Genomic DNA, 71,872 nt, shown 5'->3' with positions numbered 1-71,872 from the left:
TCTCCCAGTGCGGTCCGGTCCTGCTGCTCTGGTGTCTCCCCACATGGTCCAGTCCTGCTGCTCCATTGTCTCCCAGTGCAGTCTGATCCTGCTGCTCCGGTGTTCCCCCACTCAGTTCAGTCCTGCTACTCCATTGTCTCCCAGTGCGGTCCAGTCCTGCTGCTCCATTGTCTCCCAGTGCGGTCCGGTCCTGCTGCTCCGTTGTCTTCCCACTCAGTCCAGTCCTGCTACTCCATTGTCTCCCAGTGCGGTCCGGTCCTGCTGCTCTGGTGTCTCCCCACATGGTCCAGTCCTGCTGCTCCATTGTCTCCCAGTGCGGTCTGGTCCTGCTGCTCCGGTGTTCCCCCACTCAGTCCAGTCCTGCTGCTCCATTGTCTCCCAATGCGGTCCAGTCCTGCTGCTCCGGTGTCTTCCCACTCAGTCCAGTCCTGCTACTCCATTGTCTCCCAGTGCGGTCCGGTCCTGCTGCTCTGGTGTCTCCCTACACGGTCCATTACTGCTGCTCCATTGTCTCCCAGTGCGGTCTGGTCCTGCTGCTCTGGTGTCCCCCCACTCAGTCAAGTCCTGCTACTCCATTGTCTCCCAGTGCGGTCCGGTCCTGCTGCTCTGGTGTCTCCCCACATGGTCCAGTCCTGCTGCTCCATTGTCTCCCAGTGCGGTCCGGTCCTGCTGCTCTGGTGCCTCCCCACATGGTCCAGTCCTGCTGCTCCATTGTCTCCCAGTGCGGTCCGGTCCTGCTGCTCTGGTGTCTCCCCACATGGTCCAGTCCTGCTGCTCCATTGTCTCCCAGTGCGGTCCAGTCCTGCTGCTCCATTGTCTCCCAGTGCGGTCCAGTCCTGCTGCTCCGGTGTCTTCCCACTCAGTCCAGTCCTGCTACTCCATTGTCTCCCAGTGCGGTCCGGTCCTGCTGCTCTGGTGTCTCCCCACATGGTCCAGTCCTGCTGCTCCATTGTCTCCCAGCGCGGTCTGATCCTGCTGCTCCGGTGTTCCCCCACTCAGTCCAGTCCTGCTGCTCCATTGTCTCCCAGTGCGGTCCGGTCCTGCTGCTCCGGTGTCTTCCCACTCAGTCCAGTCCTGCTACTCCATTGTCTCCCAGTGCGGTCCGGTCCTGCTGCTCTGGTGTCTCCCCACATGGTCCAGTCCTGCTGCTCCATTGTCTCCCAGTGCGGTCTGGTTCTGCTGCTCCGGTGTTCCCCCACTCAGTCCAGTCCTGCTGCTCCATTGTCTCCCAGTGCGGTCCAGTCCTGCTGCTCCGGTGTCTTCCCACTCAGTCCAGTCCTGCTACTCCATTGTCTCCCAGTGCGGTCCGGTCCTGCTGCTCTGGTGTCTCCCCACATGGTCCAGTCCTGCTGCTCCATTGTCTCCCAGTGCGGTCTGGTCCTGCTGCTCCGGTGTTCCCCCACTCAGTCCAGTCCTGCTGCTCCATTGTCTCCCAGTGCGGTCTTTTCCTGTTGCTCGAATGTTTTCTTGTAGAAAGTCCTTACCGGCTATCAATGACCACTAAGGTAAATCAGACACCTCAGCAAAGGACAAGGGCCGTCACACCTGTGTCGTGCCCAGGCCCTTTCCTTAGGCTGCTGAATGACCTTAGCGGTCACTGACAGCCAGTGAGAACTTCTTCTGCAAGAAAACATTGGAGCAGCAGGACCGGACCACATTGGGAGACACCAGAGCAGCAAGACCGGACCACACTGGAAAACACCCAAGCAGCAGCACCGGACCACGCTGGGAAACACAGGAGCAGCAAGACCGGACTGCACTGGGAGAGACCTGAGCAGCAGGACTGGACGGTGCTGGGAGACACCGCGGAGCATCAGGACCGGACCACACTGGCAAACACTCGAGCACTAGTACCAGACTGCACTGGGAGACACCGGAGCCACAGGACCGGACTGCACTGGGAGACACCAGAGCAGCAGGACCGGACCACACTGGGTGACACCAGAGCAGCGGGGACAGGTAAGTAGATTTTATTTTTTTCACCTACCGTGACCTAAATTGAAAAAAAACCTGCTGGACAACCTGTTTAATGACAATAAAGAAATCCTTTCTCCATCACTCTTGATAACCTCCTTGAAGTAAGGCCACATAGAAGGCAGGACGACTTGTGGATCAGACTGCACAATGTTTCATCGTAGCCTGTAAGCAGAGAGTCACACGGGAGCTGCAGATATAAAACGGTAGATTTCTAACCAAGACTACACTGTCCTCTGTATCGTCTTCATAAAGTCATTGAATTGTGGAGGTTTATAGTAAATGTAAATATGACCCTCAACCAAGAGAAGAAGATTTATGATGATGATCCATTTATATATTTTTTAACATTTTTTCTGATTTAGATATTTAACATGTTCCCGACCATAATGCCCCATATTCCGGGTCCGCACCAGAAGATCTTCAAAATGACCAACAATCTGAACCAGTTTATAAAGGAGATGATAAAAACTCACCGAGCGACCCTGGATGAGAATTGTCCTCGCGACTTCATGGATTGCTTCCTTATAAAGATGAACGAGGTGCGCTAATACATAATAAGAAGTAGCATTTTGAGGGTTAAGAGGACAAACAAAATTCAACCTTGAAAATAAGTAGCAGAAACAGACCCTACTATTGGTGGCCATGAACGTTGCACTTTCTATTTCTGCTACATTTGCGGAGGAGCCTTTTGGTAGCCACGACCTGCCCTGCGCAGAGCTAAGGGGTTCAGCACACGCGCGGCGAACATATCCAAGTGAGCCCCCAACTTAGCTAAACCAATATTACCATTGTAAGGTGACTATGTAGAGGTATATATCAGCTCTGTGGACTATTTAGGTGAATACAGGGCAGTTACTTTTAGTGACTTACAGGTGATGTCTCTGACTAATTGTTCACATTTCCCGTCTCTTCCATCTGGACCACCAAGTTTGCAGCACAGACATCTTTGACTTCTCACTTTTCCAGGCACCTGACCCACATTGTCCTCACCTGCACCCCCATCCTGCTGCTACCCCAAATATAAAATATATATTATAACCCCCTCGTAATGAATAATACCCCCAAGGGCATCTATAAATTAATAACTTCCCTATGTGTCTCCTAAGTTCTTCTGCGATCCTTTGATGAATGGAGCCACGGTTTCCTTCCTGTCCACACACAGGACGCGTGATGTTGTGACGTCATTGCGCCCGCCTGTACTGAGAAGCAGACGTCTGTCTGTGGTCTCATTGACTTGCGGTTTACAAGCCAATCAAGTTACAGGAAGTGTTTTAACTAGAACAGTGTCTGCAGACACCAATCTAGTTAAAAGTAAAGAATGTATTAATGGCTGCCCCAGGGTGGACCCCATAGAGTCAGTCTCTGCCCCTCCGCCTCCCACTAGCTACGCCACTGCCCCTGAGCTTTGAGTCCATTATGTGAGAAACGCATTACACACATTTGTCATTGTCTTGTTTTCTACATAGAGTTTGTGTTACTCTGACAATTAATAGAATACATTTATTTTTTTATTTTTTTTTTTAGGAAAAAAAGAATCCGGACACAGAATTTCACGAGGAAAACTTACAAGCGACCATATTAGATTTATTCTTTGCAGGAACAGAGACCACAAGTATGACCCTAAGATACAGTTTCCTAATAATCATGAAGTATCCAGAAATACAAGGTAACAGTCTGTGCTCGGCTTTATCTTACTCGCTGCTCCTTGTATCGCTGTTATTTCCATGCAGACTAAATTTCCCAGGATTCATCTGCCTGCTAGTTTAGTTTTACTTCTTATAGGTACTATATACATCTCTTCTACCCAGGGGTCACTGGGGGCAATCGTTATACTAAAGAAAGGTTCCAGTGGGGTCACGTGTTACCTAGGACGGTGGCTCGGAGTTAGGAATCTAGAAAGTATTAACATTATTGTTGGTTAAGGTTTAATAAGGAATGCTAACCCGCATGAAAAAACAATAAAGTAAGAGCAAAATATAATATCCAATAGTATATGTAGCAATGTAATATCCCACAACAGTAATAAATAGCACTGAAACATTGCAATATGGAAGACGAGACAGATAAAAAAATAGAACCAATCCCCACAACAATGGAGAACACGCAAAGGATAATGAATAGAGATGAGCGAACAGCGAAATATTCGATATTCGTTTCGAGTAGAGCCTCAATATTAGACTACTCGATTGAATATCGAATCCCATTATAGTCTATGGGGAAAATGCTCGTTTCAGGGGAAACCACTATTCGACTAAAGGAGAGTCACCAAGTCCACGAGTAGCAGGAGGAGAGTGTTTAGGAGGAGCGCTGTGCAGTTATTATAGTCTATGGGGTCTGTGCGCTTTAACTGCACAGCGCTTGCAGTTGCGCTGATAAAAAGTAAGCTCCCTCGTAACCGCAAGCTGCCAGCTCTCCCAACTAGTAAAGACGAGCCTGCGGCAAATCAACGCTGGTTCTGCAGCAGGCTCGTCCTTGCTGGTCGGGAGAGCTGGCAGCTTGCTGTTACGAGGGAGCTTACTTTTTTGTCATAGGAATGAATTGACCAGCGTTGATTGGCCAGTGTACAGCATTCAGCCAATCAACGCTGGTCCTGCTGGAGGCTCATCTGTGAGGAGGCAGAGTCTACAATGTAGACGTAGTACAACGTAATAACCTCCCTGTGGATAATAAGATATAATAAATTCACATAAGGAGGGTATGATAGTCAAAAATATATATGCTATAAGGGTAAGACATGGAAGCCTACTGGCTGGAGAGCAATTATATGCAAAATGAAAGGAGACCTATATGTGGCATATTACTGACTACATATACATAGGAACATGGGAAGAATATGCAAATCTGTCTTCCATGATGTAGTTAGGAAGACAGTGCCTCAGTAATGCAGCCCAATAGAGGGCGCTCTGTGAGGATATGCAAATCTGTCTTCTATGATGTAATTAGGAAGACAGTGCCTCAGTAATGCAACCTAATACATGGCGCTCCCTTTAACATCATGCCCGACCTTCCAAGAGGCCTTTGCTGCAATGATGTGGGATTTTACCAAGTCAGATCAAGTCAATCAAGACAGATTTGCATATTCTTCCCATGTTCCTTTGCACAAGTGGAGCCAAATGACTTAATAAGTCTCCACACACCTAAATGGTGGTTCTCTCCCTACGGAGGGACGATATCCCCTAAACCCTACATATACATAGCAACCGAATATTACACATAATATGCAACAAGCTGGAATAATAACCTACCCAAAGTCATACCATCAACGATGGTGACCGCCTCACAAACCGCAACTGAAACCCCAACACACATTTCGTCTTTGTCAGCAGATAAATAAGATTAGCAAAGGAATTAATACGCAACGTTGAACAGTTTCCCAAACTCCCTCCCACATCCTACATAACCCCGGCTTCTCACACCTGGTATGCTCTACCATACAACATTGAACAGGTTCTACGCCATTGACTATACAATAATATTACCATTACGATGGGTAACAGTTGGGTCGCCGCAGAGCTTTTGTATCCAATAAGTTCGGTCACAATGAGAGGTGCTCTGTGCTTCTCTTCTATCTCCGAGTGATATGCTGTATAACGTTTACCCAGATATTTTTTGATCATTTGTTTTATTCGCAGGATTAGTAAAAGTGAAGTTTTAGATCTTCTTCAATCACAGTTTGGACTTTGCTTCAATTATTTCTAGTGATCAGATTGTTACTGAAATGGAGAAGACTATTGCTTTGGACGATGTGATGGATACAATTCTACAATGGGATTAGAATGGTAACAATGTCCTTCTTTCTGTTTGTTGCAAATTTCAGCAAAAATCCACCAGGAGATTGACAGTGTAATAGGCAAAGATCGGAGTCCATCGATAGAAGACAGAAGTAAGATGCCGTATACAGAGGCCGTGATCCACGAGATCCAGAGATTTGCGGATATTGTCCCTACTGGAGTCCCCCATTCTGCCAGCAAGGACACGACCTTCAGAGGATATCACATTCCTAAGGTGCCGGATCCCGATCTTCTTAGCATGTTACACATTATCTTTTAAGTTTATAACTCAAGACTGATATTTCTTACATTTTTTTTTTAAATGACTATTCTGTATGCTTCATGATTTATGTAAGACTGACGGACTAGGTTTCTTCTGGGTTATGGACTTTTCCCTGACAAATATTGGAGAAAGAAGGTTTGGACATCTTGAGTTTCAGTTCTTGGCTATTTTTTTCTCAGGGAGGTAAGGTAGTGTTGGAGGTGTCTGGCCACAGCTTAGTACCCCCTCCTCGTACATGGCGGCTGCTGATGGTTTATGGGCGCCCACCTTACAGACACTTCCTTCAGGTTATAGCCCGCACTGCTTTACTCTTCTCTAAGTTTTAAGTCAACTTTTCCAATCCGAAACCAATCTGATCTGACTGTCACACTATGTATTGATTTTTTTCATCTTCTTTTCTTCTACCTTCTCTTTTAGGGCACAGTGTTGTTTCCACTCCTGACCTCTGTCCTGAAAGACCCCAAACAATTCAAGAACCCGCATGAGTTTGATCCTGGACACTTTCTGGATGACAATGGCTGTTTTAAGAAAAGCGATGCCTTTATGCCATTCTCTGCAGGTAAGAGGCTAAAAAGTTTCTGTTGTTTCGACAAACAAATTCTGAATTAATATTGCAGGGGAATAAAAGAAATGTTATAAGATATTCTATCATAGAGAAAGCTTCTTTCTTCAGTTATTAGACTGTTTCCTTGCTCTATCTTTCTATTGCTTTTCACTCTGAAAATCTCAGCTGCTAAGATGGACTTCAGGTCTCGTGTCTGTAGAAGTCTATGGAGAGGGTTGGGGTGAGGGGTGAACAGGAAGTGCAAGAGAGAACAGAAAAAAAATAAGCTGGAAAGAATAGGAGCTTTCTATCCTTATCAAACCACTAGACTCACATTGATCAAGTACAGTATTTCTCTACATATGTCTCGCATGTTCCTGGGGCTGTTCCTCACTATGACACTATACCGCATAGTCATACTCTGAGCAGTGTATAAACATACATAGTTACATAGTTGATGAGGTTGGATAAAGACATTAGTCCATCAAGTCCAACCTATAACCCTACAATCCTTACATCCATGGCAGCTAGTGTCCACTCACCTGCTCAGAGAGAAACGCAGGCTATAAGTATAAGGTATAGAGGGTGTGGGGAAGATAGAAGTGGTGCGGACCCAAACAGTCAAGACAGGGACACAACATGTGCAGCAAACTGGTTTAGCCTTAACTTCAGGCAAAAATAAAACAAATTCTTGCTTGTCTGAGTAACAAACTAAACAGAAGTTATAACCTAACTATACATGTGGCTTACTATCAGACACACGAAAAAGACAAGGGTTACAGGACAGACCCAGCCACTTCCTGACCTCCTGGGTCTGCCCTGTCGGCTCTTTTATGGGGTGGTAACTAGCCATGGACTCACAGCTGGGGCTGAAACCTATTCCAGACCCGCACTGGACCGCACATAGGTCAGGAACCTGGGGCTGATATAGCGGGACTCCAGTTCTCTGTCCGTCACCTTCTCACCAGTCCACTGAATATAAGCCATAGATTGACCAACGATAATCTTACTCCTCATATAACAGCTTATCCCAAAATGGCAGGTGCACATGAACTCTAGATAACTGGAATTACCCCCAATTACCCCTCTGTCCATTTAGAAATGCTATTTGTGTTCTCCTAAAGCTGAGCTCTGCTTCTTATTGTGTGCGCTCATACATGGACTCTTCTGTCTTCTTAGGAAAGCGCATGTGTATGGGAGAAGGTCTGGCCCGCATGGAGATCTTCCTCTTCTTCATAACCATTCTGCAAAAGTTTACCTTAGAACCCACCGTAGATAGGAAACATCTAAGCATAAGACCCGAGCCCAACACTAACGCTTCAAGACCTTGCTCATATAAGATGAAATTTATTCCTCGTTGAAATCTAGAAGTTCTAGAACCTGCAAAATAAAAAGATTTCTACAAATTTTTGAAGTGTCTGAATTATAAAAATAACAACATAGAGACTTGTGTTTACTATAAAGCGTATACACTGTATATAGGTTTGTATTTCGAGGTACCCTCTAACTCTAACATCGTGACTTGATTCTTCCCTCTACTGAGTCCCTTCCTTCTCTTCGCATCTTTGTCTCGTCTCGGACTGTTTGCGTCTCCATCGTTTTGTCGGTGTTAGTCGTTTCTCAGATTCCTTGCCTTGATCTTGGACAGATCTGACATTGGTGATTCACTTCTACATTTTATATGTCCATATTCCATATACGCCGACCAAATCCATCCACTGTCATTTGTTACACATGTAAAAAATGATTTCACCTTGTATCTTGCTCCTCCATATGTTGCGCTTTGTTCGCTTAACGATATAAGTGACATCTCTATTGAGACCTATCACTGTCACTTTCACTTTCTTACTGTTTCCTCTATTTTATTTTATGTATGGTTTTGGAATATTAATGCGCTCGGACTGAGGTCAGCAGTAAGTGTATGATGCAAGCTGGACAGATTTCGATAAAGTGATCTGATATAGAACTATGAGTTTTGAGACTTAAAGGGATTCTACCATTAAAGCAATTTTTAGACTGTTCTTCAAGTTTATCACTACAGAATACCTACCAGCCCATCAGGGACAGTATTAGGGAACACAACCTAGAAATCTAAGCAGGACTGCAGACTCCAGTCTGGGCGTTGTTCTCCTGACTCACACGCTGATGCAATTCCTCATTAGTTTGGGAACGGCACACCTATAGAGGATGGTCCACAATACAGACTTTCAGTACAGCGCTGTATACTTACCTATAGCTCTGTATACTTACCTATAGTGCTGTATCCTTGCCTATACCGCTGTATACTTACCTATCGTGCTGTATACTTACCTATAGCTCTGTATACTTACCTATAGTGCTGTATACTTACCTATAGTGCTGTATACTTACCTATAGCACTGTATACTTACCTATAGTGCTGTATCCTTGCCTATACTGCTTTATACTTGCTTATCGTGCTGTATACTTGCCTATAGTGCTGTATCCTTGCCTATAGTGCTGTATACTTACCTATAGTGCTGTATACTTACCTATAGCTCTGTATACTTACCTATAGTGCTGTATCCTTGCCTATACTGCTTTATACTTGCTTATCATGCTGTATACTTGCCTATTGTGCTGTATACTTACCTATAGTGCTGTATACTTGCCTATAGTGCTGTATACTTACCTATAGCCCTGTATACTTACCTATAGCGCTGTATCCTTGCCTATAGTGCTGTATCCTTGCCTATACTGCTTTATACTTGCTTATCGTGCTGTATACTTGCCTATAGCGCTGTATACTTACCTATAGCACTGTATACTTACCTATAGCCCTGTATACTTACCTATAGTGCTGTATACTTACCTATAGTGCTGTATACTTACCTATAGCCCTGTATACTTACCTATAGCGCTGTATCCTTGCCTATAGTGCTGTATCCTTGCCTATACTGCTTTATACTTACCTATAGCCCTGTATACTTACCTATAGCCCTGTATACTTACCTATAGTGCTGTATACTTACCTATAGCCCTGTATACTTACCTATAGTGCTGTATACTTACCTATAGTGCTGTATACTTACCTATAGCCCTGTATACTTACCTATAGCTCTGTATACTTACCTATAGTGCTGTATCCTTGCCTATACTGCTTTATACTTACCTATAGCCCTGTATACTTACCTATAGTGCTGTATCCTTGCCTATACCGCTGTATACTTACCTATAGCTCTGTATACTTACCTATAGCTCTGTATACTTACGTATAGTGCTGTATACTTACCTATAGCCCTGTATACTTACCTATAGCGCTGTATACTTACCTATAGCCCTGTATACTTACCTATAGCGCTGTATACTTACCTATAGCGCTGTATACTTACCTATAGCCCTGTATACTTACCTATAGCGCTGTATCCTTGCCTATACTGCTTTATACTTGCTTATCGTGCTGTATACTTGCCTATAGCGCTGTATACTTACCTATAGCCCTGTATACTTACCTATAGTGCTGTATCCTTGCCTATACCGCTGTATACTTACCTATCGTGCTGTATACTTACCTATAGCTCTGTATACTTACCTATAGCTCTGTATACTTACGTATAGTGCTGTATACTTACCTATAGTGCTGTATACTTACCTATAGCGCTGTATACTTACCTATAGCCCTGTATACTTACCTATAGCGCTGTATACTTACCTATAGCCCTGTATACTTACCTATAGCGCTGTATCCTTGCCTATACTGCTTTATACTTGCTTATCGTGCTGTATACTTACCTATAGCACTGTATACTTACCTATAGCCCTGTATACTTACCTATAGTGCTGTATACTTACCTATAGTGCTGTATACTTACCTATAGCCCTGTATACTTACCTATAGCGCTGTATCCTTGCCTATAGTGCTGTATCCTTGCCTATACTGCTTTATACTTACCTATAGCCCTGTATACTTACCTATAGCTCTGTATACTTACCTATAGTGCTGTATCCTTGCCTATACTGCTTTATACTTACCTATAGCCCTGTATACTTACCTATAGCTCTGTATACTTACGTATAGTGCTGTATACTTACCTATAGCGCTGTATACTTACCTATAGCTCTGTATACTTACCTATAGCTCTGTATACTTACCTATAGCTCTGTATACTTACGTATAGTGCTGTATACTTACCTATAGCGCTGTATACTTACCTATAGCCCTGTATACTTACCTATAGCGCTGTATACTTACCTATAGCCCTGTATACTTACCTATAGCGCTGTATACTTACCTATAGCGCTGTATACTTACCTATAGCCCTGTATACTTACCTATAGCGCTGTATCCTTGCCTATACTGCTTTATACTTGCTTATCGTGCTGTATACTTGCCTATAGCGCTGTATACTTACCTATAGTGCTGTATCCTTGCCTATACCGCTGTATACTTACCTATCGTGCTGTATACTTACCTATAGCTCTGTATACTTACCTATAGCTCTGTATACTTACCTATAGCTCTTTATACTTACGTATAGTGCTGTATACTTACCTATAGTGCTGTATACTTACCTATAGCGCTGTATACTTACCTATAGCCCTGTATACTTACCTATAGCGCTGTATACTTACCTATAGCCCTGTATACTTACCTATAGCGCTGTATCCTTGCCTATACTGCTTTATACTTGCTTATCGTGCTGTATACTTACCTATAGCACTGTATACTTACCTATAGCCCTGTATACTTACCTATAGCGCTGTATACTTACCTATAGCGCTGTATCCTTGCCTATACTGCTTTATACTTGCTTATCGTGCTGTATACTTGCTTATCGTGCTGTATACTTGCCTATAGCGCTGTATACTTACCTATAGCACTGTATACTTGCCTATTGTGCTGTATTGTTGTCTCTTGCCTCACACACTCGTGCTCGCTTGTATTCTTGAAGGTGATCACAATAATTTAGGTTTAGTGTCCAAAGTCTTTCTACAGGAGATTTGACCAGACTCCAGTTTTAACTCTGTTAAAAATTTCACCAAATCCGTCACGTGTCTGTTTATGTTTCACGGACATAACTCTCGGGTACAGGATTTTTGTGTCTGTTCAAAATAACTGATTTAGGACGGACGAGAAGCATCTTTTATTTTATAACATTAATGTCTATGGCTAACGGACAGTAACGGACAGGAGTCAGTTATAAGATAAGATAATATAATAGTCCCTGTAGTGTTGTAGTGAGGATGCAGGTCTTCTGGAATACGTCCACTATGAGATGGTTACTCTTGTAGATCAGAACCCTTTATTCCATGCTTCCATCATGGCTCCCTGTCTAACAACCCCTCCCCCTAAGCTCAGCTCCTCCTCCATTACTACCTCACTGTTGCTAGGCAGACAAAGCAGAATAAGTAAGCAGAACAGAACATACAGAACTTACTTATAACAACATCACATCTCTCCCCTTCTTATAAAAAAATAAATAAAATGCAAACATTATAAATGAACAATAAATAAAAGGTCCGAACTGAAAAGAAAATTTTACTGCAGAACATAGTCCCTGAGGTGCGTTGGTGACCTTCGACTTATCCTTGTTGGGTAGCGTTGAGACATCTCGTTATCAGAAACAGTCTGTGAATTTTCGGAGGTGTCTCTTGTAGGTGTTGCTGAACCAGTTGTACCTGGTGAAATTTCCTCATCATCTGTCTCCTCTGCACTTGCTCCTGGATTGTAGACACGAAGCTTTTTAAAATGGGAGACATTTCGTGTCACTTGATGACCCTGGCGTTGAGCAGTAACCATGGTACCTTTGACGTGTGTGACTTGAAAGGGTTCTGGATGATAAGGGGATGATAACTTGTCACTGGGTCTCAGCCTTATAACGAGGACCCAGTCTCCCACGTCCAGCTGTTTGAAGCGACAACTTCTCTTATCTGCATATCTTTTCATCCTGCCTTTGGCAAGGGAATCATTGAGGACCAATGGAGTCTGGACGTGAACTACTGGGATGTTTGGAAGCTTAATGCGCAAAGGCCTGCCGAAAAGCGCAGTCGCTGGCGGAGTTCCTGTAGTAGAGTGCGGGGTGGCTCTGTACTGTCTAAGGAATCTGTACAATTCTTGCTGCAAATCCTTGTGTTCCATGGTAGCAATCCGAAGAGTTTTGTTGATTGATTGCATGAAGCGCTCCACTTCACCATTGGCTTGAGGCCAGTAAGGAGTTATTTTCCTGTGGTTAAAACCAAGATAAGTTGCAAAAGACTGAAAATCTGCACTATTGAAAGGTGGCCCATTGTCAGTCTTCATTGTTTCAGGTATGCCATATGCAGAGAAGATTTTGTCCAGTTTTGGTATGACAGCTCTTGCAGAGGTGGTGGAAACGGGTTCAATGACTGGAAACCTAGAAAAATCATCTATGACAACCAGTAAATAGGAATGATCTGGCAAAGTGCAGAAATCAACACTCACAGCAGTCCATGGATTGTCTGGCAGAGGTGTCATTTGTACTGGTGCTCGGCTATGGTCCACCGTAGTTGCTTGGCAAGGTATACATGTGGCAATAAGTGCTTCCACTTGTTTATCTAGTCCAGGAAACCATACTTTCTCCCTGAGTAATTGCTTTGTTTTAACTATACCTTGATGGGCCTCATGGGCCAGATCGATCACTCTACTCTGAAGTTTCTGAGGAATGACCAGGCGGTTGTCACGTAGTAGTATGTTTGAGTCAGATACAGAAAGAGAGTGTCTTGCATTAAAGAAGGCCTGCAAATATGCTGTTTGGCCCTGCGGTTGAATACGAGTCTCAGCTAGAAAAGAGTTCCAGTTCTTAGACAGAACAGTGTCAATTACCAACTGAAGTTGGGGATCAGAATCCACCGCATGTTTAATTTCTTCGAGGGTCATTGCTCTTGGCACAGAGTGAGTAACAATGAAATTTACATGCTCCTCAGCTAAGACAGTGGCAGGCAAGTCATCTTTGGTAGACTATGGTGAAGGGTGTCTTGAAAAATAGTCTGCAGGGTTCCCAGCTCCTGCCTCATATCTCAAGTGAAAGCGATAGTTCTGCAGGCGTAGTAGCCAGCGTTCAAGTCGTGGGGGTGGCTTTGATGAATGTTTATTGAAGATTGGAATGAGTGGTTTATGATCACTGACCACTGTGAATGGACGACCAAAGAGGTAAAGATGAAAATGAAGGCATCCCCATACAACTGCGAGAGCTTCCCTCTCAGTTTGAGAATAGCGCTGTTCCGTTTCTGTTAAAGCCTTGCTCGCATAGGAGACTGTGGAGATACTGCCAGTTTTGGACACCTGAGTTAAAATTGCACCAAGGCCTACAGGACTGGCATCCACAATGAGCTCAGTAGACTTTAGTGGGTCAAAATAGGCCATGACCGCGTCACTAGAAAGACTGGACTTAAGTGTATCAAAAGCTGATTGATGTTCAACTGTCCATGACCAAGGAGTATCCTTTTTAGTGAGTTGTCGTAGGGGTTCAGAAACAGTAGCCAGATCAGGTATGAATCGTCCACAGTATGTGACCAGACCAAGAAAACTTCGAACATCTGAGACATTTTGTGGCTGGCTAGCAGAGGTTATGGCTGCTACTTTCTCAGGGTCTGCAGAAACACCATTTTCAGAAAAAATGTAGCCAAAAAAATTCAATGACGTCTTGTTGAACTCGCATTTTGATGGATTAACAGTTAAATTGCAGGTTTGCAGTCTCCGAAAGACTTGTTCTAGGTGATTGTCATGTTCCTCTTGGGTTGTGCCAAAGATAAGGATGTCATCACTAACATTGAGGACTCCAGGTATTCCTGAAAGAACCTGCCTGATAACATTCTGAAAGATTTCTGCAGCCGATGAAATGCCAAAGTTCAGCCTCTTGAACCTTCTTAGACCGACATGAGTGCTAAAAGTTGTGATATATCTGGAGTCTGGATGCAATTCAAGCTGATGATAACCAGATTTTAGATCAATTTTTGAGAATACTTTTGCACCATTTAGATCTGTGAGAATATCATCAATGGTAGGCGTAATGTGCCTTTCTCTTTGAATGGCTCGATTGGCATGTCGCATATCCACACATAACCTGATTTTACCAGGCTGCTTAGGTTTAGGCGCAACAACAATTGGTGAGACCCAGGGAGTTGGGCCCTCGACACGTTCAATAACATCATCTGTCTCAAGGTCTTGTAGCTCTTTCTCCACTAGCTTGCGGACATGGAATGGGATGCGCCTGTGAGGTTGAACTGACGGCTGGACTGACTGGTCAATGTGTAATGTCACTTGAAAGTCTTTCAGCTTTCCTAGGCCTTGACAGAGTTGAGGATATTTCTGCATAACATTTTGGACAGAAGAGTGTGTTACGCTGTTTGCCAGTTTCACTAGGCCCAGAGATACCGCACTATTGCAGCTGAGAAGAGTGTCTGCAGAACACTCCACTACATAGAAAGTGTCCGGGATGGATTTCCCTTCAGCCGTTAGTAATGCCTGAAATTTGCCACATAGGGGTAATGCAGTAGCTGAACCATAAGGATATATCTTCAGGTTAGTGCCTTGCAAAGCAGGTTTGTTCTTTAGCTGGCTATAAGTGGCATGACTAATAACATTGACAGACGCCCCTGTGTCTACCAGTGTCTCCACCGGATTGCCATGTATTAAGATGACTTGTTTGGGATTAGACATTGCATGCACATTGCGAGACCCCTCAGTCACTGAGAATAAGCAGGTGCTGCTGGGCTGATCAGAAGGGGACACCGACTGCACTGCCTGAACTTTCTGTGGCAAGGCTTGTTTAGCAGAGAGAGAAGATTGTGATTTTGATCTGCAGACTTTTGCAAAGTGATTTTGTTTCCCACAGTTATGACAAGTTACTCCCTTTGCTGGGCATGGTTTCTGGTGAGGATAAGGACCTCCACAGTTGTAGCAGGTTGCAGCCTGTGTGTGAGGCACATGTGGCTTCTGAGTGAGCTTTGCTACAGAAGATGGCTGCTCTGGTATACAGTCTGTGTTCTCTATGAGTTTAGCTTGATTCTCTGCTGCATCATGAATACGTGCAATGTCCAGTAGCTTTGCTAAAGTCATGGTGGGATCTCTGAGTGCTTGTCTCCTTAACTTAGAGGACACACAACCTTGTATGATTTGCATCAGGATTTCCTTGTCTATATCAGAAAATTCACAGTAAGCTGCAAGTTGTCTTAAGCGGACATGATATTCATCAATGGTTTCTGTTGCTGACTGTTTTGACTGTCTAAACTTGAAAATTTCAAAAGCTGCATTTATGTATGGAGAGAAATGCTTAGTTAGTGCTGCTTTGCTTAGATCATAGTCACTGTCCTCCCCTGTATTGGGCAGAGTTGTGAAGATATCATAGACTTGCTCCCCTGCATAGTGTAACAACATGGCTTTCTTTCCTGCATTGTCAGTAATGTTTATTGCTTGCAGGAATATCTCAAAGCGTTTCAGCCATTTATTCCAGCATGCTGCCAAGTTTGCTTGGGGCTGGTGCACATCAAATACAGCAAAGGAGGGTAAGCAGGCCATGGCTGGTGCTAGGATTGCAGTCTTGTACACAGTTTTCTGTAGCAGTGAAATACCTTTAGCTGATTATTTTTAATCCTCGTCGCCAATTGTAGTGTTGTAGTGAGGATGCAGGTCTTCTGGAATAACTCCACTATGAGATGGTAAGTAATAGAGCTCCACACGAAAACTGTGTTCAAGATAATTTATTGTAGCGAATGAGTGAGTACTTTCGGTCTATTTTTCGACCTTCCTCAGACTCTGTTGTTTCAGTAGTCCAGTATACATAGGGAGTTAACTTAGTTCTGCCTCCCGCCCGTCCGGGCCCGCACAGGGTTAATGAAAATGCCAAAATTCTGCAGAGATGCGCAGCAGGGAAGTGCCTCTGGCGAAATGAAGATGCGCATCTTCATTTCGCCAGAGGCACTTCCCTGCTGCGCATCTCTGCAGAATTTTGGCATTTTCATTAACCCTGTGCGGGCCCGGACGGGCGGGAGGCAGAACTAAGTTAACTCCCTATGTATACTGGACTACTGAAACAACAGAGTCTGAGGAAGGTCGAAAAATAGACCGAAAGTACTCACTCATTCGCTACAATAAATTATCTTGAACACAGTTTTCGTGTGGAGCTCTATTACTTACCAGTTTTGACGGGGTGGGACCCTATCTCCACCAACGGGACAGCAACTGTATCCCTGTTTCAATCCACTATGAGATGGTTACTCTTGTAGATCAGAACACTTTATTCCATGCTCCATCATGGCTCCCTGTCTAACAACTCCTCCCCCTAAGCTCAGCTCCTCCTCCATTACTACCTCACTGTTGCTAGGCAGACAAAGCAGAATAAGTAAGCAGAACAGAACATACAGAACATACTTATAACAACATCACAGTCCCACCATGGGGAAATTCAGTGTGATATAGCGTCATGGATAGTACAGTACTATATAGCAAGAGAGAAACACAGACAAACTGATGGCAGATACAGAGATACTAGGAGTCATCCTATCCTTCCTACTAATATAAATGTGAAAGTTTGTGTCTTTGGATGTTTGTTCCTCGATCACACAAAAACATCTGAACGGATTTGGCACCTACATAGATTGGAACCTGGAATGAAACATACCGTATTTTCCGGACTATAAGGCGCACATAAAAACCTACGATTTCCTCAGAAATCGTAAGTGCGGCTTATAGTCCGTTGCGCCTTATATATGGATGGAAGCGGCGGCAAAGACTGCGTGCCGCTTCCATACATACATAAAAGGCACCGTAAGGGTGCATTCACACTACCGAACGCCGGCGTGTATCACAGCCGTACACGCCGGCGTTACAGCAGGGCTGCCGGACACTTCCTATTCATTTCTATGGGAGCCGGCATGCGAGCGCTCCCTATAGAAATGAATGGAAAAAAGCAGTCCATTCATTTCTAAGGGGAGCGCTCGCATGCCGGCTCCCATAGAAATGAATAGGAAGTGTCCGGCAGCCCTGCTGTCACGCTGAAACAGAACGTGAAACTTACCCAGCGGTGCAGGGCGGGCGGGCGGGCATTCAGGCCTCCTCTGCCTCCGATGTTCCGTCCTTCTCCTCCGGCGCTCGCTGATAATGGCCTGGGCGCATGCGCAATATCATAATGCTTCTACTGCGCATGTGCCCTGGCCATTATCAGCTTGCGAGCGCTGGAGGAGGAGGACGGAACATCGGAGGAAGAGGAGGCCTGAATGCCCGCCCACCCTGCACCGCTCGGTAAGTTTCACATTCTGTTCCAGGCTTTTATTTTAAAACGGGGGGGGGGGGTAGTTTAATCTAACTTTTACGGTTGGGCTCTATCAGCATGATTTTGCTGATAGAGCCCCTCCTCGCCTGCCGAGCGCTTCCAATAGAAGCGGCTGGCACGTGGGGGGTTAAGCGGCCGCTGGCAAAGTCTGCCTGACGCCGCTTTCAATAAGATATAATGCGCACCGGACTGCGGCTTATAGTCCGGTGCGCCTTATATATGAACCGAGACGGACTATAAGGCGCTCATGGGCAATGCGGCTTATAGTCCAGTGCGCCTTATAGTCCGTAAAATACGGTAGGCTATGTATTATGCAGGTAAATGCCCGGATCTCGCGACAGCTAACAACGAATTAATCTTCACGCTAGGCTAAAGGACCCGAGATGACATCATCACAGGTCCTTGGGGGCACACCTGGGTATACTGCACCTATACAGACATGTACCAGAGCCGAGACATGGGCTCAGGCGGATCATCGTAATTGCATACGTATACGCAGGTCGTCGCGAACAACAACAACACGGATGAAGTCATGGGCAAATGCTAGTAGCAACTAAGAAAGAATAAAACTTCATTCAGTTCTCTGCTGGAAGTGATGTTGATAATACGGCCCGACTGTGGATGAAGGACACGAGGAGGAGGCACAGCATGTAGACATAACAGGCAGAATCAGCTTTTTGTCGAGGCGCGGGACATATGCACCTATCCTGATAACGTGATAGTTCCTTTGGTAGGTAGAGAGATTTCATGCTCACAGCTGATAAGTAACACCCTGTCTCCCTGGATGGCTTCAGACTTCTTCAGGCAGATAGAACACGTGACACGTGACGCATCAGCACTATTGTTCCTTAACCACAAAACTGTCCCAAAAAGTGAACCCTCTTTCATCGCAAGCCCTAATCTTTCTTCATACCGCTGTCACGTGTTCTATCTGCCTGAAGAAATCTAAAGCCATCCAGGGAGACAGGGTGTTGCTTATTCTCCATACAATCTGCCTCTCTTGCCATGCTTCCTTAACTTGTGGAGGGGGATGGTAGGTTCCTTGGCTGTAACAGAGTCCCACGTGTCCACAGTAAAAGAAGATAAATACCAGTCAGCCAACCGCAGGCATCTTCCAAGCATAAACAATAGATGCCAAAACATTTCCTTGAAAGAAGGAGTCTGCAATTTCATGCAAGTTTCTCCTCCATGCTTTGGCTTTCTCTCGTAGTCCTTTCTTCCATTATCTCATGGAGGGAAGGTAACAAGGCTATAACAAATCCTCCATATGTACACAGGAATTCCATTCAGCCGACTGCAGGCGTCTTCCAAGCATAAACAATAGACATAAAGAAAATAGTCTGCAGGTTTTTTTCCATTCCAAATAGTTAGCTATTCAAAGTGCAAGGGTACTTGAGTAGAGGATTTTTGAAGATACAGAAAGAGTGAAAAAGGAAAGATAAGAGATAAGGTCACTCTCAGTTTGGAGCCTTTGTATCAGGCGGCCACTCACATGTTGGTTTTTTCTGCACTTGCTCAAAAAGCAGAAACAAAAAAACAAACAAACAAACAAAATGGATACTAATGGATACTGACTAACCTGTTAGTTTTTTTAATGGATCCATTAAATGGACATTTTACAATCTAACACACTTGCATTAGGCGGGTTCACACCTGCGCCCGGTCTCCGCTTTGTGGGTTTCAAGTCTTCTGCCTGAGAAACTGGACAGGAGACGGAAGCCCAGCAGTCAGTTTTCACACCTGTTCAAGTGAATGGGTTTGCAAAGTGACTGCCTGTGAGCGTTTTGTGTCTCTCCGAGGCGAAACCGTTTTTTTATTTAACCGGACACAAAGTCCTGCATGTCCCACTTTGTGTCCGGCTTAAAAGCCAGATCTGGTTTGGGCTTTTCTACACGGAGAACTTGGCCAAACTTCCTGTGGTCTTCAAAACCATGTTAGACTGCAAGGAATTAACCAAACAAAACAAAAAACAAACATGTCCTATCATTTACATCAGGAGAACAAGTTGATCAATAACTTTCCACGCGTTTGCAGAAGACAAGTCAACCCAGTTTATCAACTGTGTTCACCTCTGGAGTAAACTCAGACCAACCTCCAAAGATCAAGAGCTGATTCAGCAGTCACGATGCAGACACCAGACTGAATGATAGATTTCTCTTTTCAATATATTTGCAACAACATTCTGTCAGATTTACTGTAATTTCCAGTCTACGTTTGGACATTTCTAAAGAATCCAGAGCTCTCTTCACACTTGTGTTATGGATTCTGTGCGGACACAAAGCTCTGTCAGCGCCGGCTGTGGAAGAGGAGAAGACCAACCAGTTGCATCAGCCAAATGGACACTAACAGGTAACGCATGGTAGTTATTTTGTTGGGTGGCGATTCCACCGACTGTTCCAAGAGTTGTTGTTCCTTTTTCCAATTTTCAGTAACAAACTCTTCTGAACCCTACTTAGTTGATGTTATCGTGTCCATCATCTCCATGTTACAACATGAGGCACAATGTCCACGTTCTCCTGCCCTGCAAAGAGCTGCGAGGTCACAAGACAGGGGGGCTCTACCCATTAAACTGGGCTGACCTGCTCATCGCGCAAAGCCAATCACAAAATTGTCACCATTTCTAAAAAACAAGTGAATATGTAAATCTCCCAGAACTTGGAGAAATGTATTCTTAGCCTAGGAAGTATAAGAGGAGCAATGTGAGCTGTTCTTATCCTGGGATACTTGGAAGCTTTCCAGACGTGACCTTACACATGACCTCTGCTATTTATTATGGTATTTACATTGCGTTATGTAATATAATTGTATCTGTGCTTGCACTTTCATCACATCCAAGCTGAGCTCAATGTGACCTGGATGATTGCCCTAATCCTGGTGATATATAAGTACAGCAGGACATTGTGCACAAGGCGCTGTAGTCACCGGGGAGCCGGACATAGTGCACGAGGCGCTGTAGTCAGTGAGGAGCAGGACATTGTGCACAAGACGCTGTAGTCACCGGGGAGCAGGACATTGTGCACAAGGAGCTGTAGTCACCGGGGAGCAGGACATAGTGCACAAGGCGCTGTAGTCACCGGGGAGCAGGACATAGTGCACAAGGCACTGTAGTCACCGGGGAGCAGGACATTGTGCACAAGGCGCTGTAGTTACAGGGGACCAGGACATTGTGCACAAGGCGCTGTAGTCACCGGGGAGCAGGACATAGTGCACAAGGCGCTGTAGTCAGTGAGGAGCAGGACATAGTGCACAAGGCGCTGTAGTCACCGGGGAGCAGGACATAGTGCACAAGGAGCTGTAGTCACCGGGGAGCAGGACATAGTGCACAAGGCGCTGTAGTCACCGGGGAGCAGGACATTGTGCACAAGGCGCTGTAGTCACCAGGGAGCAGGACATAGTGCACAAGGAGCTGTAGTCACCAGGGAGCAGGACACAGTACACACAGCGCTGTAGTCAGTGAGGACCAGGACACAGTACACACAGCGCTGTAGTCACAGGATGGCTCTGAATATTGGAGCAACGCTTCTCCTGGCCACTGGAGTTGCTCTACTCATATACCTCATTAAATGGTGGGGAAGGATCAAACAGAAGGACCTACCCCCAGGACCGACCCCTCTGCCCGGCCTGGGGAATATCCTTCAGATCAGCACCTCAGAACTACCCCGGTCTCTGATTAAGGTAAGTCCTTATTTCGTAGCTGTCTCGGGGCGCTGCTCATGCACTTTTTGATGATATTTTCTCGATCTTTGCAGCTGAGTGAGACGTATGGACCGGTCTATACCATCTACCTGGCAAACTTTCGGACCATAGTCCTGATTGGGTACGATGCGGTGAAGGAGGCGTTGGTGGATCGCAGCGATGCTTTCAGTGATCGAGGAGACACCGGATCAGGAGAGTTTTTTAATAAGGATTTTGGTAAGTCGATAATGTAACTGAATAGAATTACAATGAATGGTAATTTCTCGATTATTTCAATGTGGATTATTCTATAATACTGAGCACGGGCCATACCATGTCATATTTGGCAGTCGGGGGGGGGGGGGGGGGGTGATGGCTGATAGAGAGAGGCATATCTTTGGCAGGATTTCTGTCTATTCCAGTAGCTCTCGGGTTAGTCATTACCTAATCTGTTTCCAGGTTATACTATCAGTAGCCTTCTGGACCTCCTTATCTAATATTCACAGTATCTATGTTATAAATATTTGTTAAGACGTGTAAATATATTTAAGAGAAGTACTATCTACTGCAATTTTCACTCTAGACATAGTCCAAGAGTTGCCAAATCTTTAAGAATTACAACAATGCATTACAATAGGAGATAACACCCCTGTAGGTAACACTCTCCCTGACCCATCATTACATCACTACTGGCAATAGATGATGTCACAGCTTATCTATTCCCCCTCCCTGTTCTCTGTAGGGCTATTTGTGGGAATTGCTGACATAGTCCCATCACACAGACCACCTAACTATCGCAATACCTTCATCTCTAGAATCACTAGAACAATAAAAACTTTCAGCTCTAGAATGAAAAGTCGACACAGGAGTGCGGGGCCTGTTACATGTATCAGAGATTTCTTCTGTCACTTCTTGAGCACAGCAAACAAACTCCTTGCTTTACCTTACAGGGGTCATTGCAAGCAATGGAGAAAGGTGGAAAATCCTTCGTAGGTTTTCGTTGACAACTTTGAGAAACTTTGGAATGGGAAAGAGGAGCATTGAAGAAAGAATCCAGGAAGAAGCCCGATGTCTCGCTGAGAAATTTATGAAGGAGAAAGGTGGGCAGAATTCCAAAATATTTGTCCCTTACTCCTTGTAGCTTAACCGTCTGCACTTTAACACTAAGAGGACTTCGCTCTACTGTCCCGAACAGTATATAGACATTAAAATGCAAGTCCTGTCTCCTGACTAGGTTGGGATCCGTAGTTGGGATTTGGGAAGTCCATCCAATATACATTCTGGATTGGCCTGTGCACATGGAGCCTAATGATCATTTCTCTGGACTGCTCCATGAACTTGCATGCTTAGCCTGGAGAAATAAAGACATGGGCCTGGTGAAATCCAACATATCTGATCTTTATTCCCACCAATGACTGCGAATAGGGAGACCAATGAGCTGCCTAAATACTCATCAGATCAATAGCTGATCTCCTGAAATCAATGGCGACCGCAAATGTCAACCTGACGTCTATGACCAGTATCCTATTGTACAGTAACGACCACTTTATATTAAATAACAGATAATCCAATTGATCCAACACATATAACACGACTCGCTGTATCCAACGTCATCTGCTCCGTTGTGTTTGCTGAAAGATTTGACTATGAAGACCAAAAATTCCTGACTCTCTTGTCTTATATTCACGAAATTCTTCAGTTGTTCAACACCCGTTCTGGGCAGGTAACTATTTCAAAATATCTAGAATATGTATATAGGTGCAAGATAATTGGCAAAAATGAGAGATATGCAAATAATATACATATCCATAGTTATTGGGGGATTGTACAGGCTGGGTGAGTGGGAAAAAAAAACAAACAAAAACTCACCTGTACCCAGTTCTCCATTGTCTCCCAGTGCTCCATTGTCTCCCAGTTCTCTATTGTATCCCAGTGCTCCATTGTCTCCCAGTGCTCCATTGTCTCCCAATACTCCATTGTCTCCCAGTGCTCCATTGTCTCCCAGCGCTCCATTGTCTCCCAATGCTCCATTGTCTCCAAGTGCTCCATTGTCTCCCAGCTCTCCATTGTCTCCCAGCTCTCCATTGTCTCCCAGTTCTCCATTGTCTGTCAGTGCTCCATTGTCTCCCAGTTCTCCATTGTCTCCAAATGCTCCATTGTCTCCCAGTGCTCCATTGTCTCCCAGTACTCCATTGTCTCCCAGTTCTCCATTGTCTCCCAGTGTTCCATTGTCTTCAAGTGCTCCATTGTCTCCCAGTGCTCCATTGTCTCTCAGTGCTCCATTGTCTCCCAGTACTTCATTGTCTCCCAATTCTCCATTGTCTCCCAGTGTTCCATTGTCTCTCAGTGCTCCATTGTCTCCAAGTTCTCCATTGTCTCCCATTTCTCCATTGTCTCCCAGTGCTCCATTGTCTCTCAGTTCTCCATTGTCTCCCAGTGCTCTATTGTCTCTCAGTTCTCCATTGTCTCCCAATTCTCCATTGTCTCCAAGTTCTCCATTGTCTCCCAGTGCTCCATTGTCTCCAAGTTCTCCATTGTCTCCCATTTCTCCATTGTCTCCCAGTGCTCCATTGTCTCTCAGTTCTCCATTGTCTCCCAGTGCTCTATTGTCTCTCAGTTCTCCATTGTCTCCCAGTTCTCCATTGTCTCCCAGTGTTCCATTGTCTTCAAGTGCTCCATTGTCTCCCAGTGCTCCATTGTCTCCCAGTGCTCCATTGTCTCTCAGTGCTCCATTGTCTCTCAGTGCTCCATTGTCTCTCAGTGCTCCATTGTCTCTCAGTGCTCCATTGTCTCCCAGTACTTCATTGTCTCTCAGTGCTCCATTGTCTCCCAGTGTTCCATTGTCTCTCAGTGCTCCATTGTCTCCAAGTTCTCCATTGTCTCCCATTTCTCCATTGTCTCCCAGTGCTCCATTGTCTCTCAGTTCTCCATTGTCTCCCAGTGCTCCATTGTCTCCCAGTGTTCCATTGTCTCCCAGTGCTCCATTGTCTCCCAGTGCTCCATTGTCTCTCAGTTCTCCATTGTCTCCCAGTTCTCCATTGTCTCCCAGTGTTCCATTGTCTTCAAGTGCTCCATTGTCTCCCAGTGCTCCATTGTCTCCCAGTACTTCATTGTCTCTCAGTGCTCCATTGTCTCCCAGTGTTCCATTGTCTCTCAGTGCTCCATTGTCTCCAAGTTCTCCATTGTCTCCCATTTCTCCATTGTCTCCCAGTGCTCCATTGTCTCTCAGTTCTCCATTGTCTCCCAGTTCTCCATTGTCTCCCAGTGTTCCATTGTCTCCCAGTGCTCCATTGTCTCCCAGTGCTCCATTGTCTCTCAGTTCTCCATTGTCTCCCAGTTCTCCATTGTCTCCCAGTGTTCCATTGTCTTCAAGTGCTCCATTGTCTCCCAGTGCTCCATTGTCTCCCAGTGCTCCATTGTCTCTCAGTGCTCCATTGTCTCTCAGTGCTCCATTGTCTCTCAGTGCTCCATTGTCTCCCAGTACTTCATTGTCTCCCAATTCTCCATTGTCTCCCAGTGTTCCATTGTCTCTCAGTGCTCCATTGTCTCCAAGTTCTCCATTGTCTCCCATTTCTCCATTGTCTCCCAGTGCTCCATTGTCTCTCAGTTCTCCATTGTCTCCCAGTTCTCCATTGTCTCCCAGTGTTCCATTGTCTTCAAGTGCTCCATTGTCTCCCAGTGCTCCATTGTATCTCAGTGCTCCATTGTCTCCCAGTTCTCCATTGTATCTCAGTGCTCCATTGTCTCCCAGTTCTCCATTGTCTCCCAGTTCTCCATTGTCTCCCAGTGATCCATTGTCTCTCAGTTCTCCATTGTCTCCCAGTTCTCCATTGTCTCTCAGTGCTCCATTGTCTCTCAGTGCTCCATTGTCTCCCAGTACTTCATTGTCTCCCAATTCTCCATTGTCTCCCAGTGCTCCATTGTCCCCCAGTGCTCCATTGTCTCCCAGTTCTCCATTGTCTCCCAGTTCTCCATTGTCTCTCAGTGCTCCATTGTCTCTCAGTGCTCCATTGTCTCTCAGTGCTCCACTGCCTCCCAGTACTTCATTGTCTCCCAATTCTCCATTGTCTCCCAGTTCTCCATTGTCTCCCAGTGATCCATTGTCTCTCAGTTCTCCATTGTCTCCCAGTGTTCCATTGTCTTCAAGTGCTCCATTGTCTCTCAGTGCTCCATTGTCTCTCAGTGCTCCATTGTCTCTCAGTGCTCCATTGTCTCTCAGTGCTCCATTGTCTCCCAGTACTTCATTGTCTCCCAATTCTCCATTGTCTCTCAGTTCTCCATTGTCTCCCAGTGCTCCATTGTCTCCCAGTACTCCATTGTCTTCCAGTGCTCCATTGTCTCTCAGTGCTCCATTGTCTCTCAGTGCTCCATTGTATCTCAGTGCTCCATTGTCTCCCAGTTCTCCATTGTCTCCCAGTACTTCATTGTCTCCCAATTCTCCATTGTCTCCCAGTGTTCCATTGTCTCTCAGTGCTCCATTGTCTCTCAGTGCTCCATTGTCTCTCAGTGCTCCATTGTATCCCAGTACTTCATTGTCTCCCAATTCTCCATTGTCTCCCAGTGTTCCATTGTCTCTCAGTGCTCCATTGTCTCCAAGTTCTCCATTGTCTCCCAATTCTCCATTGTCTCCCAGTACACCATTGTCTTCCAGTGCTCCATTGTCTCCCAGTGCTCCATTGTATCTCAGTTCTCCATTGTCTCCCAGTACTTCATTGTCTCCCAATTCTCCATTGTCTCCCAGTGTTCCATTGTCTCTCAGTGCTCCATTGTCTCTCAGTTCTCCATTGTCTCCCAGTACACCATTGTCTCCCAGTGCTCCATTGTCTCCCAGTGCTCCATTGTCTCCCAGTACACCATTGTCTCCCAGTACACCATTGTCTCCCAGTGCTCCATTGTCTCCCAGTGCTCCATTGTCTCCCAGTGCTCCATTGTATCTCAGTTCTCCATTGTATCTCAGTTCTCCATTGTCTCCCAGTACACCATTGTCTTCCAGTGCTCCATTGTCTCCCAGTGCTCCATTGTCTCCCAGTGCTCCATTGTCTCCCAGTGCTCCATTGTCTCCCAGTGCAGTCATGTCCTGATGGTCCATGGATCAGACGACACAATGTTTCATCGTAGTCTGTAAGCAGAGAGTCACACAGGAGCTGTAGACGTTAAATGGTAGATTTTTAATCAAGACCGTGGCCTGTACTGTCTTTATAAAGTCGTTGAATTGTGGAGGTTTATAGTGAATATTAATATGACCCTCAACCAGGAGAAGACGATTGATAACGATGATCTGTTTTTTTATCTAGTTATTTAACATGTTCCCGACCATAATGCCCCACGTTCCGGGTCCGCACCAGAGGATCTTCAAAATGACCAACAATCTGAAACAGTTTATAAAGGAGATGATAAAAACTCACCGAGCGACCCTGGATGAGAACTGTCCTCGCGACTTCATGGATTGTTTCCTCATAAAGATGGCCGAGGTGCGCTCGCTTGTAGATAATAAGAGCAAAAGCATTTTGGGGGGGGTTAACATGGCAAGAAAAATTCAACCTTGAAAATAAGAATTGGAACCAAACCCTACTAGTGGTTGCCATGGACATTGCACTTTCTATTTCTGCTACGTTTGAGGAGGAGCCTGTACGGCGGCCGCGACCTTCCCTTCTCTTTGAGTCCATTGAGTGAGAAATCGCATTACACATTTGTCATTGTCTTGTTTTCTACATAGAGTTCATGTCACTGCGACAATTTTTGTTCATCAATATAATAATACATTACATTTTTTAGGATAAAAAGAATCCGGACACAGAATTTCACGAGGAAAACTTAGAAGGGACAATATTGGATTTATTCTTTGCCGGAACGGAGACAACAAGTCTGACCCTGAGATATGGTTTCCTTATACTCCTGAAATATCCAGATATACAAGGTAACAGCCTCATGTGTATGTAATATTTGTTTATTTATTATTATATGGGGTTGAGCCGATCTTGAGATTTCAGGATTGATTTTAAAATCTGATTTCCGATCATTTTACTGCAGATCCCAATCGCACAACCCTACTCAATGCTTCTCTGTGGGAAAAATCACTTTTAGGGTTGAACCGATCTTGAGATAACCTCCAACCTCGATCCCGCTGGTAAAGATCGGGATCGGAATTCTAATCGTGATCGTGAAATTTACTCGATCGCCCATCAGAATCCGATCTTTTCCGATCCCGATCGCTGAACCCTACTATTGTAGTTTTGTTTTTACGGTGTTCAGCGTTTTGATAAATATGACCTGGTTTCTGTATTCTATTGGTTTGGACGATGTGATGGATACAGTTATACAATGGGATTAGAATGGTAACAATGTCCTTCTTTCTGTGTGTTGCAAATTTCAGAGAAGATCCACCAAGAGATTGACAATGTAATAGGCAAAGATCGGAGTCCATCGATAGAAGACAGAAGTAAGATGCCCTATACAGAGGCCGTGATCCACGAGATCCAGAGATTCGCTGATATTGTTCCTTTGGGATTGCCCCATTCTCTTAGCAAGGACACGACCTTCAGAGGATATCACATTCCTAAGGTGCAGTATTGTCGTCTTCTCAGCTTCTTGACTAAGCTTATCACAGGCTCCTGTTCTTTATGATGAACACTAACCAGATTTACAACTCTTTAACTAAGTATGGTACCTGCAAAGACAGTACCTTCAAGGGATATCTCATACTGAAGATGGGCTGATCCTTCATCATCTTGCTTCCATTCATTTTCGGTGACCAGATCAAAATTCTCTAGACTTACTATACATATTCTATATGTATACTTTCAGGGCACCATGGTGTTTCCAATCTTGACCTCTGTCCTTAAAGACCCCAAACTATTCAAGAACCCCAATGAGTTTGATCCTGGACACTTTCTGAATGAGAAAGGTTTCTTTAAGAAGAGTGATGCCTTTATGCCATTCTCTGCAGGTAAGCGCGTATTACTTGGCTATATAGACTTGATATGGTTGTAGTTGGGCTTCATATTCATTTGGTTTGGTATATAAATATCTTTTGAGGATCTTTTATTTTGATATGGTTGGTGGATAAAACCAGGTTTAGGAAGACCAAAAGGTGACTTGATAGGATTATTTTTTGCCTTGTCTCTATATACACATCGCATCGGGGACCAGGAGCCTTAGGGGGCCCATAAGCACCGGCATCAGTATTGAGATTACATCTTCCCTCTGGCCCATAAGCTAAGGAGACCCACGGATCATCCGAACCACATTAAGGTTGATTAAACTCCTTAACACTAGGGTTGAGCGATCGGGATCAGCTGGAAATTGAGCGAAAATCGGATTTTAAAAATGATCCTGAAATCTCAAGATCGTCTCAACCCTACTTAACACCTATAGCAATCACTAGGAAGAATTTGCTGTAGGGATAAGATAGGGGCCCCGGACAGAAGATTGCATTGGAGCCCATAGACTTTAGTTACTTAAGTAGCAATGCAACAAAAAAATCTGGTTATACATAAGTAGCTTGGCATGTGGAGGCTTAAAGGGGTCGGCCACTTTCAGACCAATATTGACAAACTAATGTACAATAAAAAGATAGACAATTGTCCTATATACTTTCTGAATCAATTCCTCATGACCATGGACCGTAAATCACATGACCATGGTCAGACTTTTATCCTCTAGAAGGAACAGATTGAATGACAGCGAGCCGAGATCTTGAAAACTTTGAGGAATTGATACAGAAAGTCTATTGGAATATTGTCTATCTTTTTATTGTACATTTGTTTGTCAATATTGGTCTTAAAGTGGCCGACCCCTTTAAAAAAAGATATACAGTACCTGCATGGACATGGTCATGTGAGCTCTCTTTCTATAAGATATCTTGGATTGGTATATATGTGTTTGCTCATTCTATGTACCCAGGCAAACGTATGTGTATGGGAGAAGGTCTGGCTCGTATGGAGATCTTCCTCTTTCTAACCACGATACTCCAAAAATTTACCTTGGAGCCCACAGAAGATAGAAAGAACTTGAGCATACGACCAGTGCCCAACACCAACGCCTCCAGACCTCCTTCATACCGGATGAAAATGATCCCTCGTGTCTGAACGGGGAGAGACTTCGTGCTTAAAGGAACCTAGAAAGTTTCTTAAAGTTCTAAAGCTTACAAAATAAGAACTGCTTTGTTTATCCACTATCTTACTTTATTCAATTCTTTGTGGCCACAGCCCTTGGGCTTATCTGCTCAAAAGTCAAGTGATGTATCTGCTGCTCTGAGGGGGGAGGGAGGAGGGGCTAAGTGCAGGGAGCGAGCCTGGAGGGAGGAGGGGCTAAGTGCAGGGAGCGAGCCTGGAGGGAGGAGGGGCTAAGTGCAGGGGAGCGAGCCTGTGTTTCTAGCTATTCCTGTGTCTACACCACGTGACCTAGGTCCTGCTCTCAGATAGGGGAGAGGAGCTGCTTGCATTTCTTCTGTTCTCCCAGTTATCAGGCTAGCTAATACAATTGTGTTCATTATGGCAGAGACAGGCAGTCTCTGTATGTAACACAGAATGGAGTTGCTGCTGCCTGTACTTCATAGTCCAATATGGGTGGGCGGAGCTACACGCAAATTTGGGGGTGGAGCTAAACAGCAGGTTGTATGTGAAACCCCGCCCACCAAATGATGCAAGAAACCAGGAAGAAAGAAGATTTTACAGCAGTAAAGACTGATGAGTGTGTGAGGTGGGAATACCCCTTTAAATAAACAGTAATAAAACATCAGTCTGTCCTCTGTCTCTTCTCTTGTATAGTGTATATATTTTTCTTGCTTTGTTAGTATGTAGTGGTTGAGCTAATCTCCGTCCCGATCCGGTGGAGAGGGGGGGTATCATGAGGAGCCTGCTACTAGTACTTTCATTGAAATTTTCATCATGTTCAGCTAATAATCATGAGAGTAAACCAATGAACTTGCCAAAGAGCCTGCCGAGATAACCAACCATGAGAGTCATTAGGTAAATATACCCATGATAGTCAACTGATAAACATGCCACGATTATCAACCAATGAAGATGCCAATGATCAACTGATCAACTTGTCTGTGATAGTCATTGTGAAGAACATACCCATGATAGACAACAGATACATGAAAGTCAACGAATGCCTTTAATAATGAACCAATGAATAAGACTCTAATAACAACCAATGAGCAAGAAAACCAATGAGCATGCGTATGATAGTCAACCAAACAACACATCCATGACATTCAACCAATGTACATGCCAGTGAGAGGTAACTACTGGATAGTCAACCAGAGAACATAAGCCAATGATAGTCCATGTCCTTGTACATTCTAGTATATCAAGGGACCGCATAGTAGGCGTTGACCGTGCCAAAGACCGTCAACCAGTGACCATGTCCATGATATTCATCCAGTAAACCTGGCCATATACAGTCCTATGAAAAAGTTTGGGCACCCCTATTAATCTGAATTATTTTTAGTTCTAAATATTTTGGTGTTTGCAGCAGCCATTTCAGTTTGATATATCTAATAACTGATGGACACAGTAATATTTCAGGATTGAAATGAGGTTTATTGTACTAACAGAAAATGCGCAATATGCATTAAACCAAAATTTGACCGGTGCAAAAGTATGGGCACCTCAACAGAAAAGTGACATTAATATTTAGTAGATCCTCCTTTTGCCTCTAGTCGCTTCCTGTAGCTTTTAATCAGTTCCTGGATCCTGGATGAAGGGATTTTGGACCATTCCTCTTTACAAAACAATTCGCGTTCAGTTCAGTTAGATGGTCGCCGAGCATGGACAGCCCGCTTCCAATCATCCCACAGATGTTCAATGATATTCAGGTCTGGGGACTGGGATGGCCATTCCAGAACATTGTAATTGTTCCTCTGCATGAATGCCTGAGGATTTGGAGCGGTGTTTTGGATCATTGTCTTGCTGAAATATCCATCCCCGGTGTAACTTCAACTTCGTCACTGATTCTTGAATATTATTCTCAAGAATCTGCTGATACTGAGTGGAATCCATGCGACCCTCAACTTTAACAAGATTCCCGATGCCGGCATTGGCCACACAGCCCCAAAGCATGATGGAACCTCCACCAAATTTTACAGTGGGTAGCATGTGTTTTTCTTGGAATGCTGTTTCTTTTTGGACGCCATGCATAACGCCTTTTTTTATAACCAAACAACTCAATTTTTGTTTCCAAAATGAAGCTGCCTTGTCCAAATGTGCTTTTTCATATCTCAGGCAACTCTATTTGTGGCGTACGTGCAGAAACGGCTTCTTTCTCATCACTCTCCCATACAGCTTCTATTTGTGCAAAGTGCGCTGTATAGTTGACTGATGCACAGTGACACCATCTGCAGCAAGATGATGCTGCAGCTCTTTGGAGGTGGTCTGTGGATTGTCCTTGACTGTTCTCACCATTCTTCTTCTCTGCCTTTCTGATATTTTTCTTGGCCTGCCACTTCTGGGCTTAACAAGAACTGTCCCTGTGCTCTTCCATTTCCTTACTATGTTCCTCACAGTGGAAACTGACAGGTTAAATCTCTGAGACAACGTTTTGTATCCTTCCCCTGAACAACTATGTTGAACAATCTTTGTTTTCAGATCATTTGAGAGTTGTTTTGAGTAGCCCATGATGCCACTCTTCAGAGGAGATTCAAATAGGAGATCAACTTGCAATTGGCTACCTTAGATACCTTAGATACCTTTTCTCATGATTGGATACACCTGGCTATGAAGTTCAATGCTCCCTGAGGTTACAAAACCAATTTTGTGCTTCAGTAAGTCAGTAAAAAGTAGTTAGGAGTATTCAAATCAATAAAATGATAAGGGTGCCCATACTTTTGCACCGGTCACATTTTGGTTTAATGCATATTGCGCATTTTCTGTTAGTACAATAAACCTCATTTCAATCCTGAAATATTACTGTGTCCATCAGTTATTAGATAGATCAAACTGAAATGGCTGCTGCAAATACCAAAATATTTAGAACTAAAAATGATTAAGATTAATAGGGGTGCCCAAACTTTTTCATAGGACTGTACATTGATCCTATGAGCATGTTCTTAATAATCTACGATAGTTGAAGGGAACCAAATAACTCAGGCGTACATACAACTTGAGAAACCTTTGGAGTGACTTTCATGCCCAGAGACCACATGTACACAAATCTATGGTGAGGGACGTCCAAGGTCACAGCAAATACATCCCCATGATCAGAAATTCACAATCATTTCCATAGATACTATAACACTCTTTGGAAAGCAATGAAACATTACTATTAATACATGATACATGATGATACTGTATTGTAATAATAATAATAATAATAATAATAATAATAATAATAATAATAATAATAATAATAATAATAATAATAATTAATAAATAATAATAATAATAATAATAATAATAATAATAATAATAATAATAATAATAATAATACAATTATAGTATTGAGATTTTTGCAGCAGTTGGGAGTTGCTTTGGTCACAAATATATACAGTTACATCTCAATACATTGGAATATCTTTGAAAAGCGAATTTATTACTTTAGATCGATCTATTTTCTAGATTTATTGAAGAGCGAGGGATTGATTTCTTTGAATGTTGTTGATAATTGTTTATAGTTGATGAAAACCCAAAAGTTACCGTCAGAAAATTAGAACATTGTGAAAAAGTTCCCTATTGTAACCTCACGGTGTCGCACTCTGACCTGCTTACCTCTATTGCATAATGTATTATACGGTCCTTAACATAAGTGTTGGCACCCGGGAAATTTCTCCAGAAAATGAAGCATTTCTTCTAGAAAATGACTGCAGTTATACAAGTTTAGTTATACACAGGTTTATTTCCTTTGTGTGTATTGGAAAAACACCAAAAAAGAGAGAAAAAACCCCAAACGATATAAATTCATGCAAAATTGGAAAGACAAAATGACTGGCACCCTCATCATAATACTTGGTTGCTCATCCATTGGAAACAATAATTGAAATCAATGGCCTCCTAACACAATCAACAAGCTTCTTACACCTCTCAACCGCAAAATATGAACCCCTCTTCTGTTGCAGACCGCTCCAGGTCTCTCGTATTTGGGGGGCACCTTCTCATCTCCCAAGAACAATTGTAAGATCTCTCCACAGATGCTCAATGGGATTTAAGTTTGGACTCATTGAGCCACTTCAGAACTCCCCATTTCTGGAGGCTTTTTGGAGTATGTTTGGGGTCATTGTCCTACTTGGAGACCCATGACCTAGGACACAAACCCAGATTTCTGACACTGGACCCTACATTTGAAAAGGTGCCAGCAATTTTGTCCGGCCTATTTTTGGAGTTTTGTGTGAAATCATGTCCAATTTGGCTTTTTTTCTTTCTTTTTTTTTGTTTTTTTCTGTAAAAAAAATTCAGGGGTGCCAACACTTGTGGCCATGATCGTATAAAATATTGTGCAATACAAAAGTAACTTTGGACTATAAATATGCCCGGCCTGTTCTCATTGATCACACATTGGAAGATTGCCCTAAACCTGTTATTATACAAAAACAGATGGGCATAGGGCAGATAGAGCTGGAGTCATTGGGGAGCAGGATGGCTCTGAATATTGGAGTAACTCTTCTCCTGGCTACTGGAGTCGCTCTACTCATATATCTCATGAAATGGTGGGGAAGGGTCAAGCATAGGAACCTGCCCCCAGGACCTACCCCTCTACCCGGCCTGGGGAATATCCTGCAGATCAGCACCTCCGAACTACCACGGTCATTAGTTAAGGTAAGTCCATTTACTTGTGACATTACCCGTATTAGGAAGCCATTTCCACAAGAATTCTGTTGTCAAAAAATAAAGCCTTAGGGAGTTCATGTTCCTTGAAGTTGTTCTGCAAACCCATCATCGCCTACCGGCTATTGTATAACAATATGTTCCTGTTTTGCTGATACCAGGGTGCCCCAATGCTCCAAACATCAGCTGTTAAAGGGGTTATCCAATTACTAATAATGATGGCCGATCCTTCAGAATGAATATTTGATCTGAGATGGTCCAGGAGATTTGTTATCCCGGGGAAGATGATCTGCAGGTGTTGGAATATCGCAGATCTAATATTGGTGACCGATTCGAGGTTATCAATATTACAAAATGAATAACCCCTTTAACTGTGGGAAAATCAAGCACCAAGTATTCAATGTGGCTGCAGCACCCCCACAGGGGACATGAAGAATTACATGGTGGGTGTTGAAATTAAAAGGATAAATCTAATGCGTAGCAATGTTGTGTCTTGCAGAGGGCTGCTCTGCTCTGTAGGGTCCTAAAATAACCCCTCCCCGTTACCTCACAATTCTGTCTGTCCAGGTTCTTCTGGATTCATATCCCAACTTATTGGATTCAGAAAGCCTTTCCCAATCACTTTTATTTTCTATATATAAATCTCACGGGACAGGATCCTCTTCATCTCCCGGTGGTCTTGTACAGAATCCTCCTCGGTGGTCTCGCAGCCATCTGTCCCCCTTAGCTCTGTTGTCCATTTAATCCACCTCTCTTCAGCCGATCCCCTGATTGTCCGGAAAGTTCAATTAAAAATAATTAACTCAGACCTATAATGCGTCCACAACCTGCCCCCTCCAGAGATCTCTTCTCTAGTCTATGACCACACACAATCTCCAATCCTCTGAAGTCCTTCATTCCTTCTCTTCTTCACTCACCCATCCACAAGACTTCTCCTGCGCTTCTCCCATTATCTAGAACTGGCTCCTCCAACATATCAGATTGTCAACCTCAATTAAAAACCTTCAAACAATGGGTGATCGTAGAGAATGGCGCAACGTTACAGCCTCAGTATTCACAGCCAATAGAATAAAGCAAGACTGTATTCACAAGAAGGGACGGAGGTTTATCAATACACTACAAATGTTCCATGTGATTTCCATTGGTGATACATGTGTAGACCAGAGTCCAGTTCTATTACGATGCATGACAGAATATCCTGATATGAACCCTGCTATTTCTGTGATGCATCACCGCAGATTCTTGCAATCCTATGCTTGAGGGTACCGATACACCGAGTCCTTGATGTAGCACCAGAGAAGGAGTTATCAGCCCAGCGTACCGTTAGTGAAACATTGTTACCGGTGCGTCCGATCTGTTCTAGTACTTTCAGGTATTGATGAGCATCCAAATGTAGATGTGGCTGTACGCCATCCTGCTGACCCGAATATCTGATTATGTTTCCTCTATATGTGGGATAAGCCTTCCCTATAGTATGTCCTGGTAGGAGCGACCAATGTAGAGACCATTGACCTGCACAGAACTCATTTCCTTTGGCGGATCCCCTTATGGACTCAATAAAGGTGCATGCCCCAAATGCTGACATTGTGACAATTGGCCTTCTCATTGCCGATCACCAACCTCTCAGTAAATTTGTCCTTTTCCCATTGAACCTGCACGGTAAAGCAGAGTTAAGGTGTTTCCGGTTGTCATTTGGCTTCAGCTCCTGAAGAGATTTGTTCTGTATATGAAAACCAATATTATCAAATATAGACCAGCCTGGAACGTGTTGGGGACATTAAAGTGTCCTCATAAGAGTATGTTGCAGAGTTCCAAATTAGATAATTAATTAACAGGCCTAGATGGCCTGCAGCCATTTTCTTTAAGCCTGGAGAACTGATTAAACACAAGATGGTAGTGTATCAAAAGAGTTCTGCTTTATTATAAGAAAAAGGTAGTTTAAATACATTACAGACAAAGAGCTGGCTTGGCTATTCTAATCAGTATATAACATACTTGGTTATAGAGATATAAGACAAGCCTGGCACATGGCTATTGGCTGAGGCTCATTATAATTTTCCACACTGGGATGGACTTTCCCATGAAACAAAGAAGGATTTGAAATACTTATGTGTGAGCTAACATCCCAGACTGTCTATATGTATATATCATGGCAAAAGAGATAAGATGACATGTTCCAACTTAATTAACAATAAGCTACATAGATCCTGTCTATACAAACTCTAATTGACCTTCATAAACCATAAAATATGACAAAGTGCCCAGATACCATAAAATTAATACTTTTGTCGGTTATGTGTCCATACATCATGTAAAGGAGGTAAGAGATATACAAAGTCAGCTGCATCTTCTCAAAATGAAGCCCTTGAGAGATAATGATTAGCAACCTATGCATTAACGTTCATTATCACATTCCTTAAAGTCTAACAAAGGGCCTCCTTGACTTAAGCAGAAAAATCAGTTTATATGTGAAAGAGTATAAGATGGCTGCCAAAATACAAAGATGGAGGACTTAACTCCAACAAACGTACGGCGATCAACAAATAATCATCTCTGAGCTCCTTGTGTACAAACGCTCAACGTTACAACCAACATTGTAATACATTATCTCTCTAGCTGAGTGAGACGTACGGACCGGTCTACACAATCTACATAGCAAACGCCCGGACCATAGTACTGACTGGATACAATGCAGTAAAGGAGGCGCTGGTGGATCGCAACGATGTGTTCAGTGATAGAGGAGACACCGGGATAGGAGAGTTTTTTTCTAAAGATTTTGGTAAGTTGATAAAGTGAATGACAAAAATAACAATAACTGGTCGTTTTATAGGATTTCAGTGTGAAGTTTAAAAGTAGTCTGTCACCCCAGCCCTGCAGATAGATAGGTTACTGTCACCAGAACCAGTATATCACCCCAGCCCTGCAGATAGATAGGTTACTGTCACTAGTACCAGCATATCACCCCAGCCCTGCAGATAGATAGGTTACTGTCACCAGACCCAGCATATCACCCCAACCCTGCAGATAGATAGGTTACTGTCACCAGACCCAGCATATCACCCAGCCCTGCAGATAGATAGGTTACTGTCACCAGAACCAGTATATCACCCCAGTCCTGCAGATAGATAGGTTACTGTCACCAGACCCAGCATATCACCCCAGCCCTGCAGATAGAGAGGTTACTGTCACCAGAACCAGCATATCACCCCAGCCCTGCAGATAGATAGGTTACTGTCACCAGAACCAGTATATCACCCCAGTCCTGCAGATAGATAGGTTAGTGTCACCAGAACCAGCATATCACCCCAGCCCTGCAGATAGATAGGTTACTGTCACCAGAGCCAGCATATCCCCCCAGCCCTGCAGATAGATAGGTTACTGTCACCAGAACCAGCATATCACCCCAGCCCTGCAGATAGATAGGTTACTGTCACCATAACCAGTATATTACCCCAGTCCTGCAGATAGATAGGTTAGTGTCACCAGAACCAGCATATCACCCCAGCCCTGCAGATAGATAGGTTAGTGTCACCAGAACCAGCATATCACCCCAGCCCTGCAGATAGATAGGTTACTGTCACCAGAACCAGCATATCACCCCAGTCCTGCAGATAGATAGGTTAGTGTCACCAGAACCAGCATATCACCCCAGCCCTGCAGATAGATAGGTTACTGTCACCAGAACCAGCATATCACCCCAGCCCTGCAGATAGATAGGTTACTGTCACCAGAACCAGTATATTACCCCAGTCCTGCAGATAGATGGGTTAGTGTCACCAGAACCAGCATATCACCCCAGCCCTGCAGATAGATAGGTTACTGTCACCAGGACCAGTATATCACCCCAGCCCTGCAGATAGATAGGTTAGTGTCACCAGAACCAGCATATCACCCCAGCCCTGCAGATAGATAGGTTACTGTCACCAGAACCAGCATATCACCCCAGTCCTGCAGATAGATAGGTTAGTGTCATTAGAACCAGCATATCACCCCAGCCCTGCAGATAGATAGGTTACTGTCACCAGAACCAGCATACCACCCCAGCCCTGCAGATAGATAGGTTAGTGTCACCAGAACCAGCATATCACCCCAGCCTTGCAGATAGATAGGTTACTGTCACCAGAACCAGCATATCACCCCAGCCCTGCAGATAGATAGGTTACTGTCACCAGAACCAGTATATTACCCCAGTCCTGCAGATAGATAGGTTAGTGTCACCAGAACCAGCATATCACCCCAGCCCTGCAGATAGATAGGTTACTGTCACCAGGACCAGTATATCACCCCAGCCCTGCAGAAAGATAGGTTAGTGTCACCAGAACCAGCATATCACCCCAGCCCTGCAGATAGATAGGTTACTGTCACCAGAACCAGTATATCACCCCAGCCCTGCAGATAGATAGGTTACTGTCACTAGTACCAGCATATCACCCCAACCCTGCAGATAGATAGGTTACTGTCACCAGAACCAGTATATCACCCCAGTCCTGCAGATAGATAGGTTACTGTCACCAGACCCAGCATATCACCCCAGCCCTGCAGATAGAGAGGTTACTGTCACCAGAACCAGCATATCACCCCAGCCCTGCAGATAGATAGGTTACTGTCACCAGAACCAGTATATCACCCCAGCCCTGCAGATAGATAGGTTATTGTCACTAGTACCAGCATATCACCCCAACCCTGCAGATAGATAGGTTACCGTCACCAGAACCAGCATATCACCCCAGCCCTGCAGATAGATAGGTTACTGTCACCAGTACCAGCATATCACCCCAACCCTGCAAATAGATAGGTTACTGTCACCAGACCCAGCATATCACCCAGCCCTGCAGATAGATAGGTTACTGTCACCAGAACCAGTATATCACCCCAGTCCTGCAGATAGATAGGTTACTGTCACCAGACCCAGCATATCACCCCAGCCCTGCAGATAGAGAGGTTACTGTCACCAGAACCAGCATATCACCCCAGCCCTGCAGATAGATAGGTTACTGTCACCAGAACCAGTATATCACCCCAGTCCTGCAGATAGATAGGTTAGTGTCACCAGAACCAGCATATCACCCCAGCCCTGCAGATAGATAGGTTACTGTCACCAGAGCCAGCATATCCCCCCAGCCCTGCAGATAGATAGGTTACTGTCACCAGAACCAGCATATCACCCCAGCCCTGCAGATAGATAGGTTACTGTCACCATAACCAGTATATTACCCCAGTCCTGCAGATAGATAGGTTAGTGTCACCAGAACCAGCATATCACCCCAGCCCTGCAGATAGATAGGTTAGTGTCACCAGAACCAGCATATCACCCCAGCCCTGCAGATAGATAGGTTACTGTCACCAGAACCAGCATATCACCCCAGTCCTGCAGATAGATAGGTTAGTGTCACCAGAACCAGCATATCACCCCAGCCCTGCAGATAGATAGGTTACTGTCACCAGAACCAGCATATCACCCCAGCCCTGCAGATAGATAGGTTACTGTCACCAGAACCAGTATATTACCCCAGTCCTGCAGATAGATAGGTTAGTGTCACCAGAACCAGCATATCACCCCAGCCCTGCAGATAGATAGGTTACTGTCACCAGGACCAGTATATCACCCCAGCCCTGCAGATAGATAGGTTAGTGTCACCAGAACCAGCATATCACCCCAGCCCTGCAGATAGATAGGTTACTGTCACCAGAACCAGCATATCACCCCAGTCCTGCAGATAGATAGGTTAGTGTCATTAGAACCAGCATATCACCCCAGCCCTGCAGATAGATAGGTTACTGTCACCAGAACCAGCATACCACCCCAGCCCTGCAGATAGATAGGTTAGTGTCACCAGAACCAGCATATCACCCCAGCCCTGCAGATAGATAGGTTACTGTCACCAGAACCAGCATATCACCCCAGCCCTGCAGATAGATAGGTTACTGTCACCAGAACCAGTATATTACCCCAGTCCTGCAGATAGATAGGTTAGTGTCACCAGAACCAGCATATCACCCCAGCCCTGCAGATAGATAGGTTACTGTCACCAGGACCAGTATATCACCCCAGCCCTGCAGATAGATAGGTTAGTGTCACCAGAACCAGCATATCACCCCAGCCCTGCAGATAGATAGGTTACTGTCACCAGAACCAGCATATCACCCCAGTCCTGCAGATAGATAGGTTAGTGTCATTAGAACCAGCATATCACCCCAGCCCTGCAGATAGATAGGTTACTGTCACCAGAACCAGCATACCACCCCAGCCCTGCAGATAGATAGGTTACTGTCACCAGAACCAGCATATCACCCAGCCCTGCAGATAGATAGGTTACTGTCACCAGAACCAGCATATCACCCCAGCCCTGCAGATAGATAGGTTACTGTCACCAGAACCAGCATATCACCCAGCCCTGCAGATAGATAGGTTACTGTCCCCAGACCCAGCATATCACCCTAGCCCTGCAGATAGATAGGTTACTGTCACCAGAACCAGCATATCATCCCAGCCCTGCAGATAGATAGGTTACTGTCACCAGACCCAGCATATCACCCCAGTCCTGCAGATAGATAGGTTACTGTCACCAGAACCAGCATATCCCCCCAGCCCTGCAGATAGATAGGTTACTGTCACCAGAACCAGCATATCACCCCAGGCCTGTAGATAGATTGGTTACTGTCACCAGAACCAGCATATCACCGCAGCCCTGTAGATAGATAGGTTACTGTCACCAGAACCAGCATATCACCCCAGTCCTGCAGATAGATACGTTACTGTCACCAGAACCAGCATATCACCCCAGTCCTGCAGATAGATAGGTTAGTGTCACCAGAACCAGCATATCACCCCAGCCCTGCAGATAGATAGGTTACTGTCACCAGACCCAGCATATCACCCCAGCGCTGCAGATAGATAGGTTACTGTCACCAGAACCAGCATATCACCCCAGCCCTGCAGATAGATAGGTTACTGTCACCAGACCCAGCATATCACCCCAGCGCTGCAGATAGATAGGTTACTGTCACCAGAACCAGCATATCACCCCAGCGCTGCAGATAGATAGGTTACTGTCACCAGACCCAGTATATCACCCCAGTCCTGCAGATAGATAGGTTACTGTCACCAGGACCAGTATATCACCCCAGCCCTGCAGATAGATAGGTTAGTGTCACCAGAACCAGCATATCACCCCAGCCCTGCAGATAGATAGGTTACTGTCACCAGAACCAGCATATCACCCCAGTCCTGCAGATAGATAGGTTAGTGTCACCAGAACCAGCATATCACCCCAGCCCTGCAGATAGATAGGTTACTGTCACCAGAACCAGCATATCACCCCAGCCCTGCAGATAGATAGGTTACTGTCACCAGAACCAGTATATTACCCCAGTCCTGCAGATAGATAGGTTAGTGTCACCAGAACCAGCATATCACCCCAGCCCTGCAGATAGATAGGTTACTGTCACCAGGACCAGTATATCACCCCAGCCCTGCAGATAGATAGGTTAGTGTCACCAGAACCAGCATATCACCCCAGCCCTGCAGATAGATAGGTTACTGTCACCAGAACCAGCATATCACCCCAGTCCTGCAGATAGATAGGTTAGTGTCACCAGATCCAGCATATCACCCCAGCCCTGCAGATAGATAGGTTACTGTCACCAGAACCAGCATATCACCCAGCCCTGCAGATAGATAGGTTACTGTCACCAGAACCAGCATATCACCCCAGCCCTGCAGATAGATAGGTTACTGTCACCAGAACCAGTATATTACCCCAGTCCTGCAGATAGATAGGTTAGTGTCACCAGAACCAGCATATCACCCCAGCCCTGCAGATAGATAGGTTACTGTCACCAGGACCAGTATATCACCCCAGCCCTGCAGATAGATAGGTTAGTGTCACCAGAACCAGCATATCACCCCAGCCCTGCAGATAGATAGGTTACTGTCACCAGAACCAGCATATCACCCCAGTCCTGCAGATAGATAGGTTAGTGTCATTAGAACCAGCATATCACCCCAGCCCTGCAGATAGATAGGTTACTGTCACCAGAACCAGCATACCACCCCAGCCCTGCAGATAGATAGGTTACTGTCACCAGAACCAGCATATCACCCAGCCCTGCAGATAGATAGGTTACTGTCACCAGAACCAGCATATCACCCCAGCCCTGCAGATAGATAGGTTACTGTCCCCAGACCCAGCATATCACCCTAGCCCTGCAGATAGATAGGTTACTGTCACCAGAACCAGCATATCATCCCAGCCCTGCAGATAGATAGGTTACTGTCACCAGACCCAGCATATCACCCCAGTCCTGCAGATAGATAGGTTACTGTCACCAGAACCAGCATATCCCCCCAGCCCTGCAGATAGATAGGTTACTGTCACCAGAACCAGCATATCACCCCAGGCCTGTAGATAGATTGGTTACTGTCACCAGAACCAGCATATCACCGCAGCCCTGCAGATAGATAGGTTACTGTCACCAGAACCAGCATATCACCCCAGTCCTGCAGATAGATAGGTTACTGTCACCAGAACCAGCATATCACCCCAGTCCTGCAGATAGATAGGTTAGTGTCACCAGAACCAGCATATCACCCCAGCCCTGCAGATAGATAGGTTACTGTCACCAGACCCAGCATATCACCCCAGCGCTGCAGATAGATAGGTTACTGTCACCAGAACCAGCATATCACCCCAGCCCTGCAGATAGATAGGTTACTGTCACCAGACCCAGCATATCACCCCAGCGCTGCAGATAGATAGGTTACTGTCACCAGAACCAGCATATCACCCCAGCGCTGCAGATAGATAGGTTACTGTCACCAGACCCAGTATATCACCCCAGTCCTGCAGATAGATAGGTTACTGTCACCAGGACCAGTATATCACCCCAGCCCTGCAGATAGATAGGTTAGTGTCACCAGAACCAGCATATCACCCCAGCCCTGCAGATAGATAGGTTACTGTCACCAGAACCAGCATATCACCCCAGTCCTGCAGATAGATAGGTTAGTGTCACCAGAACCAGCATATCACCCCAGCCCTGCAGATAGATAGGTTACTGTCACCAGAACCAGCATATCACCCCAGCCCTGCAGATAGATAGGTTACTGTCACCAGAACCAGTATATTACCCCAGTCCTGCAGATAGATAGGTTAGTGTCACCAGAACCAGCATATCACCCCAGCCCTGCAGATAGATAGGTTACTGTCACCAGGACCAGTATATCACCCCAGCCCTGCAGATAGATAGGTTAGTGTCACCAGAACCAGCATATCACCCCAGCCCTGCAGATAGATAGGTTACTGTCACCAGAACCAGCATATCACCCCAGTCCTGCAGATAGATAGGTTAGTGTCACCAGATCCAGCATATCACCCCAGCCCTGCAGATAGATAGGTTACTGTCACCAGAACCAGCATATCACCCAGCCCTGCAGATAGATAGGTTACTGTCACCAGAACCAGCATATCACCCCAGCCCTGCAGATAGATAGGTTACTGTCCCCAGACCCAGCATATCACCCTAGCCCTGCAGATAGATAGGTTACTGTCACCAGAACCAGCATATCATCCCAGCCCTGCAGATAGATAGGTTACTGTCACCAGACCCAGCATATCACCCCAGTCCTGCAGATAGATAGGTTACTGTCACCAGAACCAGCATATCCCCCCAGCCCTGCAGATAGATAGGTTACTGTCACCAGAACCAGTATATCACCCCAGCCCTGCAGATAGATAGGTTAATGTCTCCAGAACCAGCATATCACCCCAGCCCTGCAGATAGATAGGTTAATGTCTCCAGAACCAGCATCACCACAGCCCTGCAGATAGATAGGTTAATGTCTCCAGAACCAGCATCACCACACTTCTTCCTGTTCTGACTTTTAGGCTTGTTTTTCAACTTTACACAACTTTACAAGTAAAACTGGTTAGGTGGCACATTGGATTCACATGAGTTTTAGGTTGAGGAGAGGTGCTGATTAGAGATGAGCGAACACCATTTGATCGAATAGGTATTCAATCGAATACCAGGCCATTCAAGGTATCCGTTCCCAATGGAATACCAATTGAATACCACGCGGCAAACGCAGTAAAAATTTGTGTCCCCTCCCACCTTCCCTGGCGTGTTTTTTGCACCAATAACTGTGCAGGGGAGGTGGGACAGGAACTACGACAACGGAGGCAGTGAAAAAAATTGAAAAAACCATTGGCTGTCGAAAACATGTGACCTCCCATTTATAAGAATGGCAGCCGCCATATTCGCCAGATTTGTGGTCAGAGATATACACTCACCGGCCACTTTATTAGGTACACCTGTCCAACTGCTCGTTAACACTTAATTTCTAATCAGCCAATCACGTGGCGGCAACTCAGTGCATTTCGGCATGTATACATGGTCAAGACAATCTCTTGCAGTTCAAACCGAGCATCAGTATGGGGGGGAAGAAAGGTGATTTGAGTGCCTTTGAACGTGGCATGGTTGTTGGTGCCAGAAGGGCTGGTCTGAGTATTTCAGAAACTGCTGATCTACTGGGATTTTCACGCACAACCATCTCTAGGGTTTACAGAGAATGGTCCGAAAAAGAAAAAACATCCAGTGAGCGGCAGTTCTGTGGGGGGCGGAAATGCGTTGTTGATGCCAGAGGTCAGAGGAGAATGGCCAGACTGGTTCCAGCTGATAGAAAGGCAACAGTGACTCAAATAGCCACCCGTTACAACCAAGGTAGCCAGAAGAGCATCTCTGAACGCCGCACAGTACGTCCAACTTTGAGGCTACAGATGGGCTACAGCAGCAGAAGACCACACCGGGTGCCACTCCTTTCAGCTAAGAACAGGAAACTGAGGCTACAATTTGCACAAGCTCATCGAAATTGGACAATTGAAGATTGGAAAAACGTTGCCTGGTCTGATGAGTCTGGATTTCTGCTGCGACATTCGGATGGTAGGGTCAGAATTTGGCGTCAACAACATGAAAGCATGGATCCATCCTGCCTTGTATCGGTAACGGTTCAGGCTGGTGGTGGTGGTGTCATGGTGTGGGGAATATTTTCTTGGCACTCTTTGGGCCCCTTGGTACCAATTGAGCATCGTTGCAACGCCAAAGCCTACCTGAGTATTGTTGCTGACCATGTCCATCCCTTTATGACCACAATGTACCCAACATCTGATGGCTACTTTCAGCAGGATAATGCAATGCCATGTCATAAAGCTGGAATCATCTCAGACTGGTTTCTTGAACATGACAATGAGTTCACTGTACTCCAATGGCCTCCACAGTCACCAGATCTCAATCCAATAGAGGAGCATCTTTGGGATGTGGTGGAACGGGAGATTCGCATCATGGATGTGCAGCTGACAAATCTGCGACTGCAACTGTGTGATGCCATCATGTCAATATGGAGCAAAATCTCTGAGGAATGCTTCCAGCACCTTGTTGTATCTATGCCACGAAGAATTGAGGCAGTTCTGAAGGCAAAAGGGGGTCCAACCCGTTACTAGCATGGTGGACCTAATAAAGTGGCCGGTGAGTGTATAGTTACATAGTTATATAGTTGATGAGGTTGGATAAAGACATTAGTCCATCAAGTCCAACCTATAACCCTACAATCCCTACAGTGTTGATCCGGGGGAAGGCAAAAATCCCCATGAGGCTCGTGCCAAGGCATTAGCTTCCAGTAGGCAGGGATGAAACCGAAGAACAACAACAGCTCTTCTCAGAGCTATACACTGCAGGGACAGGAGTCCAGCTTTCCACGGACGGTGGAAAACAGGGACACAGAACAGTTACTTGTTGCTATATACGTGCACACCAGCTTTCTTTTGGGGTGTCCCACCTCCTTCTATATACGTGCAAACCAGCTTTTATTAGGGGTGTCCCCCACAAAATAGCAGGAGTCTTTTAGACAATATGTTTTATTTTGGGGTCTGTGAACTCTTGTGATTTTGGTTGTTACCTGTTTCATTATGTTCATGTTTTTGCATGTTCTGACATTGCTCACACTTACAGGAGTCTTTTCAAGCAGTGGAGAAAGGTGGAAAACACTCCGGCGATTTTCCCTGACAACTTTGAGAAATTTTGGAATGGGAAAGAGAAGCATTGAAGAAAGAATCCAAGAAGAAGCCCGATGTCTCGCTGATCATTTTATGAAAGACAAAGGTGGGCTGAGGCTCTAAAGTATTTGTTGTACTTTCCGGCTGCCCGGACCTATGAAAAAGCTGGTGACCAATATCAATGTATCCAGACCTAACCATGAATATCCAGACTCAGCTTGGGGGAACAAAGAATAGGACGTTTTTAAATGCAAAATGTTTGGTCCCAGTATCTGTGATTAGGAGACTGATGGGCTGCCCTCGTAGACTTTATATCATTAGCCGACTCTGTGACGTTGATGTGTCCAGTCAATGTTCATAAGCTCACTATATACCCAGACTACATATCTGCAGTCTTACTGTGCGCTCATCTTTACCATGGTCTAGACTTTCTCACCATCTTCCTCTACTCTACAGACTCTCCGATTAACCCAACAAATATACTGAGACTCGCTGTATCCAATGTCATCTGCTCCGTCGTGTTTGGTGAGAGATTTGACTATGAAGACCCAAAGTTCTTGACTCTCATGTCGTATATTCATGAAGTTTCCGAACTGTTCAACTCCCGTTCAGGGCAGGTGAATATTACAAAATATACAGTGTATATGGGTGTAATGTGACATCATGGATTTACATTATTATATATATATTTTTTTTTTCTATTGTTTTTTTCTTAAATTAGTTACATAACATATTCCCGACCATAATGAAGCGCATTCCGGGTCCGCACCAGATGATGTACAAACTTATGGATAAGATAAAGCAATTTATTACAGAGATGGTAAACTTGCACCGAGCCACCCTGGACGTGAACTGTCCCCGGGATTTTATCGATTGCTTCCTCGTAAAGATGGACGAGGTGGGTTTGTGGGATATATACGAGGAGGGACCTAAAAGTTTCCAGAATGAGGCTGCTGCGTGCGCAGTTTTCGTAGTACGCCATTCTGCAGCTAGTTATTTGTTCAACCATGCCTTCTCAGTCAGTGCGCCAAGCGGCATTGATGCAGCAGGTTTCGTCTACCCGCAGTGAATTTTGTCCAGCCATCGCTTGTCAAGTGAAGTCCAATGTGAAGACAATGGTCATTTGTTTTTTCGATACAAAACGGATTGTGCACTCGGAATTCATTCCAACAGGTCAGACCGTCAACCAGGTTTTCTACTTGGGGGTTCTCAAGAGGTTGCGCAACAGTGTGCGGCGAAAAAGGCCCGAAATGTGTCAGTCTGGTGATTGGTTTTTCCACCATGACAATGCCCCAGCCCACACCACCATCTCAGTGACCACTTTCATGGCAAGAAACGGCCTGGATGACTCGCCCCACCCACCCTATTCACCCCATATGGCTCCCAGGGACTTTTTTTTATTCCCACGAATGAAGAGGAACCTCAAGGGGAAGCGTTTTGCCGACGTGGAGGAGGTGAAGAGGAAAACGATGGAGGCGCTTGCACACATCAAAGTGGATGAGTTTAAAAAATGTTTCGAACAATGGCAGACGAGATTTGACAAGTGTATTGCCACTAAAGGAGAGGACTTGGAAGGAGATTGTGGAATTTTGTACAAACAAATAAATACACACTTCAAAGACAACTTTTCTGGAAACTTTTGGGTCCCTTCTCGTATTTTGGGGTAACACATTGGGAGGCCAATAGATAAACAACTTTCTATAAAAATATTGCAAAATGTAATAAGATAATTCTATTGGTTGCCATGGCAAGATTGGACTTATCTTATGTTATTGGATAGCATGTATAGTGATTTACTTTTTTTTTTTTTTGCAAATCACTTTTTATTGAATTTTCAGTTTTACATACAAGTAATGATAAAGAAAGATAACCGTCCATAATAAATGGTATCAAAGTACAGAGTGTAGATGAGGAATCATAGAACATAGTAAAAGCGCGAGCAAACAAACCTGGACAAAGAGTAACCGTCCATAATAATCAGGAAGTTCACATCAGGTCAATGAAACCCTCGAGAGACCTGAACATAAAGAACCCCTGCAACACAAGTAGCCGTCACCCACTGTGATATGAAACCAATTCCTCATTGAAATAATACGTTTTTCATTTTCAGGAGAAAAAGAATCCAAACACAGAATTTAACAATGTAAATCTAGAGGCGACAATATTAGACTTATTTTTTGCTGGGACAGAGACGACAAGCCTGACCCTGAGATACGGTTTTCTGATACTCCTGAAATATCCAGAAATACAAGGTAATAAACAGTTCCCCTTATAGGGTTGTAGCTATAGGCGGTGCAGGCGTAGTGTTCTCACTCTGGCTTCAGGGTCTGTCCGGAGCCAAATTTATCCAACGGGATTGGACACCAGTATTAGCAATAGCACGTGGCACTGTAGGGAGGTGATTTTGCATTGAAACCCAGGAAATTTAAGATGCATCTACTTGAATATCGGCCAAGTCTACAAATATTACTAGTTCTTTGTTCCTATACCCATGAGAAGTACAAGTCCTTCTGCACCACAACCCTCATCCAGAAATCCACAGAATTCTTATTGGTAGGTCTGAGATATTCCACTAAGAGACAAGACTCTGCTTGGCAAGTGTGTGGCCAGGAGGAGGACGCCATTTATATAGGATGAGCCCTGCGCCCTGTCATACAATAAATCAGGCAAATTCTCAGGGGACATGAGGATTACCAAGAGCAGGGTACAATATTCTGGTCATGATAAATTCCCCCTTTGTTTGCCTCTATTTGGTGCTGTGAGGTTCAGCCATCTCTACCAATGAGCCCCAGTCTTATCCAATGGTAATTATTACTCGGTTTTTCACGATTTACTTGATAATTGTTGAACTTGTTTCTTTGTCCCGAGTGCTCGACCTTACGTTAATCCACATTCATGTATATTTGCCATTCCTTGGCCCACGCCTCTGTGATATATTGTTCTCCTCTATACTGATGACTTCCAGAGGTCCCTTTATGGGTCTATAGATTTGGGATCGTTGTATTGTTCTGTCCTGAGTCTGAGTTATGTATTTTACACCTTCAAACAATCTTCAACCAGTCATTAGTGATATTATAATATCAGACTGAGAAATGTGTCCCTTCTTCTGTTTTTGTAAATTCCAGCAAAAATCCACCAAGAGATTGACAATGTAATAGGCAGAGATCGGAGTCCATCCATAGAAGACAGAAGTAAGATGCCGTATACAGAGGCCGTGATCCACGAGATCCAGAGATTCGCTGATATTGTCCCCGCAGGACTCGCTCACGCCGCCAGCAAGGACACGACCTTCAGAGGATATCACGTTCCTAAGGTGCAGTATACTGATCTTCCCACCTCCGGACTCTCTTAGCTCTTCACATCTAGTATTATTACTAAGTGCTCAAATAAGGTCAGACGTGTAACATTTCTCTATCAAACCTTCCTATATATATCCATGCTCGACATGGCACCGCTGACACAATACCTGCAACCTAAATCCCGTATAGATTAAAGATCAGGTTGGCTTCTTGGTTCCTTTGGTTGAATCCAGACTGTTATTATTTCTGGTTACTTATTAACACTAGTCATGGGCGAACCTTGGAAAATTCATCTTGCAAATATTCACGAAGCTCACCTGTAAGTTTAACACTCTGGGGTTTCTTCATACAAGCAGAGGTCCTCTTATACTCACTTTACTCACCTATGCTGGGTGTCCGGTCTTCTTTGCCAGTGTCCAGTCTTCACCCACGGGCTCTTGTGGCTCCTTACAATGTCTTCTTTGATGTCACATGATATAAAGTCACCATTGAGGTCAGTGATTGGGCCTCAATAGTCACATGGGGTGAACCAATGTCATGACGTTGGATCAAAGTGTGATATCAGAAGAGACCACAAGACCCTGCGATTGAAGACCTTTTGACTTGGCCCCTTTCCTGGTCCCCACACAGTATGACACCCAATTTACACACACTATAATATCCCATAGTGGCCACTCCACACAGTATAATGTCATATAGCGATCCCTCTACACAGTATTATGTCCCATTGTGGACCCTACAGGTTCATTACAAATGTTGCAAAAATTTGGGGTTTGCCAGAACCAGAAATTTTTGGGGTACACCACCCACAAAATATTATTATGCTCTAAGGTCTGAGTATAATGATCGGAGGCCCAGAGGAGGTGACAAACATTAAACCTGCCTGTCTGTGTGTGGAGCTCAGTTGATAGGTTGGTGTCAGAATATCTTATATCATCTTCACGTTTTATACATTTACTTTCAGGGCACCTTGGTCTTCCCAGTCCTGACCTCTGTCCTGAAAGACCCCAAATACTTCAAGAACCCGGATGAGTTTGATCCTGGACACTTTCTGGATGAGAAGGGTTGCTTTAAGAAAAGTGATGCCTTTATGCCGTTCTCCGCAGGTAAGAGATTGTTACTTCCTAACTAACAACTACGACTCACCTTGGGCTTCACAGGACCCGGGGTCTAGTATATGAACAGATCTTGGAGACCTCAGGTTTTGGTATGACTGGTGAATCAAGGATAGGTTTAGCAAGGTCTAAAACATGACTTCATCATATTGAAGGGGTTTTTCATACTGATAGCCTACCCACCCGTCATCGTGCTGCCACCACCATCCTTCACTATGGAAATGGTGTTCTTGGGATGGTGGAAAGTGTTGGCTTGGCATGACATAAAGCATTGCTTATTCTCATGTGACCAGAGACCCTTCTTCTCTGACTCTTGTGAGGTTTGTAGTTGCGCCACATTTCCATGTCGTTCTAATGGATTTAATGGTGTTCCTTGATGTCTGTGGCCAGTGTGGGGCTCGGTGGTCTTCCTATGGCTTGCCTAGTGGTGTTGCAGGAGTCTTTTAGAGCAATTATATTTATACTGACATCATGTGAAGGTCAAGTGAGATTCTGATTGCATCGAGGGGAACCGTATTCGACTAATGATGTGACCTCTAAAGTAGACTCGAGCTTATTTGGGAGGTTCATAATAAAGGGGTGAATACAAATACACTCACAATGTACAATAGAAAATTGTAGGGAGAATGTAACAATATTTGTCACAGGTGATGGTGCTGAGTCGTGCTATAGTGCCCCTACAGGGGAAATGCAGTATTACATCGTGGCCTCTAAAAATCACTTTTTGATTGGTGTGACTGAACCCAGTATCCCGTCCTCTATTGCCTCAGAAATGCCCCCAAATGGCCCTTATAATGAGTTTAAACCTGACAATCCTTTTAAGTTTACCATTTTTTGTCTTCCCAGGCAAGCGTTTGTGTTTAGGAGAAGGTCTGGCCCGGATGGAGCTTTTCCTCTTTCTGACCACTATATTGCAAAGGTTTACCTTGGAGCCCACCGAAGACCGAAAACACCTGAGCATAAGACCTGAGCCCAACAGTAATGGTACAAAACCTCGTTCGTACCAGATGAAAGTCATCCCTCGGCTTTGAGTTTTCATACAAATAAAACCTAAAGGTTCTTAATTTCACAGAACAAGAAGATTTCTCTAATTGTTTTTAATGGATATTGATCGAAAAAGAAACAATAGAAATACTTGTCACTACAAAAAAAAAATCATTTCCTTTAAGTTACTTCTGTCTACTGACCTCACTTGTATTGTAGAAGTGACGAATATTCTGTAACTAACCCTGCAATGATTGAAATGGTTACATAGAAACAATTGGCAACTTTTTGATTTTCGTAGAATAAAAATAATAAAACAGAACAAAATGCAGAATAAAGTCTCTAGAATAATATTACTTCCATGACGGTCACTGACGGCAATAAAGAACCAAGAGCAAGAAACATTTGCCATCTTCTTGGAGGTGGTGCCGATGAGTCTTGGTGCCCATGATCGGGAGATCTGTAAGAAATGCACATTGTGAACCTGTAGAGGGACTTTGCAGGGTTGATCCAAAGTCATTCACATATCTCTAAAGGCTACACAGTGTGATAACCTGCTGGAAGTTCACCTTAAATTGCTTCCTCGCCAGTATCTGACGCCCACTGGATTAACAAGAATGGACCCTGAGCTCCACCAATTATGTTGGAGATCTTGTGGTCATAAAGGTTCTTTCACGTTTTTTGGGAATGTCCTCACCTTGTCCCTGTAGACCATCGGTCTCCTCTCTTCTATTATACATACGCCCATTAATGTGGACCTGGCGTTAGCCTTGCATTCTCTGGGATTGGAGTCTCACCCACCAGAGGAATGAAAACTACTTCTCCATAGCCTTCTGACATTGCAGATCTCCCGCTTCTCCCTCACAGTCAAGGTTGATTGAAACAGTGACACAGCATTGTGTATATGAAAGACTACCAGCATTCCATAATGGTTCCCTTACAGCATGACGTCAGGTCTCCGTGGCTCCAATAGTTTCCATCACACGCCCTGGACTCTCCATATATCACTTCGTAGGCTTGTGGATTTCCACCGTATGGACTATTTGGAATTATGATGTCATACTTTGTATCCCTCTTACTCCTCCCTTTTACTGCGTGTCGTTATTCCCTTTTGCTCTGTGTCACCCATTATCTTGTGCTCTGTAAATCTTTTATGTTATAAAACTCAATAAAATTATGTTATTAAAAGAAATGTATCCATCCAATAGCTTGCAGAACTTGGTCATGATTGAAATGTCTATCATGTCCAGTCTATGACCACGGGAGACACTTCGTTTTCAGATTTGGTAGGAACATTTCAGCATTGCATTGAGTCTTCGAAGGTGAGGAAAGCATGGGGAGTGGAAGCCATCTGTGATAGACCTTGTGAATTCCTGGTGCAGATCCTAGAAAATGTCCTGGGAATCTTGTGCTGGTTGTGATACAGCTCTCTATATTTTTGTTTGTATTGAAATGTAACTTCAAAGTGAATTATGTGATGGAGGGCTGATCAAAGACCCATCGCACGACCTAAACTCTTTGACTTTGGGCCACTCCGAAGGTCATTATCTTATATCTTAGAGGGATCCCTGGATTTTGCCCTTTAACTCTTGAAGTGGTTCCAGTGTAGGTGGCAGCTAACGCAACGTCCAGAGACACACTGGGGACAGCACCAGAGGTTTAGGCAACAGAGTGGTCAAATCTGGTCCAAAGATCAGGGGCAGGTAGCGGAGAACTAGGGTTAAGAAACAGACCAAGGGCAATACATGGATAAAGAGCAGAACAAGAATGGTAACAGAAACAAAGTCAGGAATCAAGCCAAGGTAAAAAAAAAAAAAAAAAATCTCAGTGAGATGAAAACACATAAACCTTGTATGAGCTGGAGATGCAGGAACGTTACTCCTATAGAGGAATGAATGTCATAGGACTGGAAGCATAAAGACACAGTGTTAGAGAACCCCCCCCCCCATATAGCGGTCACCAACTAAGAGGAAGATGAGACTCCATGGACTGTTATACCCCAAACCACCCACACCACCCCCCCCCCATACCCACCACTCACCTCCTGACTCCAACTCCCTCCCCCCACTTACTAGCTTTGGCAATGCCAAATTTCTATTCGGACATGCCAATAAAGCTTGTTTGATATGATTTGAGAACCAGAATGGGAAGGGACACAGGACGGGTGAGGATGCTGAACTTGAAGGGGGAGGTGGATTTTAGGAAGGATGTACACAAGTTGATGATAGGGAGCAGTGGCGGAGGAGGGGACTGGAAGGGAGTATGGCTTGTAAAGGAATCTGTCAAAAGCTGGAGACAGATCCCAAAGCTGCCGGGTCTGTTGTGAGTGAGAGGAGTCTGCTTTGAGTTCAGCCATCACAAGCACCATCTGTCAGATACAAAGGATCTCCTGGATCCCGTCACATGTATTGTGGGATCTGAGTATTTTTATTAAGGTTGTAAATTAATCTAGCTAATTATTAGCAGCTACAAAATATCCTGCAATGACCTGCAACATCTTCTAATGACTCTGTGCCAACTCCAGGCACGCCCAACCTCTCAGTTTCTGGATGTCCCCATGTTATCTGGATCGCTGCCATCCCACTGTTGATATACTATATAAATATAGCAGGACACAGTACACACAGCGCTGTAGTCACAGGATGGCTCTGAATATTGCAGTAACTCTTCTCCTGGCTACTGGAGTCGCTCTACTCATATACCTCATTAAATGGTGGGGAAGGGTCAAACATAGGAACTTACCCCCAGGACCTACCCCTCTGCCCGGCCTGGGGAATATGCTGCAGATCAACACAAAAGAACTACAACAGTCTTTAGTTGAGGTAAGTCCTGTGCACTTACTTGTGAGGTTTCCATTATTAGGGCCAAGGTTATATAGTAATTCCTGCTATAAATCTATTGTCAAAATAGCTCAGACGTCAGGGGGGCCAGGAAGGGGAAGACATTGGTGAAATCATATTCTCTGCAACCCTATCAGTGGATATTTGCTAATGAACTGTTTGCTACAATGAAGGGATCCTATTACCCTCATTGCATAAAAGAGCGACCACCCAACTATGATAGATAGGGCCAGGCAGTGCACATGGAGGAATGGAAGGAGAGTGAAGAGCGGAGGATAATGGTGACGCCCTTGCTAGAACCTCATGGGCCGGGTCTTCTCTCCCATTGGACCAGTTCTGTCATCTGGTTAGGTTTTGTTCTGTACAATTTATAGAGATCAAATACAAACAGAAAGATGCATTATAAAGAAAGTCATTTCACACATTGGGACTGAGGGCCCTGCTCGCTTACAATCTATGAGGTAGAGAGGGTGACACAAGAGCTTACAATCTATGAGGTAGAGGGGGGGACACAGGAGGTAGCAGGGGCGGCATTGCTTATACAGGGGTCAGACACTTCTGTAATAGAGGTGACTGTCATTACACAAACATAAGACTTTATGAGCCGTCACCAGTCGTGTCCTGTAACATGTGGATGGAGCTTGGACCTATAAAGTTACCCTGAGATGGCATCATATCATGTGGGGTAATGTGGGGGCGGGGACAGAGGGGGGTTAAATTTGGGGATTCTAATTATAGTACGGAAGGGTTTACGTTAGAGATTGTGATCGGCCGGTCTGATAAGATGTGTCTTTAGTTTACGTTTGAAACTGTAGAAATTGGGAGTTAATATGATTGTCGGGGGTAGAGCATTCCAGAGAAGTGGTGCAGCTCGGGAGAAGTCTTGTATACGAGGGGGGAGGTTCTGATAATAGAGGATGTTTATACAATGTTTATACATTATATACAAAGTGTTATTATATATTCTCTATCCCTCCAGCTGAGTGAGACGTACGGACCTGTATATACCCTCTACTTAGCTAACACCCAGGCCATAGTACTGACTGGGTACGACGCAGTGAGGGAGGCGCTGGTGGAGCGCAGCGATGTGTTTAGTGATCGAGGAAACACCGGATTGGAAAAGGTTTTTTTTCAAAATTTTGGTAAGACGATAAAGTGACTGAACTCTCAATACCGGATCAGATTCTAGGATTTCACTGATGGGCTTTATTATTTAGAGTTCTATGATGTAGATTTGTCTCACATTTAATATAACACAAATAACAGTTTAGGGAAATTATGGCTGAGCAGAAGCTCACAGGTTAGTCCTTAAAGGGGTTGTCCAGGAACCGTGGAGGCCGGGGAAGGTGAAAAATAAAAACAAACAAACAAAAAAAACACATCTCTGTTCCTGGCGCTCCGGTGTCCCAAACACTGGGATTTAACAGGTGACATATATGACATAGGATACTGTCACTGAGCGCTCCTACCTGGGCATGTTACAGGAATGGATTGTAGAACATATAGAAGATGATCTGTAAATGTTTTCTATCGCCAGGATGGGGCAACTCCCCATTTCTGTTTGGATGTTCGCTGATACCTGAATGAAAGTCTACCAGACAACAATTCTCAAATGGTGTTGTGGCCCTCATGACCATCAGAGCTAATACCCTAGAGCTTCTTTATCTGGGGATAGGTCAAGGATTCAGTTTACCTGCCCCTTAACCATAAGATCGGAGTAACCCGAGACAACACATCACTGAAACAGTGGAGTCCATATCCCAGGAAGCATTGGCATGCATCTAGACAGAACAGGACTACTGTCTAGACATCGGCCATGTCTCCAATGGAAATCATATCACACATTTGTAGTGTATTCTTTATGTTACCGTGCTTAATCTTTTGCACATATTCTGAAATCGGTTGCACTTACAGGGATCATTGCAAGCAGTGGAGAAAGGTGGAAAACTCTCCGAAAGTTTTCTCTGGCAACGTTGAGAAATTTTGGAATGGGAAAGAGGAGCATTGAAGAAAGAATCCAAGAAGAAGCCCGCTGTCTTACTGAGAAATTTATGGAAGACAAAGGTACATCCAAAATGGTCTAAAAGTTTTTGTCTCATATTCTCAGGCTGACTATACATATGAAGTAGCTGGTGGCCAATACGCATATATCCAGGCTTAAAGAGGACCTTTCACCACCTCCAACAAGTCCAGCTCTTTACATCACTAATACGTAGTCAATGCTCCACTGATTCTGACACAGTTGGAATTTTACCTCTAGCCCTAACCATTCATGAGCAATCAATGCTGATATTTTTGGTGTCTGATACACTATTTAGGCTCTGTACTGTCAGAAGGGCGGGGTCAGGCAGGAGCAAACAAGGGGGTGTGATTCTGAGTGCTGATACTGGCTGCCTCTGATTGGAGCTCTGAGTCACACCCCCTTGTCTGACCCCACCCACCTGACATTACAGAGCTTAAATAGCACATCAGTCACCAAAACCAATGGCACTGGTTGCTCAGAAATGGTGGAGGCTAGAGAAAAAATTCCAATTGTGCCGGAATCAGTGGAGAAGCACCTATTAACAGATAGCAAGAACTGGAGTTGGTGGATGTGGTGAAAGATCTTCTTTATCCTTGAACTTGTCTCCTCTGCAACTTTCTGCAACTTGGAGACTGATGGGCTGTCCTCGTAGACATGAAGTTGATCTGGCTATAGACTCCACACTATACATCTAGAAGTCATCTTTTCCATGGTCTAGATTGTCTGTATTATTTTATATAGTTTACAGAATGACTGACCAGCTCTTTGCCAAATAACAGATATCCCAATGAACCCTGCCAATATACTGAGACTCGCTGTCTCCAACGTCATCTGCTCCGTTGTCTTCGGTGAAAGATTTGACTATGACGACCAAAGATTTCTGACTCTCACATTACATATTCATGACCTTTTCCAGCTGTTAAACAGTCACTCAGGGCAGGTAAATATCACAAAACATCTTCAATGTGAATGGGATTACTGGTATGGCCATGGACCGCCATTATTAAGTAACATCTTATCTTTTTCTATTACCTTTTTCTTGAATTAGCTCATTGAAATGTTCCCGACCTTAATGAAGCGCCTTCCGGGTCCTCACCAGAGATTCTTTATATCTTTGGACTACTTGAAAAAGTTTAATAAAGAGATGATGAAGTCGCACCGAGTCACCCTGGATGAGAACTGCCCTCGAGACTTCATCGATTGCTTCCTCATAAAGATGGAGGAGGTGGGTAACACGTTGGGAAGAGGCCCCTAGTACCAAATGTCAAGACGTTGGAAGAAATCATTCCATTGGTTACAATGGCAACATTGTAGTTTGTTAGTTCCTGGTTGTCGACAGTATTTACAGGGATTTAAAGGGTCTCATCATTGTAATAAAAATGAACTTTTAATTTTCAGGAAAAAAAGAATCGGGACACAGAATTTCATGATTTAAATCTAGAGGCGATAATATTTGACTTATTCTTTGATGGGACAGAGACCGCAAGCCTGACATTGAGATATGGTCTTCTTATACTCCTGAAATATCCAGAAATACAAGGTAACCATCTTCATGACTTTGTAAATGTGAAGGTAGTAATACACAGTGCAGAGGTAGTGGTCACACTTGGGTGCGATTGGGACCAAGATCCTTCCACATAAGAAGACCCACGAGTATTACAAATAGCACAAGTCACTAGAGGTGCGTGACCCTGAATTTTACAGGTAACACAATGGGGACCAGGAAAGCTACTACTCCAGTCCAAGAAAAAATAAAAAACATAGAATAAAGTTCTCTACTAGAGATGAGCGAACAGTAAAATGTCCAAGGTTCGATATTCGTTTTGAGTAGCCCCTCAATATTCGACTACTCGAATCTAATATCGAACCCTATTATAGTCTATGGGGGGAAAATGCTCGTCTCAGGGGTAGGCAACGTTCAATCTTATTATACTTACCAAGTCCACGAGTGAGGGTCGGGCTGGATCCTCCGAGAAGTCTTCTCCGTGCAGCGTCCCCGTGGCATCTTCCTGCTCTTCATTCACTCTGCCAGGCATCGGGCCTGGGCAGAGCCGACTGCACATGCCCGCACTACAAGCAGACATATGCAGTATGCCTGGCAGAATGAATCAAGAGCCAGAAGATGCCGCGGGGAAGCTGCATGGAGAAGACTTCTAAAGGTAGGAGAAGAACCAGCATTGATTGGCCGACTGTATAACATTCGGCCAATCAATGCTGGTTCTGCATCGAACTTTTACATTCGAACAGTGACTGGTACTTGATTGAGTACGAGTATTTTGAATACCTACTCGATCGAGTACTACTCGCTCATCTCTATTCTCTACCTCTCAAAGCTCCATTTTGTCTCCATCATGACCCTCATCGGTTGCAACAGAATTCATAGTCATAGGTTTGAACTATTTCACGGTTTCTCAGTTGTCAACCAATTGGATCTTTTGAAGACCCCGTTCAAGGGGTGAAGGTTGGCCGATAGAGGATAGAAAACTGAATCTTTACCATAGGTTGACCGAACCTGAAATTTTGCATGAACCTGTCTAATTCCAAGCCGGTTTGATCATCCCTAGTTTAACTGTGTCCTTCATACATGGGTGACCGAAATTGTCCATAACCTTGCATGTGCGGTCTATTCGATATTCGATTCGAGTAGTCGAATATTGAGGAGCTACTCAAAATGAATATTGAATATCGAGTATTTAACTACTCGCTCATCTCTAGTAGAAATGTTTCCCTTCTTCTGTTTTGGTAAATTTCAGCCAAAGTCCATGAAGAGATTGACAATGTAATAGGCAGAGATCGGAGTCCATCGATAGAAGACAGAAGTAAGATGCCCTATACAGAGGCCGTGATCCACGAGATCCAGAGATTTGCTGATATTGCTCCTTTTGGGGTTCCCCATTCCACCAGCAAGGACACGACCTTCAGAGGATATCACATTCCCAAGGTGCAGTATGCCGGATTTCCAAACTTCTTGACTCTCTTAGCTCTTCACATACAGTATTATTAAGTGTATGTATCAAGTCAGACATTTAATGCGTTTTCTTCCAAACCTTATACTACTCTTATTTATAACGAGTCCTAAGTACGAAACCACAGAGACCTTCCGGGGAAATCCCATAATACAGAGGGTTTAACAAATTATTGGGGCTGCTTTATTCCCTGAGCGTAAAACTTCCAAATGATCATTATAATTATTTTTGGTTACAATTTGAATCATTGAATTATTCTCGTCCACCCAGTTTATTGTGGACCCATATAGGTTTATTTTATTCCCTTTCACACCTTTACCTTCAGGGTGCCATGATTCTTCCAGTCCTGACCTCTGTCCTGAAAGACCCAAACCATTTCAAGAACCCGCATGAGTTTGACCCTGGACACTTTCTGGATGAGAATGGTCGTTTTAAGAAAAGTGAAGCCTTTATCCCGTTCTCTACAGGTAAGAGATTATTACTTGTTAACTAGCAAATAGGGTTGAGTGATCGTGTTCGGAAAAGATCGGATTCCGATCGGCGATCGAGAAAATTTCACGATCGCGATTGGAATTCTGAACACGATCTTTTTAGGTGGGATCGAGATCGGTACTATTTCCCACAATGCTTTGCTTAGCCTTCACACTGAGTATATGCTCCGCTCATTCTGAGTGGAGTGTATACTCAGTGTGAAGGCTCCGCTGCGGTTCCATAGGAATGAATGGAAGCAGCCGGCACACAGCCTTAACCCCCTGCGCACAAGCTGCCTCCATTCATTCTAATGGGAGACTAAACTAACATCTCTAGTAGCTACTTACCTGCAGAGATGGCTGCTCCGGTGCCCGGTGTTCTCCTTCTTCGCCTCGCTGCCCCTGACTCCCAGGTTAGTGTTTAAATAGCTAGGAAGAAGGGGCTTGTGGCTTAGGAGAGTGTGGGCCGGTACAGGGCAGGGAGACATGACGTCTTCCCTCCCAGTACCCGCCCACACTCTCCTAATCTGGGAGGCAGGGGGCAGCGAGGCGAGAAGAGCAGCGTGGAGCTGCAGCAAGGCGAAGAAGAACACCGGGCACCGGAGCAGCCATCTCTGCAGGTAAGTGGACACCAGGGGGGACTAAGTAGCCAGAGGATTAAAAAAAAATCCTCTGGCTACTTAATGATTCACTACACAGTGTGGATTCTAACAATTAAAGCGTTCACTTGTTAGATTCCATGCTGTATAGTGAATAGGATTGTTTTTAAAATCCGATCTCCGATTAATAAAAAAATCCCATTGACTTGCATTGGGATCGGAATTAGGATCGAGATCGGGTTCGAATGAAAAATGATTGGAAATCGGATTTTAAAATCGATCCTGAAAAGTCAAGATTGGCTCAACCCTACTAGCAAACATGTGGCTGTGACATAAGTTGGGCTTGATATGAACCTGTGGTTTGGTATATAAACATATTTTGAGCCTCTCCTATTTTTATATGGCCGGTGGATCTTGGCGCGGTTTAGGAAAACCAAACAGATGAATTTCTTAAGAATGAGGTTGTGTACACCAGTCTTGGTCCATCTTTGCTGTCAGTATTGAGAGGCTCGGTGCTCTTATTATTAGGTTCATTAGTAATGGATACATTTTATTTATTGTCACTTTGCATTTCTAATACATACTTCAGTGAATTGTGGCTTATACGTAGGTGTTACTGAACCTGCTCGCCCACCTCTTCGATCTGACACCTTTAAGTCTAATGCAACCTTATATGACGTATGTTTGTTTTGTCTTCTCAGGTAAACGTATCTGCGTGGGAGAAGGTCTGGCCCGGATGGAGCTTTTCCTCTTTCTAACCACTATATTGCAAAGGTTTTCCTTGGAGCCCAACGAGGACAGGAACAGTCTGAGTATAAGACCCGAGCCCAACACTAACGCTTCACGACCTCGTCCGTACCAGATGAAAGTCATCCCTCGCTTATGAGCTGGAGACAAACTTCTCATATAACTGAATCCTGAAGGTTCTGGATCTTATAAAACAAGACATCTGCTCTAGTTTTTGAAGGAAACTGATTGTAAAATTCACAGATTTTTTTTTTTTTTTTTCGTAATTTTCTGTTCTGGTTATGTCTATTTTGTAGTGTACAAAATCCTTAAATATATCCTTACAATATTCTGGATCTCACCCAGTAAATGATTACTCTAGAGCAGACCTGGGCAATGTCCGGCCCGCGGGCCACATCCGGCCCTCTGACTGCTTCTATCCGGCCCGCAGAGCTAGTTGAAGGACCTGTGATGATGTCATCACAGACTATCACCAGGATAGGCTATGACTCGTTAATGTGCGGAGCCACACGGGACTGTGTGCTTTCTGCAAGCTGCCGGCAATGGAAGCTGCTGGATGATAGAGAGAAGAGACAGCATGTGTGAGCAAGAGGGGGGAACTGAATGTACATGGAGAGGGGACATTAAACTAGGGGGCAGATGGAGGAGGATATCAAACCATGGGGGGCAGCTGCCCCAGTTTAATGTCCCCTCTAGTTTCTGCTGGTTTATACTGGGGCACCAGGAGAGGGACTTAATACTGTGGGACATTTGGAGGAAAACATTATAATGTGGGGGTGTATAATGTTAGGGTGACTGTAGGAGGATTTTACTTTGTGGGGCACATGGAAAAATTATTGGGAATGGGTGGAGTCAGCAGAGAAGTGGATGGAGCTAAATTTGCCACGACGCGCATGGCCCTCTAGAACCGTTACAATTTCTCATGTGGCCCCATGGGAAAATTAATTGCCAACCCCTGCTCTAGAGTGTCCTCATGGGAGTCATTGAACCAGTGGAGCGGCCATTTCTCCAAAGTGTCCCAGGAGCCATTTTTCAACAGGACACACCAGTCCGCTTATGACTCGCACTATTGTGAGCTGCCTGCCTGGCCTAAAAGTGCTACGATGGCCTGCAGCACCCCCAGACATTGAGGACATCTGGGACGTCATTGGGCACCAACTGCAAAGGGAACTGCTAGCAGCCAATCCTGACGATCTGCGCGTCCGAATACATTGAGCGTAGCATAATATTCCTCACTGATATCATGCCAAGGCATATAAGTGCAAGTATTTCTCAATCCATGATCCATAATCCATCTCATACTGAGCACAGGCCTGAAAAACCACTAGGAAATCCAACAACGGTTCAAGGACTAGGACAGTCAGAATCAGGCGATTACACAGGTAGGTTAGTGCTAGAAACCAATAGCGATAGGAGCGGATCGTAGGAGTGAGGAAACATCTGTGCTGCTTACTCAGACACACAGACTGGAGAGAGTTAACCATTTCATTGCCAATAATCTAATTTTGTCTCTCTATCGTGCAGTAGAGCAGTTTCATCTATGGACACATTCTTTAAACCTATTACTGACAAGACAATCCTGTTAGTGAAAAAATGTTTGTTTTTTCATTAAATATATAATTCTAACAGCAACGTGATGATTCCACATGCGCAAAAAAAAAACCTGAAAAAAAAGCCCTCTGTTATATAAAAGTGTTTTTTACTGTTTACTTTGCACTAATCTAAAAAAAATAAATGAATAAATAATCAGTTTCATGGGGGGTTTAGGCTCTAGTCACTTAATAAACAGTGTGATGGTGCGGCGTTACACTGAAAAACATAGTCATTGATAAACACTTCAGCACCGGGCTGATTTCTGGTTCAGGATCACATAACCACCAGGTCAGAGGGCAGCCGCATCATGGCGGTGCCCATAGTGGTGTATACAGCAGTCATGGGGCGCTGTATACACCGCGATTGGGAAGGCAGGGACAGTAATAAATCTTCCCTGCCTTCTCTAGGGAACTCCGGCTAAAGTTACTGCCGTCTCCCCGTTTCAGCAGCTGCACAATCTCTCTGAAATCTGCTTGGATGCAGAACAAGACAACCACCTTCGAGATGTGAAAACCCAATGTGCGGTCCAGAAGTGGTTCAGCAATTTTTGTGGTGCGCATATACATACAGTAGTGCAGCCTCTGCTAATCTAATAATCTGCATTACTTAAAGAGGACCTTTCACCACTTTTGGGCACATGCAGCGTTATATACTGCCAGAAAGCCGACAGTGCGCTGAATTCAGCGCACTGTCGGCTTTCCTGATCTGTGCCCGGTGTACAGAGCTTACGGTCCGGTACCGTAGTGCTCTATGGTCAGAAGGGCGTTTCTGACCATTAGCCAGAGACGTCCTTCTGCCTCGCGGCGCCAATCGCGCTGTACTGTGGAGCCGGGAGGAACGCCCCCTCCCTCTGCTCACACAGCTCGTCCATAGATGAGTATTATCAGGAGCGGGTGGGGGGCGTTCCTCCCCGCTCCACAGCACAGCGTGATTGGCGCCGCGAGGCAGAAGGACGTCTCTGACTGACTGTCAGAAACGCCCTTCTGACCATAGAGCACTACGGTACCGGGCCGTAAGCTCTTTACACCGGGCACGGATCGGGAAAGCCGACAGTGCGCTGAATTCAGCGCACTGTCGGCTTTCTGGCAGTATATAACACTGCATGTGCCCAAAAGTGGTGAAAGGTCCTCTTTAAGTGGTTTTTTTTTGGTATGTTGTTCACCTAATACACAGATCACCATCTCAAGCCCCGACCACCCAAAACCAAAACTGAACAAGTGTTGAGAGGTTCCCCCATCTCTAACCCCTATGTTTATAGTATGTTGTGTCCATTTATTTATCCCTTATACATCAGCAATCTGTCCATCTATCCATCTGTCCATCTATCCATCTATCCATCTGTCCATCTGTCCATCTATCCATCTATCCATCTATCCATCTGTCCATCTATCCATCTATCCATCTGTCCATCTATCCAAGGATTTCCAGAATTCCAAGACTTTTCCTCTTTGGTGTTACACTTTCAATGTGGAGGAGGGCAGTGGATATTATGTTGCAGAAGTAATAGGAGCAGAAGAGAGACCTCCTGCTATAGAGAGACCGAGACCTCCTACTATAGAGAGACCTCCTGCTATAGAGAGACCTCCTGGTATAGAGAGACCTCCTACTATAGAGAGACCTCCTGGTATAAAGAGACCTCCTGGTATAGAGAGACCTCCTGGTATAGAGAGACCGAGACATCCTACTATAGAGAGACCTCCTGCTATAGAGAGACCGAGACCTCCTACTATAGAGAGACCTCCTGCTATAGAGAGACCGAGACCTCCTACTATAGAGAGACCTCCTGCTATAGAGAGACCTCCTGCTATAGAGAGACCTCCTGCTATAGAGAGACCTCCTGGTATAGAGAGACCTCCTGCTATAGAGCGACCGAGACCTCCTACTATAGAGAGACCTCCTGCTATAGAGAGACCTCCTGCTATAGAGAGACCTCCTACTATAGAGAGACCTCCTGGTATAGAGAGACCGAGACCTCCTACTATAGAGAGACCGAGACCTCCTACTATAGAGAGACCTCCTGCTATAGAGAGACCTCCTGGTATAGAGAGACCTCCTACTATAGAGAGACCGAGACCTCCTACTATAGAGAGACCTCCTACTATAGAGAGACCTAATGCTATAGAGAGACCTCCTGGTATAGAGAGACCTCCTACTATAGAGAGACCGAGACCTCCTACTATAGAGAGAGACCTCCTGCTATAGAGAGACCTCCTGCTATAGAGAGACCTCCTGCTATAGAGAGACCTCGTGGTATAGAGAGACCTCCTACTATAGAGAGACCTCCTACTATAGAGAGACCTCCTGCTATAGAGAGACCGAGACCTCCTACTATAGAGAGACCTCCTACTATAGAGAGACCTCCTACTATAGAGAGACCTCCTGCTATAGAGAGACCGAGACCTCCTACTATAGAGAGACCTCCTGCTATAGAGAGACCTCCTGCTATAGAGAGACCTCCTGCTATAGAGAGACCGAGACATCCTGCTATAGAGAGACCTCCTGCTATAGAGAGACCTCCTGCTATAGAGAGAACTCGTGGTATAGAGAGACCTCCTACTATAGAGAGACCTCCTGCTATAGAGAGACCTCCTGGTATAGAGAGAACTCGTGGTATAGAGAGACCTCCTACTATAGAGAGACCTCCTGCTATAGAGAGACCTCCTACTATAGAGAGACCTCCTGGTATAGAGAGACCTCCTGGTATAGAGAGACCTCCTGGTATAGAGAGACTGAGACATCCTACTATAGAGAGACCTCCTGCTATAGAGAGACCTCCTATTATAGAGAGACCTTTTGCTATAGAGAGACCGAGACCTCCTACTATAGAGAGACCGAGACCTCCTACTATAGAGAGACCTCCTACTATAGAGAGACCTCCTTCTATAGAGAGCCCTCCTACTATAGAGAGACCGAGACCTCCTACTATAGAGAGACCTCCTGCTATAGAGAGACCTCCTGCTATAGAGAGACCTCCTACTATAGAGAGACCTCCTACTATAGAGAGACCTCCTTCTATAGAGAGCCCTCCTACTATAGAGAGACCGAGACCTCCTACTATAGAGAGACCTCCTGCTATAGAGAGACCTCCTGCTATAGAGAGACCTCCTACTATAGAGAGACCTCCTACTATAGAGAGACCTCCTGCTATAGAGAGACCTCCTACTATAGAGAGACCTCCTGCTATAGAGAGACCTCCTACTATAGAGAGACCTCCTGCTATAGAGAGACCGAGACATCCTGCTATAGAGAGACCTCCTGCTATAGAGAGACCGAGACCTCCTACTATAGAGAGACCTCCTGCTATAGAGAGACCGAGACCTCCTACTATAGAGAGACCTCCTGCTATAGAGAGACCTCCTGCTATAGAGAGACCTCCTGCTATAGAGAGACCGAGACATCCTACTATAGAGAGACCTTCTGCTATAGAGAGACCGAGACATCCTACTATAGAGAGACCTCCTGCTATAGAGAGACCTCCTGCTATAGAGAGACCGAGACCTCCTACTATAGAGAGACCTTCTGCTATAGAGAGACCGAGACATCCTACTATAGAGAGACCTCCTGCTATAGAGAGACCGAGACCTCCTACTATAGAGAGACCTTCTGCTATAGAGAGACCGAGACATCCTACTATAGAGAGACCTTCTGCTATAGAGAGACCGAGACCTCCTACTATAGAGAGACCTCCTGCTATAGAGAGACCTCCTGCTATAGAGAGACCGAGACCTCCTACTATAGAGAGACCTTCTGCTATAGAGAGACCGAGACATCCTACTATAGAGAGACCTTCTGCTATAGAGAGACCGAGACCTCCTACTATAGAGAGACCTCCTGCTATAGAGAGACCTCCTGCTATAGAGAGACCGAGACATCCTACTATAGAGAGACCTTCTGCTATAGAGAGACCGAGACATCCTACTATAGAGAGACCTCCTGCTATAGAGAGACCTCCTGCTATAGAGAGACCGAGACCTCCTACTATAGAGAGACCTTCTGCTATAGAGAGACCGAGACATCCTACTATAGAGAGACCTCCTGCTATAGAGAGACCTCCTGCTATAGAGAGACCTCCTGCTATAGACACCTCCTGCTATAGAGAGACCTCCTGCTATAGAGAGACCTCCTGCTATAGAGAGACCTCCTACTATAGAGAGACCCCCTGCTATAGAGAGACCTCCTACTATAGAGAGACCTCCTACTATAGAGAGACCTCCTGCTATAGAGAGACCTCCTGCTATAGAGAGACATCCTGCTATAGAGAGACCTCCTACTATAGAGAGACCTCCTACTATAGAGAGACCCCCTGCTATAGACAGACCTCCTGTTATAGAGAGACCTCCTGTTATAGAGAGACCTCCTACTATAGAGAGACCTCCTACTATAGAGAGACCTCCTACTATAGAGAGACCCCCTGCTATAGAGAGACCTCCTACTATAGAGAGACCTCCTACTATAGAGAGATCTCCTGCTATAGAAAGACCTCCTGCTATAGAGACCGAGACCTCCTACTATAGAGAGACCTCCTACTATAGAGAGACCTCCTGCTATAGAGAGACCTCCTGCTATAGAGAGACCTCCTACTATAGAGAGACCTCCTACTATAGAGAGACCTCCTGCTATAGAGAGACCTCCTACTATAGAGAGACCTCCTGCTATAGAGAGACCTCCTACTATAGAGAGACCTCCTACTATAGAGAGATCTCCTGCTATAGAAAGACCTCCTGCTATAGAGAGACCGAGACCTCCTACTATAGAGAGACCGAGACCTCCTACTGTAGAGAGACCTCCTACTATAGAGAGACCTCCTGCTATAGAGAGACCTCCTACTATAGAGAGACCTCCTGCTATAGAGAGACCGAGACCTCCTACTATAGAGAGACCTCCTGCTATAGAGAGACCGAGACCTCCTACTATAGAGAGACCTCCTGCTATAGAGAGACCGAGACCTCCTACTATAGAGAGACCTCCTGCTATAGAGAGACCTCCTGCTATAGAGAGACCTCCTACTATAGAGAGACCTCCTGGTATTGAGAGACCTCCTGCTATAGAGAGACCTCCTGCTATAGAGAGACCTCCTGCTATAGAGAGACCTTCTACTATAGAGAGACCTCCTGGTATTGAGAGACCTCCTGCTATAGAGAGACCTCCTGCTATAGAGAGACCTCCTACTATAGAGAGACCGAGACCTCCTACTATAGAGAGACCTCCTGCTATAGAGAGACCTCCTGCTATAGAGAGACCTCCTACTATAGAGAGACCTCCTGCTATAGAGAGACCGAGACGTCCTACTATAGAGAGACCTCCTGCTATAGAGAGACCTCCTACTATAGAGAGACCTCCTACTATAGAGAGACCTCCTGCTATAGAGAGACCTCCAGAGACCTCCTACTATAGAGAGACCTCCTACTATAGAGAGACCTCCTGCTATAGAGAGACCTCCAGAGACCTCCTGCTATAGAGAGACCTCCTACTATAGAGAGACCTCCTGCTATAGAGAGACCTCCAGAGACCTCCTACTATAGAGAGACCTCCTACTATAGAGAGACCTCCTGCTATAGAGAGACCTCCTGCTATAGAGAGACCTCCTACTATAGAGAGACCTCCTGCTATAGAGAGACCTCCTACTATAGAGAGACCTCCTGCTATAGAGAGACCTCCTACTATAGAGAGACCTTCTGCTATAGAGAGACCGAGACATCCTACTATAGAGAGACCTTCTGCTATAGAGAGACCGAGACATCCTACTATAGAGAGACCTTCTGCTATAGAGAGACCGAGACATCCTACTATAGAGAGACCTCCTGGTATAGAGAGACCTCCTGCTATAGAGAGACCTCCTGGTATAGAGAGACCTCCTGCTATAGAGAGACCTCCTGCTATAGAGAGACCTTCTGCTATAGAGAGACCGAGACATCCTACTATAGAGAGACCTTCTGCTATAGAGAGACCTACCGCTATAGAGAGACCTTCTACTATAGAGAGACCTCCTGGTATAGAGAGACCTCCTGCTATAGAGAGACCTCCTGCTATAGAGAGACCTCCTACTATAGAGAGACCTTCTGCTATAGAGAGACCTCCAGAGACCTCCTGCTATAGAGAGACCTCCTACTATAGAGAGACCTCCAGAGACCTCCTGCTATAGAGAGACCTCCTACTATAGAGAGACCTCCTGCTATAGAGAGACCTCCAGAGACCTCCTGCTATAGAGAGACCTCCTACTATAGAGAGACCTCCTGCTATAGAGAGACCTCCAGAGACCTCCTACTATAGAGAGACCTCCTACTATAGAGAGACCTCCTGCTATAGAGAGACCTCCTGCTATAGAGAGACCTCCTACTATAGAGAGACCTCCTACTATAGAGAGACCTCCTGCTATAGAGAGACCTCCTACTATAGAGAGACCTTCTGCTATAGAGAGACCGAGACATCCTACTATAGAGAGACCTTCTGCTATAGAGAGACCGAGACATCCTACTATAGAGAGACCTTCTGCTATAGAGAGACCGAGACATCCTACTATAGAGAGACCTCCTGGTATAGAGAGACCTCCTGCTATAGAGAGACCTCCTGGTATAGAGAGACCTCCTGCTATAGAGAGACCTCCTGCTATAGAGAGACCTTCTGCTATAGAGAGACCGAGACATCCTACTATAGAGAGACCTTCTGCTATAGAGAGACCTACCGCTATAGAGAGACCTTCTACTATAGAGAGACCTCCTGGTATAGAGAGACCTCCTGCTATAGAGAGACCTCCTGCTATAGAGAGACCTCCTACTATAGAGAGACCTTCTGCTATAGAGAGACCGAGACCTCCTACTATAGAGAGACCTCCTGCTATAGAGAGACCTCCTGCTATAGAGAGACCTCCTGCTATAGAGAGACCTCCTACTATAGAGAGACCAAGACCTCCTACTATAGAGAGACCTCCTACTATAGAGAGACCTCCTACTATAGAGAGACCTCCTGCTATAGAGAGACCTCCTGCTATAGAGAGACATCCTGCTATAGAGAGACCTCCTACTATAGAGAGACCTCCTACTATAGAGAGACCGAGACCTCCTACTATAGAGAGATCTCCTGCTATAGACAGACCTCCTGTTATAGAGAGACCTCCTGTTATAGAGAGACCTCCTACTATAGAGAGACCTCCTACTATAGAGAGACCGAGACCTCCTACTATAGAGAGACCTCCTACTATAGAGAGACCTCCTGCTATAGAGAGACCAAGACCTCCTACTATAGAGAGACCTCCTGCTATAGAGAGACCTCCTACTATAGAGAGACCTCCTACTATAGAGAGACCGAGACCTCCTACTATAGAGAGACCTCCTGCTATAGAGAGACCTCCTGCTATAGAGAGACCTCCTACTATAGAGAGACCTCCTGCTATAGAGAGACCGAGACCTCCTACTATAGAGAGACCTCCTACTATAGAGAGATCTCCTGCTATAGAAAGACCTCCTGCTATAGAGAGACCGAGACCTCCTACTATAGAGAGACCTCCTGCTATAGAGAGACCTCCTACTATAGAGAGACCTCCTGCTATAGAGAGACCGAGACCTCCTACTATAGAGAGACCTCCTGCTATAGAGAGACCTCCTGCTATAGAGAGACCTCCTACTATAGAGAGACCTCCTGGTATTGAGAGACCTCCTACTATAGAGAGACCTCCTGCTATAGAGAGACCTCCTGCTATAGAGAGACCGAGACCTCCTACTATAGAGAGACCGAGACCTCCTACTATAGAGAGACCTCCTGCTATAGAGAGACCGAGACCTCCTACTATAGAGAGACCTCCTACTATAGAGAGACCTCCTACTATAGAGAGACCTCCTGCTATAGAGAGACCTCCTACTATAGAGAGACCTCCTGGTATTGAGAGACCTCCTACTATAGAGAGACCTCCTACTATAGAGAGACCTCCTGCTATAGAGAGACCTCCTGCTATAGAGAGACCGAGACCTCCTACTATAGAGAGACCTCCTGCTATAGAGAGACCTCCTGCTATAGAGAGACCTCCTACTATAGAGAGACCTCCTACTATAGAGAGACCTCCTGGTATTGAGAGACCTCCTACTATAGAGAGACCTCCTGCTATAGAGAGACCTCCTGCTATAGAGAGACCTCCTGCTATAGAGAGACCTCCTGCTATAGAGAGACCGAGACCTCCTACTATAGAGAGACCTCCTGCTATAGAGAGACCTCCTGGTATTGAGAGACCTCCTACTATAGAGAGACCTCCTGCTATAGAGAGACCTCCTGCTATAGAAAGACCTCCTGCTATAGAGAGACCTCCTACTATAGAGAGACCTCCTACTATAGAGAGACCTTCTGCTATAGAGAGACCTCCTGCTATAGAGAGACCTCCTGCTATAGAGAGACCTCCTGCTATAGAGAGACCTCCTGCTATAGAGAGACCTCCTGCTATAGAGAGACCTCCTACTATAAAGAGACCTCCTACTATAGAGAGACGTCCTACTATAGAGAGACCTCCTACTATAGAGAGACCTCCTACTATAGAGAGACCTCCTGCTATAGAGAGACCGAGACATCCTGCTATAGAGAGACCTCCTGCTATAGAGAGACCGAGACATCCTGCTATAGAGAGACCTCCTGCTATAGAGAGACCTCCTGCTATAGAGAGACCTCCTGCTATAGAGAGACCTCCTACTATAGAGAGACCTCCTACTATAGAGAGACCTCCTGCTATAGAGAGACCTCCTGCTATAGAGAGACCTCCTACTATAGAGAGACCCCCTGCTATAGACAGACCTCCTGTTATAGAGAGACCTCCTGCTATAGAGAGACCTCCTGCTATAGAGAGACCTCCTACTATAGAGAGACCGAGACCTCCTACTATAGAGAGACCTCCTACTATAGAGAGACCTCCTGCTATAGAGAGACCTCCTGCTATAGAGAGACCT

General features: G+C 45.0%; 4 protein-coding genes across 4 annotated transcripts in view; all 4 read left to right on the top strand.

Annotated features, from left to right (window-relative positions):
• Positions 1-8,027, top strand: part of LOC142184147 (cytochrome P450 2A4-like) — an 18,449-nt gene extending 10,422 nt beyond the window's left edge. Inside the window, exons 5-9 of the mRNA XM_075258878.1 lie at positions 2,340-2,516; positions 3,502-3,643; positions 5,795-5,982; positions 6,448-6,589; positions 7,754-8,027. Of these exons, the coding sequence (XP_075114979.1) occupies positions 2,340-2,516; positions 3,502-3,643; positions 5,795-5,982; positions 6,448-6,589; positions 7,754-7,935 (831 nt within the window). The 3' untranslated portion in view covers positions 7,936-8,027. The remainder of the gene's footprint in view (positions 1-2,339; positions 2,517-3,501; positions 3,644-5,794; positions 5,983-6,447; positions 6,590-7,753) is intronic.
• Positions 8,028-20,427: 12,400 nt separating this feature from the next.
• Positions 20,428-29,778, top strand: LOC142184133 (cytochrome P450 2A4-like). The gene is made up of 9 exons (XM_075258859.1): positions 20,428-21,498; positions 21,573-21,735; positions 22,449-22,598; positions 23,061-23,221; positions 26,793-26,969; positions 27,274-27,415; positions 27,872-28,059; positions 28,303-28,444; positions 29,401-29,778. Exons 1-9 carry the CDS (start codon positions 21,319-21,321, stop codon positions 29,583-29,585), a joined length of 1,488 nt encoding a protein of 495 aa, XP_075114960.1. The 5' UTR covers positions 20,428-21,318; the 3' UTR covers positions 29,586-29,778.
• A 4,287-nt stretch (positions 29,779-34,065) lies between these two features.
• LOC142184136 (cytochrome P450 2A4-like) lies at positions 34,066-52,902 on the top strand. The gene is made up of 9 exons (XM_075258863.1): positions 34,066-34,253; positions 36,879-37,041; positions 46,269-46,418; positions 46,769-46,929; positions 47,034-47,210; positions 48,423-48,564; positions 49,438-49,625; positions 50,576-50,717; positions 51,573-52,902. The coding sequence occupies exons 1-9, from the start codon at positions 34,074-34,076 to the stop codon at positions 51,755-51,757; spliced, it is 1,488 nt and encodes a 495-aa protein (XP_075114964.1). The 5' UTR covers positions 34,066-34,073; the 3' UTR covers positions 51,758-52,902.
• Positions 52,903-54,316: 1,414 nt separating this feature from the next.
• On the top strand, positions 54,317-61,591 carry LOC142184142 (cytochrome P450 2C8-like). Its single transcript, XM_075258872.1, has 9 exons — positions 54,317-54,532; positions 55,530-55,692; positions 56,465-56,614; positions 57,353-57,513; positions 57,622-57,798; positions 57,972-58,113; positions 59,327-59,514; positions 59,865-60,006; positions 61,310-61,591. Exons 1-9 carry the CDS (start codon positions 54,353-54,355, stop codon positions 61,492-61,494), a joined length of 1,488 nt encoding a protein of 495 aa, XP_075114973.1. The 5' UTR covers positions 54,317-54,352; the 3' UTR covers positions 61,495-61,591.
• The last annotated feature ends 10,281 nt before the right edge of the window (positions 61,592-71,872 follow it).

Source organism: Leptodactylus fuscus, chromosome 11, assembly GCF_031893055.1.
Source record: "Leptodactylus fuscus isolate aLepFus1 chromosome 11, aLepFus1.hap2, whole genome shotgun sequence".
Lineage (NCBI taxonomy): Eukaryota > Metazoa > Chordata > Amphibia > Anura > Leptodactylidae > Leptodactylus > Leptodactylus fuscus.
Note: the sequence above shows the minus strand (reverse complement) of the source record. Positions and strands in the feature narration are given on the sequence as shown.

Bases quoted from the DNA above. Each gene is read 5' to 3' on its own strand.
- LOC142184133 (XM_075258859.1), top strand. From the start codon at position 21,319: ATGGCTCTGAATATTGGAGCAACGCTTCTCCTGGCCACTGGAGTTGCT. The intron at 21,736-22,448 runs GTAAGTCGATAA...TTTACCTTACAG, and splicing joins GTTTTTTAATAAGGATTTTG to GGGTCATTGCAAGCAATGGA. The intron at 28,445-29,400 runs GTAAGCGCGTAT...CTATGTACCCAG, and splicing joins CTTTATGCCATTCTCTGCAG to GCAAACGTATGTGTATGGGA.
- LOC142184136 (XM_075258863.1), top strand. From the start codon at position 34,074: ATGGCTCTGAATATTGGAGTAACTCTTCTCCTGGCTACTGGAGTCGCT. The intron at 46,419-46,768 runs GTGGGCTGAGGC...TCTACTCTACAG, and splicing joins TCATTTTATGAAAGACAAAG to ACTCTCCGATTAACCCAACA. The intron at 48,565-49,437 runs GTAATAAACAGT...TGTAAATTCCAG, and splicing joins GAAATATCCAGAAATACAAG to CAAAAATCCACCAAGAGATT.
- LOC142184142 (XM_075258872.1), top strand. From the start codon at position 54,353: ATGGCTCTGAATATTGCAGTAACTCTTCTCCTGGCTACTGGAGTCGCT. The intron at 56,615-57,352 runs GTACATCCAAAA...GCCAAATAACAG, and splicing joins GAAATTTATGGAAGACAAAG to ATATCCCAATGAACCCTGCC. The intron at 57,799-57,971 runs GTGGGTAACACG...TTTAATTTTCAG, and splicing joins TCCTCATAAAGATGGAGGAG to GAAAAAAAGAATCGGGACAC.